Source organism: Acomys minous (genome assembly GCF_964271855.1).
Source record: "Acomys minous genome assembly, chromosome: 2".
In the NCBI taxonomy this organism is placed as follows: Eukaryota; Metazoa; Chordata; class Mammalia; order Rodentia; family Muridae; genus Acomys; species Acomys minous.
In genome coordinates, this window is record NC_140484.1 from 77,027,937 (window position 1) to 77,098,431 (window position 70,495).

The window sequence follows — 70,495 nt, forward strand, 5'->3', positions numbered from 1 at the left end:
AGACCTTAACTCAGTCAGAAAAAGGAATGTTTATATATAATTAACATGTTCGCTTCTTAGGGTGTGAGAATCAGGATCAGCTTTTTGAGAAAACTATCCTTTCATAAAATAAATGTTTTATAAATTATAGTGTAATGTGTCATGTAAAAAATAAAAAAGCGTGGACTAAAAATGCTGAAAGGATGATTCTTTACCTGAAATTCAGATTTAGGCAGGCGTCCAATATCTTATCTGGGAACCCTACTTCTGAAAGAAGAAGAGACCATATCTTGCTAGGTTGACTTTTGACCTTTCAAATTGTCTTGCACAAAAAGACCTCGTGAGTTGGAGGCGGTGCAGATGAGGTTCACGGGGGCGGGGCCAGGCGCAGAAGTGGGCGTGCCCAGCAGGCCCCGCCCCATCACGTGCCCCTCTGTGCCTGCCGCGTAGGCAGCTGGAGAGACGGCTAGGCGGTGGCGGTAGCTGCAGCTTTTGGCTAGGTGTGACTGCAGTCGCAGCACTGGGCTGGGCAGATGGCAGCAACTGCAGTGGCGGCGGGAACCGGCTCCCCAGCGGGGACCGAATCGGCGGAGGGAGCCCCGGGGCCGGCGGCGGCTCTGGAACTGTGGCTCAGTGAGTAGCATCGCACCACACGTGATCCCGCTTCCCGCCGCCCTGGTTGTCCTCCGCGGCGGGAGGGGGCCTCTAGGCGCGTCCGGGGGATTCCGGGGACCTCAGACCACCCCAAGGCTTAGTGGCCCAGCGGCATCCCATAGCAGCTGGCACGCGAATGCCTAATGATCTCTTCTTGGGCCAAGCACTGTGCAGAAGGCGTTTCAGCCATTGTTAGTCTGGTCGCAGACCCTGGGGGTACCTGCGTCTACTAACCCGAGAACTGTGCGGGCTACGCAGCATTTTTGCAGATCATTGAGTCTAAAGAGCTCATGTGGCTGCTGCCTTTAAGGGCAAAACAAGCCTTTATGTCTCGGTGCGTGTTTACTCTGTCCAGACTTAATTGTTCCTCGTCCTAGCTTCATGGTCGTCCCTGGAGGTGGGATTCTAAAGGTTCTCGCTTTTATCTGAGGAATTGAGGTTCAGAGAGGATAAAGAATTCACCCCTTGTGTGGGCTCCACAGCGTGCTGGGTGCGCTGCGATGGTAACACTGGGGTATTGCTCACAAAGACATTTTCATTGGCTACTGGCTACCAGAACGGCACCTCGTTAACAGAGGCTGGAGGAGGGGCGCATTTCGAGCATAGTAGGGGCTGTTTTGTTTACCTGGGGCATGACATAGCTGGTACACAGTGTTTGAGTGCACAATGGAGGAGGCCATATTCCAAACAGGAAACTGCAAAAACTCAGCATGAGAATGTAGAACATTCTGGGAGCTAGTAGGCCTCTTGGCTGGGAGTGCAAAGCTAAAAGAACAGAAAATCCAGAAAAGAAACCTCAGGCTAATTTGCTAATTGAAGTAAGAAGAGCATGGGTGGCTTTCTATGCCGCAGAAGGGACTGTATTCTTTTTAATTTTTTTTTATTACATTTTGTGTATTTGGGGTGTGGTGCTTGTGGAGGTCAGGGAAGAACTGGGGAAGGAGTGGGTCATTTCTCTCCCAGGACTTGAACTCAGGTCGTAAGGCTTGGTTGCAGGCACACTTCTGAATTATTGCTGGCTCAGAACTTTATGTTGGAGAGATCCAGTTCGCCTTTATTAAAGGCACCACATGCAGGATGAGTTGGTTGAGAGTGAGACTTCAGGCCTGGGATAAATATAAGGTCTTTAGGTAGCTTGGGGTGGGGAGGGGTGATGGTGGTGCAGTGGGACCAAAGGCAGTTGGGACCAAAAGCAGAAGGCATTAGCTGAGCCTAGGAGCAGGGTTTAAGGTAAACACAGACGCCTGTGCATTATTCGGATTAAAAACCTGGAGCAGGGTTATAGCAGTGGTGCCCACTTTCAAGATCTCTGAGTTTGAGGCCAGCCTGCTCTATGTAGTTAGTTCCATGACAGCTAGGGCTACACGGTGAGAGAACAAAACAGCACCCCCCAAAAAGAAACAAAATCCCCTAAAACAAAAAACAACCCCCCAAACCAACCAACCACCCAAACAGACAAAAAACCCACCCAACAATCCAGAAAGGATTAGCCGGCACCCACAACAGCCTTCCTGCCTGCAGGGTGCATTGATGGGCTTAGGGGGTGCAGGATGCAGGAAAAATCCCTGCTTTCAGGAGTCGAAAGTAATTGTGCTGAATGCCCCACCTGTGAGGAGGAGCAGCTGTGTTGTGACATTTGAAGTTCTTGCAGGACAGCGAGGCAGAGGCTCTGTGGGCGCTCAGTGGGCTCCAGGGAGGAGGACAGTTGGAGGGGTGGTTTGGGAACCACGCTGCTGTGGATGTGAAGAGCAGAGCTTTGGAGCTGGACCGAGGGATGAGCTTCCGTGTTTGCCAGGCTGATGGGACCAGTAGCCTGAAGGTTCAGATCAGGAAAGCTGTTCAAGGGGAGAGCCACAGAGAGAGGGGTGTGGTCTATGGCTTGTGGCTTCAAAATGGAGCCTGGAGGGAAAGGGAACTTTGAGTCTGGTAAAAGGTTCCTGAGAGAGCTTTGAGTGAAATGGTGGAGGCAGAAGGTTTGTGAGTCGGTGGAGAACAGCAGGCTTAGATTGGGCTTGGAAGAAAAAGTGTGTGCTGAGCAGGGTAAGAGCCAGCAGCTGCCTGTCTGCAACTAAAGTTATCCAAGGACTCGGCTCTCCAGCTCCTGCCTAGTTGGAGCAGTGAATCACAAAGCTCCTAGATCCTCTGACTTTTCAGAAAGGTCTAGAACCAACTTTTTTGTAAGTGCTTTTGAGACAGGTTCTCTGTCTGTCCTGGGACTCACTTTAGACCAGGTAGACCTAGAACCAACCTCTGTATGTAACGTTCCTTGAATTGTTCAAAGTTGGCGACTACTTTCAAAAAAAACGCATTGAAGGACTGCAGGGTAGTGTGTAAGGACGGTGTGCAAATGGTCCTCTTGTGGTGCTTGCTGTGAGAGAAGTAACTGGAGAGAGGGAGTGGGTGTCCTGCGGGAGCTCCCTTCCTGCCTTCTCGGTCTGGTCACGGCAGAGGGGCTTTAAGGTGGCCCTGGGAGCCTGAATGCGAAGTCCCGCGTCAGGGTGTGGCCCGCAGAGGGGGAAGAGCAGCTAGCCTTGGTGTCTGGGGGAAGGAGATAAAGGTGGTTGCACATGCAAATTAGTAGGTTCTTGTCACAGCAGTGGGCTTGAAGAAGGTGGGGAAGTTCAGGAGTGGTGGAGGAAAATTAAAACCGGAGCCCAGGTGCACACCTGGCCTGCACTGCGCTGGAGATGCAGGTTACAACATCTGTCATTGACATCTTAGGCCTGAATTCTGAGCTGTGGTAGGATGCCTCATACATCACTGGCTATTTAAGGTCTTCTTGGCCTCCAACCATTAGATGCCAATTAGATGCCTGACCTTGCCAGTCCAGACACCCTAAGGTGTTTCCAGACGTGTCTGATTTCTCAGGATGGGGGAGGGTTGGATTGGAAGTCCCTTCTGTCCACCCACATTCCCCCTCTCAGCCTGCATATCAGAAACGTGTATAGCAGGGGCAGGGGATTGGTTAGTGCTTATTGCACAAGTGTGACTACCTGAATTTAGATCCCAAACAAGCACATAAAAAGGCAGGCATGACTACACACACCTGTAACTCGGCAGCAGAGGGCAGAGACTGGCAGATGGGGGGCGGGGCGGCACGTTGGCTTGCTGGCTAGCCAGGCTGGGAAAACTAGAGAGTTCCAGTTCAAAGAGGAACCTTTCCACAAAAATTAAAGACTAGCCAGGCGGTGGTGGCGCACGCCTTTAATCCGAGCACTGGGGAGGCAGAGGCAGGTGGATCTCTGTGAGTTTGAGGCCAGCCTGGTCTATGAAGGGAGATCCAGGACAGCTAGGGTTACACAGTGAAGCACCGTCTCAACAAAGCAAAGCAAAAAGGAATAAACGAAAAACGAAAAAGAGAAGCAATTGAGAAGACATCTCATCATTAACCTCTGGTTTCCACAAGTATCTGCACAGGCGCGCGTGCGAGCGTGTGTGTGTGTGTGTGTGTGTGTGTGTGCATGCGCGTGTGTGCGTGTGTAGGAGTGTGTGTGCATGTGTGTGTAGGTGTGTGTGTGTAGATGTGTATGTGTGTAGGTGTGTGTGCGCGTGTGTATGTAGGTGTGTGTGTGTAGGAGTGTGTGCATGTGTGTGTAGGTGTGTGTGTGTAGGAGTGTGTGTGTGTAGATGTGTATGTGTGTAGGTGTGTGTGCGTGTGTGGGTGTGTGTGCGTGTGTGGGTGTGTAGGTGTGTGTGGGTGTGTGTAGGTGTGTAGAGAGTGCTGCGGTTTACATCAGGAGTGCTGAGGATGAGGTGGTTTCATGTAGGAACAAGAGCTGGAGGGGTTGGTGGCATGGGCAGGGCAGGACATAGCATGGGTGCAGACAGGATGGGAAGGCAGCAGTGGCAGGTGTTACCCCTACCTTCTCCTTAGACTTGTCAGCATCAAAAATGTTAATACATCTTTATGAAGGTGTTGTTTGTTTGTTTGTCTTCTGGTTTTTTAGACAGGGTTTCTCTGTGTAGCCTTGGCTGTCCTGGAACTCGATCTGTAGACCAGGCTGGCCTAAAACTCAGAGATCTGTCTGCCTCTGTCTTTTGAGTTGGGGATTAAAGGTCTGTACCACCACACCTGGCTACACGTTTTTATAAAGTTAAAATAGTGCCTACTATAGTGTATAGTAATTATCTGATAAACTGAATTATAGAAAGAAAAGAAAGAAGAAAAGAAGACCTAGAGAAGGCGTGGACCCAGCCCCACAGCGCCACACTGTCATGGAGAGTCTGTTTCTTTTCTTGGATTTGCTCAGGTCTTGGTTCCCGGCTATGCTCATCACAGAAATGGTTACTTTTCTTTGTCTGTGGGACCCTTGGCTTAGATGTGTCTATCATGGGATCTGGGTGACAACGAGGATGAAATAGGAAGATCACCAGACCAGTCGGATGGAGGAGGCAGAGATAAGACCCAGCTGAACTTTGGACTTTGTTTGAGAAGGGCTAGTTCTCCAAATGAGTGTCGGGAAGCTGTTACTGAAACTGCTTAAAAAATACAAAGAACAGCCCCTGTGCCCAGCAAAAGCCAGGCGGTGGTTATCCCAGCACTCAGGAGGCAGGGGGCAGGTAGATCTCAGAGTTGGAAGCTTGCCTGGTCTCTAGAGTGAATTCCAGGACATCCAGACCTACACAAAGAAACCTTTTCTCAAAAACAAATTGAACAAGTAAATCTTTCTATTATGCTTATTTATTGTCCATAATAAATAAACAGGTCCACTTTAGTTTTATCCCTCTAGCATGGAGGTCCTGGGGATGGAACCCAGGTGATGAGAAATGGCCAAGGCCTCTATACAGTTAACCGTCTCTCCCGCCCAAGGGTTATTTGGTTTTTCCATGGTCTTGGCTATGTAGCCTAGACTAGGCCGGGTATCTAACTCGAGGTAGTCTGAACTCGTGGCAGTCCTCCTGCCTCAGCCTCCTGAGAGCTGGGATTGCAGATTATCCACACCATGCCAGCTAGTGCATTTACCAGCGTTCCATGTGACTACATATAGCATTGCCCCAGTCTTGCTAATGAACAACTTTGAGAACTAATATCAGTGTAGTGTAATCCAGTTAGCTGGCTCCCTGTGGGGGCGGGTCTCAAAGCTTGCCATTATTGTGCTATTCCTTAGGGCAGGTGGCCTCCTTGGTCTCTGACTACGGATTCTAACTCGATTCTAGTAAAAGTGAAGCCCCCCCTGTCCTCGCTTCTGCCTGGACTTGCTCCTAGGTCATAGCCTGTCTTCTTCCTTCCTGCTCCGCTCTATTCCACCCCTGGGGCTCTGGATTGCAGTCTGCTTGCGTTTCGAAATCCAGAGCTGAGCTGCTCTCCTAGCCTGGAGTCCTGCTTACAGCACACCCACTGGTCTTGGCTGGCTTCCCCGTCAGCTGCATTGGATAATTGATGGTCTGGAGGGCCCTCGGTTATTGCCCCGGGGAAAGACTCCTTGTGCAGTGAGCTCTTATAGAGGGTTGAAATGGGCTCCTTGAGGTAAGGACGACTTCTCCAACCTCCAGGCTCTCCTTGCAAATCACTCTGTGACTCAGGTGATAGTCGTGGCCCTCGTGATTGGCTGGCAGCTGGCTGAGATCTTTTGGCTTCTCAACTGGTCACTCTGGGAGCCATTTCACCCACAGCTGGAATCTGTGCTGCTGGCTTTTAATACCTTTGACCCAAAGCAGAACAGGAACAGGCTTGCAGCAAATCTTAGGAAGCAAAAATGTGGCCACAGTGTTTATTTCTTGGACTCTCCTTGTCCCTTCCAAGGTCGGCTTCAGCACCGAGGACTGTGACAGTCACAAAGCAAAGAAGGGATATTTCCGGGGTCTCGCTGCCTGTTCTCCTCTGTCCCCCCAGCTCCCCTTTGATTCTGATTTGTGTCAGACAGATCCCAGCAGCTGTTGTCACCTGTCAGGCCCAGTTGCCGGGTCCTCGGGGGGTCATTTTCTCTGGAGCTGCTTGAGACCTCTGAAATAGCTCTGAAATAGGCAGTCAGGGATTATGTGTTCAGAGGCCAGGGTATTTCAGAACTGAAATAACTACCCTCTGGCGGCAGCCATGGGCCAGCCAGCCAGGCCTGCAGAAGACTATATTCTTCTTTAAGTGGTTATCTGTGCAGGCTGTTCTGGTGTCGGGGCTGGTAAGGATGAGAATCACCTCATTTTCTGCCTCACGGGAGTCAGACTTCTCCCGAGATCCTGTCCTGTCCTTGTCAGAGATCCACTTCCCACCAGGACTTGGAAGCAGGCCGACCTGGGACCTAATTTTCGTTTGTACAGTTTTCTTGCTCTGTGCCTGGAGTGGAGTTTCCTCAGCTGGAAAGGCTGAGGTGATAACGTCAGTGTCAGTCCTTCTGAGGACTTTGGCGTGGTGGCCTGCTCAAGTAGCAGCTAGAGAAAGAAAAAAAATTAAGTGGGGCGTTACTGTGGGGCCGTGAGTGAATCCCTTGAGTGAATTCGTGCCCAGAATCTAGCAGATAAAGAAAAATTTCTTATGCCTTTTGGAGCCTTTGCTACTTCCTTTGTTTTGGGGCACTTTCTTTTTTTACTTTTTCTTTGTTTTTTTACTTTGTTTTTTTACTTTTTCTTTGTTTTGGGGCACTTTCCTTTGTTACAGTGGGCCCTGGCCGCGCTGTGTCCTTCCTCCCCAGGTACTCCAAGGAAGGGAGGGGAAGACTGGATTCTGCACGCTGGGCTCAGCTGCTCCTTTCTTTGCCTCCTGGTCTAAATTTCTTTGAGGTGTCGACCCTGACTTTGTTGTGCTCCGAAGCGGGAACGTAAATAAATGGTGAATCACTTTTAGGTCAATCAGGCATTGAATCTGAGAATCACTGTGTTAAATAATTTATTTGAACAGCTACAGGTTCTAACTACACAACTGGGCGCATAATTTTTTTTTTTAAGATTTATTCTCTTTCTAGTTTTGTATATGTGTGTTTGTACAAGTTAGTGTTGGTAATTGAGGAGGCCAAAAAAAGGATGCCATGACCCTTGGAGCTACAGTTAGAGGTAGTTGTGAGTGGCCTAACATGGGCGCTGGGAACTGAACTCAGGGTCTTTTGAGTTTACCACATGCTCTTAACCATGGAGCCATCCCTCCAACCCTAAGATGTACAGTTTTAACAAGTTACTGCATTTTATTCCATGTTTAAATTGTGCCTCAGTGTGAGTGTGACACTGTAGAGATACTCTAGGAAGCTAGAAGATGGCGTTAGAGCCCCCTGAAACTGGACTTTCAAGTGGCTGTGAGCCGCTCAGGATGGCTGCGGGAACCGAACTCAGGTCTTTTGCAAGAGAGGTGCTCACTCCTAAACACAGAGCGATCTCGCCAGCGTGTACTACATTTTACTTATTTTGTATATGTTTGAGAGAGTGCTGGGGTTACTTCTCCTTTCACAATGTGGGCCCCAGGGATCAAACTCAGGCTGTCAGGCTTGGTGGCGGGTGCCTTTACCACCTGAGCCATTTCACCAACCATCAATTTACAAACTTAGGAGTGTAAAGTTTATTGGGGTAATCTTTTTTTTTGTTGTTGTTTGTTTGTTTTTTTGGAGACAGGGTCTCTCTGTGTAGCCTTGGCTGTCCTGGACTCGCTTTGTAGACCAGGCTGGCCTCAAACTCACAGCAACTCACCTGCCTCTGCCTTCCCAGTGCTGGGATTAAAGGCATGAGCCACCACGCCCAGCAATTGGGGTAGTCTTAACGGGAAGTCACGGCATGGTTAGTCAGGGCCCACCTGCATTCTGTGCCTGTGCTAAGCACTATGGGAATAATGCGTCACCGGTCTTGAAGGGTTTTTAGTTGCTTTAGGCACAGTAAGGCGTGCTTATGACTTTTATGGGAAAAGGCATAGACTATTTAGAATTAAAAAACTATTGATTACTTACTCTGAGCTGTTACTTTAGACACATTCTCCCTGAGTCACATGACAGTCCCATGAGGGAATGCTATACTATATTCCTTATTTTATAATCGAACGGATCCAGAGAGCTCAAGGATATTAATTGATGGCTGTGATTATTTAGGGTAGATTGACAGATCACCACCCTGAGGTGGCTGGAGGGGAGTGATATTAAAATGCCAGTCTGCACCTGCTGTGGAGAAGTTGAGGCCTGGGGGTTGGGAACTAGCCTAGCAAAATAGCCAGACGCTGTCAAAAAAAGAAGGTTTTGAGGAGTAAGATATTATGTACTTTGTGTGGTGGGAGATAAAAAGACCAAGGAAGTATTTTTTTTTCTTTCTTTCTTTTTCTTTTAATTTTACTTTTGTGGTACAGGGGATGGAATCAGGGTTTCAAATAACCTAGGCAAGTGCCGTGCACCTGAGCTCCACCCCAGGGGTGTGTGTGTGTGTGTGTGTGTGTGTGTGTGTGTGTGTGTGTGTGTGTAAGCTGACAGAAGTCACCGTCCCTTTGTGTTCAGGACAAAGTCTGTGGATCTGCCCTCTGATTCTCACGTGCCCCCCACGTGACATGAGTGTGACTGAAGCAGGAGGCGGTTAGGTAACTGGCTTCAGGTGGAGGATGGAAGACGGAGACTTGGAACTGGGGTGGGGAGGGGAGTAATTCTGTAATAGGAATTCTGATAAGACTAAAACTTTTTTAAAATTATATTTGTGTGTCTGTGTGTCTGTGTGTGTGTGTGTGTGTGTGTGTGTGTGTGTGTGTGTGTGTGGCCTCGCACTATAGTGCACAATGAAAGTCAGAGGACTGGGTTGGAGAGATGGCTCAGAGGTTAAGAGCACTGACTGCTCTTCCAGAGGTCCTGAGTTCAATTCCCATCAACCACATGGTGGCTCACAGCCATCTATAATGAGATCTAGTGCCCTCTTCTGGCCTGCAGGTGTGCATGCAGGCAGACCACTGTATACATAATAAACAAATCTTTCACTTATATCTGCATATTAGCCCAAGGGGCATGTCCCACGAAAGCCTTCACTTACCAGGAAACTGAGACAGAGGAGAGGACATTCTAGTGGGATTCTAGATGAGAGAATCATGGGAGAAAGGCAAAGTAGAAGGACCCAGAGGGTCCTAGAAGCCTACAAGTAGAACATTATGATAGGCAGATTTGGGCATAGGGGTCCCGCTCAAACTAAGGCACCAGCCAAGGACAATACAGGCGGTAAACCTTAAACCCCTACCCAGATCTAGCCAATGGACGGAACACTCTCCACAGTAGAGTGGAGAGTGGGATATTACTTTCTCACATACTCTGGTGCCTCACCTTTGACCATGTCCCCTGGAGGGGGAGACCTGATGGCACTCAGAGGAAGGACAGCAGGTTACCAAGAAGAGACTTGATACCCTATGAACATATAGAGGGGGAGGTAATCCCCCTCAGGAACAGTCATAGGGGAGGGGAGTAAGGGGAAAATGGGAGGGAGGGAAGAACGGGAGGATACAAGGGAAGGGATAACCATTGAGATGTAACAAGAATAAATTAATAAAAAAAAATGGTAAAAAAAAAAAAAAACAAAAAAAACAAATCTTAAAAAAAAAAAAGAAAAAGAAAGTCAGAGGGCAGCATTTTGGAGTCAGTTCTTTCCTTCCACCATTTGGGATCAACTCAAGTCACTGAGCTTGCGGGCACGTTCCTTTACCACTGAGCCATCTCACTGGCCTCCTGAAGAGTCTTGAAGAGTGAGTCGGCCTCCAAGAGGAGGAAAAGGCCTCAAGGCTACAACAATAACAATATCAGATTTCACCCCTGAGATCTTCTTGCCAGGGCAAGGATGGACAACCCAGGTCAAGAAGGTTGTAGGAGGGGCTGGAGAGATGGCTCAGTGGTTAAAAGCACTGACTGCTCTTCCGGAGGACCCAGGTTCAATTCCCAGCACCCACGTGGCAGCTCATAAATGTCTGTTACTCCAAGATCTAACACTCCCACACAAGCATGCATGCAGACAAAACAGCAATGCACATAAAATAAAAGTTAAAAAAAAAGTTGTAGGAAATGCTAGGACAAAACTAGTCTTGCTGTGGCAGGTTACTGCCTCTCTGTCATACCTCCCAGATGCTACCCCAGCCTGCCTGCCACATGCAAGGCCTGGACTGAGGCTCCTGACTAGGCATGAAGTAGGCACACACAGATCAACTTCAGCTCTGGAAAAGGCACGTGCTTGCTAATTAATTTTCTCATTTATGCATATCTTCAGTAAGGGCATAACATTTCTGCCACATGGTGCTTGACTGTGGTGAACGACACAGGTGTCGTACCTGCCCCTTTCAGCTATGATGTCACAGCCTATGCAGAAGGTACACATTTCTTTTGTTACGCTTTTTTGTTTGTTTGTTTGTTTGTTTTAACTCTATTGTTGATTCTTTGACAGACAAAGCTACAGACCCAAGCATGGTGGAGCAGGATTGGTCCGCTATCCAGAATTTCTGTGAGCAGGTGAACACCGACCCCAGTGGGTAAGTTCCTGTAGAGACATGCTTGACTTTGAGAGCGTGAGGCAGAACTCAGACCATTGTCTCTGGGAGCTGCAGCTGGGAATCCTTTCATTCTTTTTTTTTTTCTCCACTATCTAAGCATATTGGCATGGTGGTGTTGGTATTATTATTATTATTATTATCATCATCCTCCTCCTCCTCCTCCTCATCCACCAACTTGTTTTATAGCTACTGTTTTTTTTGTTTGTTTGTTTGGGTTCATTATATTATTATTATTATTTTTGAGATAGTCTTTCTGTGCAATCCTGGCTGTCCTAGAGTTCCATATGTAGACCATGCTGGCCTTGAACTCACAGAGATACTCCTGCCTCTGCCTCCCAAGTGCTGGGATTAAAGATCAATTTTTAAAAATGGTGTTATGTTATAAAACAAATGGAGCTAGGCCTCCCAATGACAGGAAACATGCTGATGTATTAGTTAGGATTTTAAAATTTAAGAAAGAGCTATTTTAAATTTCCGTGCATTTTGCCTGATGTGTGTAAACGCACTGCATGCGTGGCTGGTGCCCACAAAGACTGAAAGAGGTCAGACCCTGGACTTGTGTTCTGGGGATGGTTGTGAGCTGCCGTGGGTTCTGGGAGTCTGGGTCCTCTGTGTGCGCATCAAGTACCCTTAGCTGCCGAGCCATCCCCTAGTCCCTTACTTGTAATGATTTCAATACGCTATTTTATGTAGGAGAAGGAAGGGCAAGGCCGGCTTTCTTTCTTTCTTTCTTTCTTTCTTTCTTTCTTTCTTTCTTTCTTTCTTTCTTTCTGTGTTCTGCAATGGTGGGCACTGGACATAGACCTCATGCATGCCAACCACGCCTTCTACCACTGAATCACGTGTCTACCGTAGAGCAAGATTTTGTGGTTGAATTTATTTCCAAAGTCCCTTCGAAGGAAATAAAAACAAGTCCTTTGCCCAGATGTTGCCCCACATGGTGCTAAAGAGTCAGCTGTTTGTCAGCTTTGCACACTCCGTGCTCTGGCATTCTCTGAGTAGTTGTCCTGAGATGGGTGGGGTCTGTCATGTTCTGAGCTCCCACTGCCTGGCCTGGGGTTCTGGGAGTGGCTAATGCAGGGGGTGGGGCAGGGGGGAGCAGTGTACTGAGTGAGGCCCAGGCAGATGCTGGCTCCAAGTCCTACAGATGCAGCTGGTGTGGGAGGCCTCAGTGACTTCGGTGCGTGCCCCACCGCTGTGGGACGCCTTGTGGGAGGAGGAGCTGCCTGACAAGAGAGTGTGAGCTACTAGATTGCTTAGGTTGTTCACCCCACCCAGAGTCCAGGTCGGTTTTGTTTTTTCCTCAGCCCGACACATGCGCCCTGGCTCCTGGCCCACAAGATCCAGTCTCCACAAGAGAAGGAAGCCCTTTACGCTCTGACGGTGAGTTTGGCTGGCTGCTCAGCCCACACATTCCTGTCCTAACTCTAGAAAGAACACTGAGGTCAGCAGACAGGCTCTCCTTTCCAGGCACTGATAACAGGCTGGGGGAATCCTCAGATACTTACTGACAGAGTACCGTGTCTGCTTTGGGAGAAGGAAAGGAGAACTGCACCTCCATTAGCCTCTCCAACTTGGGTCAGGGCTGGCAACCATGGCAACCAACAGAGTGAACACAAATGAAAGTGGGGCTGGTGGAGCATTGTGCGCTGTCTGTACAGGGCAGCTGCTCTGTAGGCCTTGAGCATGGTTGCTAAGCCTGAGTTTGGGCCAGTGTTGTTAGATCTGTTCGTATCCCCCAAAGAAACCCAAAGTCCATATTTTAATATAAATTCTATAGATACTGATGGAAAATACTTTAAAAAAAAAAAGGTTTACTTTTAATGTGTATGAGTGTTTTGCCTGCATATGTGCCTGGTGCCCACAGAGGCCCAGGAAAATGCAGGTTCCCCTGGACCTAAAGTTGTAAACCACCATGTGGATGCTGGGAATTGAACCTGGGTCCTCAGCAAGAGGAGGAAGTCTTCTTAACCACTGAGCCATCTCTCCAGCCCTCTGCTCCCCCCCCCCCACTGCCCTTTTGTTTAAATGAAGTATTTCTTATTTCTAGAATTCAAAATGAGGCCAATTACTATCTTTAAAAGAAAGTTGGGGGCTGGCTGTGTAATTCCAGCCCTCGGGAAATTAAGGCAGGAATATCCCAGTTAGAGATCAGCCTGGGCAAAAATTGTGGTGGTTCAGGCCTGTAATTCCAGCATTCTAGAGGCAGTGACAAAGGGACTGCTGTAAGTTTGAGACTAGTCTGAGCTAGCTAGGGACTGCAAGGTCAGCCAAGGCTTTCAAATGAGGCTCTGTCTCAGAAACAGAGACTCATTTGCTATGTTGAAAAATCACTGTGGGCTGGGTGGGTGGCTTATGCCTTTAATCCCAGCTTTTGGGGGATAGAGATGGGCATGTCTTTGAGTTTGAGGTTAGCCTGGTCTACATACTGAATTTCAGGACAGTTAGGACCGCGTAATAGAGGGACTCTGTCTCAAAAAAAAAAAAAAAAAAAAAAAGCAAAAAAGGAAAAGGAGAAACTAGTCTGGGCTCAGGAATGCAGTCCCAGCTTGCCTTTGGATGCAGGGGTGATGGAGCAGCACTTCTTAGGCACTCTGTGCTAGGTGTCTACTGCTGGGGACAGGATAGTCATCTAAACACCCCACTGAGATTCATCTGGACCCAGACATGGCACTTCTAAGTAGAGGACACTGTTGGGTTTGGGGGGGGCGGGGTTCAAGATAGGGTTTCTCTGTCAGCACTGTTGTTTTAAGACAAGAGCTCACTTTGTAGCCCCTCCTGGCCTAGAACTCACTAGGTAGACCAGGCTGGCCTTGAACTCAGAGAACCCCCTGGTCTGCTGAGATTAAAGGTGTACTCCACCACACCTGGCCATTGTTGGGTTTTGTTTTAATAATTATTTTGTGTGTATCAGTGCTTTCTTTCTGCATGCATGTATGTATGTATGTATGTACATTACCCATGTGTATGGTGCCTGGGGAGGCCAGAAGAGGGCGTCAGATCTCCAGTTACAGGTGGTTTATACAATACCATGTGGGTCCTGAGACTTGAACTCAGGTCCTCTGGAAGCGCAATCAGTGTTAACTGCTGTACCAGCTCTCCAGCTCCATCATTGTTTGTTTTTTGATACAGGAGCTCATGTAGCCCAGGTTAGCTTTGCACTCAGCAGTGTAAGGATGAATTTCAACAATTTATCCTGCTGCCTGCTTACCAAGTACTGTATTACAGGTGTGCACACCCGGTTACTATGCTGCTGGGGCTCGACGGAGGGCTTCAAGCATTCGAGCAAAGACTACCAGCCGAGCTCTAGCCTCAGCCCAGCATGGTTTTGTTTGTTTTGTTTGTCGAGACAGGGTTTCTCTGTGTAGCCTTGGCAGTCCTGGACTTACTTAGTAGACCAGGCTGGCCCTGAAACTCATAGAGATCCAGCTGCCTCTGCCTCCCCAAGTGCTGGGATTAAAGGCGTGTGCCACCACGTCCAACCAGCATGGTTTTCTTGATCAGAAGATGCTTCCTTTCTCCTAAAGGCCAGAGGTCTTGAGAAAAGACTAGAGGGAAAGTTAGCTATGGTTTTGCGTGTCAGCAGCTGAGGCCTGTAAGCCTTGAGGCCTGTAGTGCTGGCTTTCCCTTACGGGGACCTTGTCTGTAGGTGCTGGAGATATGCATGAACCACTGCGGGGAGAAGTTTCACAGCGAGGTGGCCAAGTTCCGCTTCCTGAACGAGCTGATCAAAGTATTATCCCCAAAGGTGAGTATCTGGATTTGGCCTGTCCACCGTGTTGCACCTGTGCCCCACCTTCAAACTTATGTCACCCTGCAGAGGAGAGGCAGGCCCATTCTTGGACAGAACCTGCCTATTTGTTGGGAGCAGAGGCCCTTCATCCAAAAGCTGTCTCCTTGCTAGCATCTGGAAGGACCGACAGGTTTGCAGTTACCCACTATCCCTCCAGTGGTAGCATTTTTTTTTTCTTCCTTGAAAACGGCACCCTTGATTTGTGGGCTGTGTAGGGTACAGGAGGTGAGAGATGATAGCATGAGGCCAGGGTTTCCTGGGAGCGACAATGGAGGGATCGCCATGTGTGACTGTTAAGTTTGACGCTGCCTCTGGCCTTGTCTCCTGGACCTTTATTTCTGACACTTGTCTAAAGCTATGTCACTCACATGCCACTGGCATACGAGCTCTTTTCTTGTAGTGGAACCAGCTGCAGTGCTCCGGCACCTAGTGTGCATCCTACAGTTTAGCTGAGTTCTGACCCTATCTGGTTCTGTTGTTCTGTTTCCTGTTTTGAGATGGGTTCCTTCACCAGGCTGGCCTCAGCCTCAGTGCTGTGACTGAAGGCATACGCCACCATGCCTGGCCTCTGTCTGGCTTCAAACATGCCCGCACATCCTTCATACGAAGGGCTTAGTCCTGCTGCAATACCTGTTTTGAGAGCTGATCACGAGCCTTGAGTGTCTTTGGGGTGCTATACATTGTAGAAAGCCAGTTGGGGGTTTTCAGGACTCCTTCTCTCCAGGTCCCAAAATTCATTAGGACCCCCACAACCCCCACCCCAGAACACAGGAGAACACTGTGTAATACAAACGGGATGACCCCTGGGGAGAGCTTGCTGTGGGAAAAAGGCCTGTACACCTTCCTAGCATTTTGGTTCTGAAGGTTTTTTGTTATTATGTTTTTTTTTTATTTTTACTTTTGTTTGTTTGTTTAGGCAGGATCTCACTGTGTAGCTCAGGCTGGCTTCAGACTTGTGGTAACTCTCCTGCCTTGAACTCTTAGCTATTGGAACTTTAGCCGCAGTTCTCAACCTGTGGGTCAAATGCCCCTTTCCCGGGGGTTCTCCTAAGACCATCTGCATATCAGATATTCACATCACAATTCATAACAGCAGCAAAATTACAGTTTTTAAAAAAATAGTTATTTATTATTATGCATACAGTGCTGAGAAGGGCATCAGATCACATTATAGATGGTGAGCCACCATGTAGTTGCTGGGAATTGAACTCATGACCTCTGGAAGAGCTCTTAACCGCTGAGCCATCTCTCCAGCCCCCAAAATTACAGTTTTGAAATAGCAATGAAAATAAATTTATGGTTGCGGGGTGGTCACCGCACTCTGAGGAACTGCATTAAAGGGCCACAGCGTGAGGAAGGCTGGGAACCGCTGGGCTATAGGAATGAGCTGCTGTGCTTGGCTCCGTGATGAGCCCTCGTAGAAGTGGTGGCGACTGGATCATGCTGAATCTGAAAGGAGCTTTGGGGCCTGGTGCCTCTGGGTGTGTCTCACTCCCAGCCCACCGTAGACAGCTCACTTCTGAGCTTCAGTAGCATCTGTTGGGGGTGGGATGGGCTGGCTAGCTAGCCGGAGTCCTGTCCAGTTCTCTAATTCTCCCGCTCACTTCAGTACCTAGGGGCCTGGGCCACGGAGAAGGTGAAGGGAAGAGTTATTGAGATCCTCTTTAGCTGGACAGTCTGGTTTCCAGAAGACATCAAGATCCGAGATGCTTATCAGATGCTGAAGAAGCAAGGTTTGACTACAGCGGCCATGTCACCTGTCATGTCACCTGTCCTCATTGTGTGTGTTGTCTCTGGGCTCAGGGTCTCAAACTCACTGTGTAGCTGACAGAGCCCTTACTCATCCTCCTGCCTCCACCTATCACATGCTGCCATGCCTGCTCTGCTTTGCTTTGCCTTTTTTTAATGCAGTGCTGGGGGTTGGATCCAGGTTTCATGCACAGGAGGCCAGCGCTGAGCTACCTAAGGTCCCCTTTACTGCTCAGGTTGCTCAGGCGAGGGCTGGCAAGATGGCTCATCAGGTAAAGGTGTCTGCCATCTCTGGAACACATGTGGTTCAGGAGAGAACCAAGTTGTGTGCCCTCTTCCCAATAAATAGATTTTTTTTAAAAAAATGTAAAAAGATACATACATATATACATACATACATACATACATACATACATACATACATACATACATAGCTCAAGCTGGCCTTCGATTCCTGATTCTCCTGCCTCAGCATCCCAGGGCTGGGATGGCGTCTGGTAGCTGAGCTGTGTTGACTGGCTTGCCCTCTCATTGCTCCTGCCAAGCACTGTCTTCCCTTAGATTTTATCTTAGGTGGTTGTTGGCTTGCTGTTGGCCTGTGATTTCAACTATTAGCTTCGTTAAATTGCAGGTCATCCAGTGCCTTGGGATTATTATCAGTACAGGAGTTATAGCCATCTATTGTTGTGTGCTCTGTCAGGCTCTTTGGAAGAAGGGATTGGGCTCAGCATTTGCTGTTTTCCCCTGCGGCACGCACTCAGCTCTTGGGAGCAGCATCGGAGGTCTTGCAGTCATCTCCGGGCCCTGAGAGTCACAGAGCTGCATGACACCATAGAGGACAGGCCTTAAGACTGTTAGGTTCTGGCATTTCTTGCACCTGAGGTGATATAAAGCCTTAGTCAGACCCTGTGTGTGTATGCTGTTTTCTGTTTGTTTGTTTCTCTCTGTAGAAGTATTTTATTTTAGGGAGCACTTGTATAAGCTGGGTACGCTCTCTACCAGGAACCTATGTGTCAGGTGTGTTTACTGCTACTGGGGAAAATCAGGGTCCCTTTTGCAAGTTGCTGGTTTTGTAGATAAAGTGGACTCAAGGAAACCTGAAGACAGTTTTATTGGCATTTGAGAGAAAAACAACAGAGCTGTGGGCAAGATATGAATCTCAGGAGCTGTAGGAGGAGGGACATAGAAGGAAGGATGGCGGAAAGCCACGTATTCCGAGTTACAAGTCATAGAAGCGGCAGGTGTGCCCCACTGCCCTGAAGAGGAGTGAGGGGGGCTAGGATGATATCCGAAAGGTGGCTCAGTGGGTCACAGTGCTTGTGTACAAGCGTAAGGCTGTGAGTTTGAGTCCCCGGTGCCCAACTGAGATGCTGGGTTTGGCATGTGTGGAGGAGAAGGATAGGAGAGTTGCTGAGGCTGGCTGCCAGCAAAGCTCAAGTTCAGTTACAGTGCCTATTTTAGGAGAATAAGGGTCTTTTGTGGTGGCACACACCAAAGGACTTGCTGAAGGCGGTGGAAACAGGAGGATCCCAAGTTCAAGGCCAACCTGCACTACACGTTTTCGAAAGGGCTGGAGAGATGGCTCAGTGGTTAAGAGCACTGGTTGTTTTTCCAGATGACTCTGATTCAGTTCTCAGCGTCAACAGGGTGGCTCACAACTGTCTCTAACTCCAGTTCCAGGAGATCCAATGCCATTATACAGACATACATGCAGGCAGAATGCCAATGCACATAAAATAAAAGTAAATAATTTAAAAAAAAAAAAACCCAAGCGAATAAAGTGGGAAGTGATTGACCATGATACCTAATGTCTCCCTTTGTCTTTTTTTTTTTTTAAGGTTTATTTATTATTATGTGTGCAGTGCTCTGCCTGCATGTACACCTGCAGGCCAGAAGAGGGTACCAGATAACATTATAGATGGTTGTGAGCCACCATGTGGTTGCTGGGAACTGAACTCATGACCTCTGGGAGAGCAGCCAGTGCTCTTAACCTCTGAGCCATCTCTCCAGCCCCTCCTTTTGACTTTTGAGAGGGAATACACAAAGGCTTTTAAAGTTAGAACTCCAGGCTGTGGATAAAACACTTGCAGTGCTAGTCTTAGGACCAGAGTTCAGATCCCCAGAGCTCACACAGAGGTCGGGCAGGTATGGTGACTACCTGTCAACCCAGCCCTCAGAACAAAGTGACAGGATTTCCTGAGCAAGAAGACTAGCTAGACTGGCCCTGATGAGTGGACTGACATCAGCTGTAAGCTTCCATGCACATGCATATAAACATGCCCACATACACGTGAGCATGCACAAACATTCCACATGCAAAGAGTAAAGCTGGAAAACCAAGTTAGAACCCAGAAAAGCAGTCGAGCTTAGCAGTGAGGATCTGCACAGAGAGTGGCTCTTCTGGGGCACAGAGCTCATTAAGAGAACTGTATTCTTCCCGTTGTTTTAACATGTCTTTGAGTGTATCATGTTTCTTGAAGTGACACCTTTTTTGAGAGGCAGTTTCCTATCCAGGTGATTGACAGTTACCCATTTAGATTAACGGTTTTGGTTTTTTTTTTTAAACAATTTATTTATTTTATGTGCATGGGTATTTTGCCTACAATGCACATGTATGTACATCACATGCATGCCTGGTGCCCTGGATCCCCAGGAACTGGAGTTACAGTTGTGAGCTGCCATGTAGGTGCTGGAAATTCAACCAGGGTCCTTTGGAAGAGCAGCCAGTGCTCTTAACTACTGAGCCATCTTTCCAGCCCTCCATTTGGATTAGCTTTTAAAGGAGGGAACAATAGCATGTCTTCCCCCCACCCCCACCCCCCACCCCCTTGAGACAGGGTTTCTCTGTGTTATCTTGGCTGTCCTGGACTCTCTTTGTAGACCAGGCTGGCCTCAAACTCACAGAGATCTGCCTACCTCTGCCTCCCAAGTGCTGGGATTAAGGGGTGAGCTACCACGCCCAGCATTAGCATGTCTTTTTGATTTTACAATCTTTTTGAAATGACTCAGATCTTGTTCTTTTGGCCAAAATTAGTGTAGTAGATTAAAAGAATTAAAGGGAATAAGATATATAAAATAATTTTGTTTACCGAGAGGAGATAACCTTCCTCGAGTAGATGTCAGCAAAGCTTTCCACATGGTATTTCATGTTCTGAGGGCAACAGTAGCAGTTTGGTTTGGTTGTTTTTTTCCTCAAAAATAAAGTGTTGGGGCTGGTGTGATGGGTCAGTGGGTAAGGGCATTTGTTGCCAGGATTGATGACCTGACTTCAGTCCCTGGAAACCACATGGTGGAAGGGGCGAACCGGCTCCCACAAACTGCCCTCTGATCTCCGCATGTGTGCCATATGTCCCTACAATAGTAAATATTTTTTTAAAAAATTAGAGTGTCACCAGTGAAATGTCCAGTGGACCCAAAGCTAATTATGGTGGGCAGGACCCATCCTTGGGAACCCCAGTTCCGCTAATGCCTGACTTGCTGCCTAATAAGGTATCCAGTTGTTAGAAGTCAGGGATTTGTAGATTTTATCCTGGATTCCTTCCGTACCAACATCTTAACTCATCAATTGCATATTTTAGGAATCATAAAGCAAGACCCTAAACTGCCAATGGATAAGATCTTACCCCCACCATCTCCCTGGCCAAAGAGCTCCATCTTTGATGCTGATGAAGAAAAGTCAAAGGTAAAGATCTTCCCCCTGGCCTGGTGGCTTCCATGGAGTCCGACTGTCCTCTGGTCTTGGACCCAGGACCAGGGAGAGCATGTGGAGCTAGTGTAATGGCTTCCATGATTTCAGACATGAGAGAGCAGGCAGTCTGGTGTTTCCCGTGGGTGACCCACATATCAAATGCCATGCTGTGTGTCATCCTTGACTTGCCTAAGGATTCCTGTTGCGGTGGGGAGTTTGGTGGTGATGGGTCTGGTTCAGTATACATGTGAAATTGAGGTGGGAGTAGCAGACAGGAAGGGGGTTCATGTTGGCATGGGTCCTTTTTAGTTCCTATAAGGCTGAGCCAACCCATTGCCCTTTCCCTGGAAACTTCCAGGGTGTAGTCCTCACATATCATAGGGGAGGCAGGTAGTTAAATGCTAAGCCAAGAACTAGAGAGGCTCTAGGACCCAGGGATGATCCTGTGCATGAGTGGTGACATCATCATCATTATTGTTGTTAAGATTTTATTGTTTTGTGTGTATGCATGTTTTGCCTGCATGTATGTCTGTATACCATGTGTATGCTTCAGGACTGGAATTACAAGCTGTTTTGAGCTTCTAGATGGGTCCTTTGAATCCAACACAGATCCTCTGCAAGATCTTAACTACTGAGCCATTTCTCCAGCTCAATGCTGCTTTTTCTCAGGCCACACCCTTTGCCTAGCAGAGAGTCTGGAAGGCTTCATACATGTGTGCATACATGGAGGCCCGTGTTCATCTGTTCTGTCTCAGCCATACCCTTTGTAGTTTTTGTTTTGTGGGTTTTTTGTTTGTTTGAAGCACAGTCTCATTCTGTAGTGCTGTTCTAGAACTCACTATGTAGACCTGGCTTTCCTCAAACTCACAGAGGCCTGCTTCTGCCTTCTGAGTGTGGGGATTATAGGCATGTGCCAGTAAACCTGGCTACTATATTGTTGTTGTTTTTAAGATTAATTTTTATTTTATGTTAAGTGCTTTGAACCACTCAGCCATCTCCCCAGCTCCCTTACCTGCTCGCTTTATTTATTTATTTATTTATTTATTTATTTATTTATTTATTATTTTATGTCCATTGGTGTTTAGCCTGCTTGTATTGTATGTCTGTGGGTGTCAAATCTTGGAATTATAGACAGTTGTGAACTGTCATGTGGGTGCTGGGAATTGAACCCTGGTCCTCTGGAAGAGCAGCCAGTGCTCTTAACCTCTGAGCCATCCCTCTAGCTCTCCCCCCCCCCGCCCTTTTTTTTCTTTTTTCTTTTTTGGAAACAGGATCTCTGTAGTCTGTACTCTCTTTGAACTCTTGATCTTCCTACCTTTACCTCCCAAATGCTGGATTGTAGGTGTGTGCCACTAGTGCCAGCTCTTCTTTTCCCCCTGTGACGAATTTTCCTAGCTGAGGCTGACCTTGAACTCCCAATCCTCTGCTTCATAGTCTGAGTTGCTGATTACAAGTGCGCTGCTCTGCCCGGCTTCCTTTCTTTGGCTCAGATTCTGAGTGGTGTTCTGGTCAGTGTTGTCAGAGTCGGTAGGGTGCACTGCATTTCTCTGTGGCTCCTCCCCTGCTGGCGCCCTGTGTTTCAGAGTGTGGCAGGAACTAGGGAGAAATGCCGCGTGACTACTGAGACAGACAGAAACCATCCTCCTGTAGGCACATATACTAGTTATGTGACTACTGAGACAGACAGAAACCATCCTCCTGTTGGCACATATACTAGTTATGTTTCTTGTTGCTGTGACAAAATCCCCAGCAAGAGCAACTTTAGGGAAGAGGGGTTTACTGTTGTGGGATATTTAATCCCATTGCAAACCCGACATTGTGAACTATAGAAACCTGTTTCTTGTTTGGCATGGTTCAGCCCCAACACGCACACCTTTAGTCAGAGAACTTTCTGTTTACTGTGAACAGGTGATTATGGTGTGGCTCAGCCCTAGCATACACATTTAATCCAAGAGCTTTCTCTGCATAGGATTTAATAAAGTTAACCTTAGGTCAAGAGGTGCAGCAAGCAACCAGAAGATTAAACAGGTTAAACAGTGGTAACGGGGATTAAACAGAAAGGAGGGTATGGAAGGGCATTTACGACAGTATGGAGAAGAAGGAGCTTCTGGCGTTCTGCTCCTGGGCTGTTACTGGGCTGCCAGGCCTTTCCCTCCTGGGCGGTCATCTGAGATACCAAGCTTTTGGCCTTGGGCTTTCGGCTTTCAGCTTTTGGCTTTTTCCTATGGGACGTAAGTTGAGTAGGACAGTCAGCTGGCTGCTTTCTTGGCCTCTCTGAAATAGCAAGTTTCCACTGGCTCCCGAGTCTTCACTGGGAAAATGATTTGGGATTTTCTTTCTTAATTACAATGGTATATCTGGATCACAGTTTAAAGGTGCAGTCCATTCCAGAGGGGAAGCATGGCAGCAGAGTTGTGAGGCAGCTGGTCACACTGTGTGTGCACTCAGGAGGCAGAGAAGGAGAGATAGAAAGGCTCGGTCCCATCTGGATTTCTTCTTTTCCCCTTTTTATTCAGTCGGAGACTCTAGCCCTTGGCATGGTACCACCTACACTCAGGGTGGGGCTCCCCCCTCCTTAGTTAAACTTCTCTGTTAATGTCCTAAAGAAATGCCATGGGCTGGAGAGCGCTGCCTGCTCTTCCAGAGGTCCTGGGTTCAATTCCCAGGAACCACATGGTGGCTCACAACCATCTGTAATGTGATCTGATGCCCTCTTCTGCAGATAAAGTACTCATATACAATAAATAAATAATTAAAAAAGAAAAGAAAATGCCTCTGTAAGATGGGGCTGTAGTGGTTGATGGGGAAGCGCCCAGCCTATTGTGAGCGACCACTACCCTGTGCTGGTGGTCATGGGTTCTATAAAAAAGCCGGCTGAACAGGCCATGAGAAGCAAGATGTAAGCAGCATCCCTCCATGGCCTCTGCGTCAGTTCCTGTCCCCAGGTGCCTGCCCTGCTCGAGTTCCTGTCCTGACTTCCCCTGAGGATGAACAGTTCTGTGGAAGCATCAGCTGAATAGCCTCCTCCCCAAGTTGCTTCGCCCCACACCCACCCCAGTTGTGTTTCTCACAGCAGTAGTATCCCCAGCTAAGGGCACCATCACACTGTCCAGCTCACAGTGAGGGACTCCGTGTGCCAGGCATCTTGCTCAGGTGGAATTAAGTGGGAAACAAGACTTTGAGGAAAGTTTATCCTGTCGTCTAGCGTGTGGCCCAGGTCATCCTCAGTATTCCCAACATTTACTTATTTATATGTTGCTGGGCATGGAAGCTAGGACTGTGTATAAGCTAGGCAGATGCTCTATAAATAACTAAGGCGCACTCCTGGGCCCACTTTGCACTCCTAGGCCCACTTTGGCCTTTCGAGTTAGATGGTTCTCTGCTGTGATGCTGTTTTGTATTCCAAAGGATCTCTTGACATACCTGCCTTCTACCCACTATAAGTCGAATGACACTGTTTACTCCTTAGGTTTGTTTTAATTATTTTTTTAGTTTTAACATACTAAATGATGAGTGATCTCTTGCACGGATGCACCATAATATGTCTGCATGTCACTTATTAATGAATATTTGTGTGGTTTCAGACCATGGTGATTACAAATAACATCCCCAGGTATCCTTTAGGGGGTATAATCCTTCCATCTTCCACCCCACGAGAAGGCCAGCAGTCGTTCTCGATAGTCTCAGTGCCCACATTCCACCGTCGGTGTATGTGCACACAGTGTGGGGGCCATTAATCCTGCTGATTCCTCTATTGCTGTGTCCCCCCACTCGGCTGGGGAGAATCGCAGCTTCACCGGCTCTTGTTCATTCCCTCAGCTTCTGACAAGACTTCTCAAGAGCAACCACCCTGAAGATCTCCAGGCTGCAAACCGGCTCATCAAGAATTTGGTCAAGGAGGTAGGCATTTTGGCGGTTGGCGCTATAGACCTGGCATTTGACACAGCTGATGGACAGTGTATATGGATGTGTGTAAGGGTGTGAGGAGCAGCTAGCTTGCAGAAGAGGTGGCCTCCTCATCCTGAATGGGACCAGCAGGATGGTGACTAGATTCCTGACTCCTCATCTTCCAGCTTCCCAGCTTCTTTTGTCCATGGCATCAAGCATTTGGTGTCCATGGAGTTAGCTTCAGGAGTCTGTTGCCCTAGAAAGATTGAGACTGAAGTCACCAGGCCCCAGACTGTGCTGTCATCTGCAGGAATTCTGGGCAAGCACCCCCACTCACTTAACTGTTCATGACTTCCTGAACTCCCAGCATGCACTGCTTTTTCCCTTTCTGGTGTTTAGCAGAGTTCTCTAGTTTCTATCCTCTGTTTCCCTCAAAGGAACAAGAAAAGTCCGAGAAGGTTTCCAAGCGAGTCAGTGCAGTGGAGGAAGTACGGAGCCACGTGAAGGTGCTGCGGGAGATGCTAAGCATGTACCGCAGGCCAGGCCAGGCCCTGCCTGATCAGGCGGCCCTGCAGGTACGATGCATTGCATTTGTGTTCCAGAGGCTGCCATCATGGTCAGGAGAGTCAGATTTCCTCTGTTCCTTTGTCATCTCTCCCTTCCCTCCCCACAACCCCCCCAGCCACTGATACATCATTTATCTTTTATTCCATAAGTAGAATGGCACTGTCTACCCTCTTAGTTTTGTTTTAATTTTTAAATTTAGCATACAACGTGATGGGTAGTCTTTTGCATGGATGCACTACAGTATGTGTGCATGTCATCAAGTGATGAATATTTGGGTGGTTTTCACACCATGATGATGACAAATTAATCTGCTATGTAAATAGTGGACAGAATTTTTCATGAATATACACCTACGTTTTTCTTGAGATATCTAGTATGGGATTACCAAGTAAATAAACATTTATTTATTTATTTACTTATTTATTTTTAAAACAATTGAATTTCTGATCCTTTTAAAAAAAAGATTTATTTATTATGTATACAGTGCTCTGCCTGCATGTATAACTGCAAGCCAGAAGAGGGCACCAGATCTCATTATAAATGGTTGTGAGTCCCCATGTGGTTGGTAGGAATTGAACTCAGGGCCTCTAGAAGACCAGCCAGTGCTCTTAACCACTGAGTCATCTCTCCAGCCCGAATAGTTAACTGTTTAATTATTTATATATTGTTATTTTATGTACATTGGTGTTTTGACCGCATGTATGTCTGTGTGAGGGTGTCGAATCCCCTGGAACAAGAGTTATAGGTTATGAGCTGTCATGTGGGTGCTGGGAATTGAACCAGTGTCCTCTGGAAGAGCGGTCAGTGCTCTTAACCGCTAAGACATCTCTCCAGCCCCAACAAGTTAACTTTTTACAAAGCTGCTTGAGTATTTCTTAAGTGTTTGTACCATTTTACAATCCTTACAGCAGTTCCTTTGAATACCGTTTCCCCTCAGATCAATGGTTTTTTTTTTTTATAACATCCTTGAGATAACATATCAGAGTGGTAATTACTAGCACCATCTGATTTTAGAGCACTTTCATCTCCACTACATAAAATCCTGTGTTTGTATTAAGCAAGCTTTATCACATACTATTTTTTTTAAGATGACTGTGTGTGCTTGTCCTATGTGTGGGTGCCCACACAGGCCAGGAGCGGGCGTCGGATTCTCTGGAGCTGCAGTTACAGATAGTCCGGGAGCTGCCTGCCATGGGCTTTAGAGTAGCGGTTCCATTTTACAGTCTTACTGACAACCTGCAAGGATTCTAGATCTGCATCTGCTGCGCTGCCAACATTTGCTGTCACCTGTCCCTTTTGTGACAACTCTCCTGGCTGTCCACATGTCTCTTTGGTGGCCTGTGCGTCACAGTCTTTACTTGTGTTGCTTTTGTAGAGAATGCCTGCTCAAATCTTTTGCCCATTTCCCCTGAGCTGTCTTAAGTTACAAAAAGGGTTTTATTTGTTTTGTTGTTTTGTTCTTGAGACACGCTGCTTGGCCTGGAATGTAGATCAGGCTGGCCTCACACTTACCTCTACCTCCTATGTGCTGGGATTAAAAGTGCTGGGCCACCACACCTGGCCTCAGAGCAGCGGTTCTCAGCCTTCCTAATGCTGTGACCCTTTAATACAGTTCATCATGTTGTGGTGACCCCCAACCTTAATATTATTTTTGTTGCTTCCTCATAATTGTAATTTTGGTGCTATTATGAGTCATAATGTAAATATCTGATATGCAGGATGGTTTTAAGCAACCTCTGTGAAAGGGTCATTTGACTCAGAGATTGTAACCTTCATTCGGCCTTAGAGAGTTCTTTATAGGTGTTCTAGACCCACATTCCTTCTCAGACTTTTCCCTTCATTTCTAGGCTGTCTTTCCACTGCCTTGATGGCTTTTTCTGAGGCACAGAATTTGTGTGCTTGTACATGTGAGTTCTTGTGTGTGCAGGTACACATGTGTGCATGTCTGTCATTCTCAGTTGCCATCTGCCTTCTTTTTTGAGGCAGGGTCTCTTACTGGCCTGGAGTTTGGAAAGTACTCAATGCTGGCCAGCCAGTGTGTTCTGCGCACTTTCCGACTTCCCAAATGGGGAGTATAGACAAGTGCCACAACTTGGCTTATTTTGTTTTGTTTTTCAAGACAGGGTTTCTCTTTGTAGCCCTGGCTGTCCTGGACTCACTCTGTTATTTGTCTTCTTTTTCAGAGGTGAGGACAGAACCCAGGGCCTCGTGCTTGCTAGGCAAGCACTCTATCACCGAGCTAAATCCCCAATCCCCTGGACTCACTCTGTAGACCAGGCTGGCCTTGAACTCAGAAATTGTTGCCTCTGCCTCCCAAGTGCCGGGATTAAAGGTGTGCGCCACCATACCCTGCCCAAACCTGGCTTTTTACATGGGTTCTGAGGACCAAGCTCAGGTCTTGGGAGATACTTTACTGCCTGGACTATCTCCCTAGTTATGAGGGATAAAAGTTTTGTTGTTGTTTGTTTGTTCTTTTGAGACAGGCTTCCCCAACTTCCCCCCTGTTATGTATACAGTGCTCTGCCTGCATGTACACCTGCAAGCCAGAAGAGGGCATCAGATCTCATTATAGATGGTTGTGAGCCACCATGTGGTTGCTGGGAATTGAACTTATGATACCTGGGCAAGCAGTCAGTGCTCTTAACTACTGAGCCATCTCTCCAGCCCAGAGACCGGCTTTCTAAGTTCAATGATGCCCAGTGTCTCTTATCCTGTAGAGGACACCACCAGCTGGCAGATGAGCCCTGGAAAGGGCCAGAGTAGCAGTCGCAGGCAGAGAGGCCTGTGGCGGGGTTGGCTGAGGGAGGGGTGTGAAGCAGGGGAGCTGCCCAGAGCTCCCTCCCCTCTTCCCATTGTGGAGAAAATGGCTTTGGGGCACAGGGGTTGGGGGACTCTGTGGAGAATACCAGGCAGGTGTTGTAAAGAGAGTGAGCCATCACAAGAGTTGGGACAGGAAGTTCTTTGCAGGGCATTGGTGACAAAGCAGGGGAGTTCTTTCCTTATTACAGCTTTAGCAGCTGAACCAGGAGAGGGCCTAGGAAAGAGCTGCCAGGATGTGCCTGGGAGCAGTGGGGGGTCGCTCTTGAGCTAAGCTTTTGTTTTTGTTTTTAAATTTGTACATGGAGCCCTGCTTTTTCTTTTTTAAACATTATTAGGGGCTGGGAAGTCACAAGCTGTGATGCACTGGTAGAGGTCCAAGGACTGCTTGGTGTGAGATGGTTCTCTTTTTCCACCAAAAGGTTTCCAGGGACGGAGCTCGGAGACTGGCAATAAGCACCATTACTCACTGAGCTCCTTTTCCAGGGAAGAAAACGTCACAAGGAGAGTCATTTGATATCTAGAGTACTTGTCTTTACACAGCTTGGGTTGGCCTTGACCTCCTGATCTTCCTTCTTCCTCCCAAATGCTGAGATACATGCATGAACCACCACTCCTGACTAACCCAAATGGTCTCTCTCTCTCTCTCTCTCTCTCTCTCTCTCTCTCTCTCTCATGTGAGGATTGAACCTGGAGCCTCACGCATGAGAGGCAAGAACACTACTGAGCGATAGCCCAAGGCCTGTAATGTTTTCTGATGGTGTCATGTTTCCTCAGAAGTGTAGTCACAGATCTGACACAGGCTAAGGAAGGCACCTTCAGTCTGAAGTGGCCGAGGGAGACATCTGAGGACCTGGGTGGGCCCCGATGTGAGGGTGTGAACTGGGCCCTCTCTTCCCAGGTTGTGTATGAAAGATGTGAGAAGCTGCGGCCGACCCTGTTCCGCCTAGCAAGTGACACCACTGATGACGACGACGCACTGGGTAACAGCTCTGTTTCTCTGGTGTAGCTGCAGCCTAAGTGTGAAATAGATGTGGTTCTCCCTGCTGTGCAGCTGTGGGGATTGGAATGGGCTGCTGGCTTAGAGCTCACTTCAGAAGACTCTGGACTTGAGTAAGGAATACGAAGATCAGAAACCTGGAAAAGAGTAGAAATTTGTATGACCTTCTGTGGAAGGCCAGGAAACAGTGACCTGCCATCTTCTTTTCTTTGTTTTAGTAAAAAGAGGTCCCTGAGCTGTCAGTTCTCTCTCTGGGTATGCTTTGCTGATTGCGTCCTCCTGTGGGGATGCTTTTCTGTTACTGATGTTGCAATTGGCAGATAACGGGGAGCTTTGTCAAATCCAAGTATAGTTGAGAGACTAAGACTATATGACAGCCAGGTGTAGTGACTCGTTACTAAGAGCACTTCAGTGAGAGGATGCCACATTCTCCCTGGAGATACCAGGCCTATGCTTATAGACTGGTAAAGGCTGTACAGGCTACAAAGCCGGCTCCTGTGCCCATTCTCCAGATAGGCACGTTTTCAATAAGGGAGTCAGGTAGCAAGGAGTCTTTTTCCATAAGGACATCCACACCAACCTGTCTCAACTAAAACACCCTGCAGGGTTCCTCACTGAAAGGACAGTATTGGGGTGTTAGCTGCTGCCAGTTAGCTGTGGACAGTGGGATGTAGAGCAAAAGCTAGGGGATGAAGTCCGGTAGGAGCCTGGTCACATGACTGGGGGGAGGGGTCCTGAGTCTGCTAAGCCTGGTGAAGCCATGTGGGGTGACTAAGAAAAGACATAGATAGAAGGTTGGCTGCTACACTGAGGAGTTCTGCGTCTGCTCTTTCCTCAGCGGAGATTCTTCAAGCAAATGACCTTCTCACCCAGGGAGTTCTGCTGTACAAACAGGTGGTGGAGGGGCGAGTCAGCGCTGGGCACGCAGTGACCGGTGCAGTGGGCAACATCCCTGCCTCCAGAGGTGCGAGCTCAGAGCCTTCTGTTTGGGGCCAGTGTGCAAGTCACAGAATGTCTCTGTGCCTCCCTTTTCAGTAGAAATAGGCTACAGGTAACAGGCTTGTGCCATACACCCACGCTAGGCTAGATCCTCACATGGCTGCACATGTGAGCAGGACGCTGTCTGGTGTCAGGTTTTAATCCCTCTGGAGTGCTTCTAGGAGCCTGAGACCAAGGAAATCTCAGAAGTTTAGTAGTAAGGATTTGCCCAGCATTCACAAAGCCCAAAATGACATCTCATCACTGCCCCCAAAAAGCTTTGTGTTTTTTTAATTGCATACTCTTCGGTCTCTGATCTATACCTTGTAAGTCAGGATTGCTGGAGTTGGGCCTGAGTATCTCTGAGTAATGTAGGTGCCTCTGATTAGAAACCTGCAAGGGTATCTAAATTGAAGAGGTAGCCCACGCCTGCTTCTGCCCTGTGTAATGGGGGGGGGGGGAGGATGGGGGACAGCATGGGGGGGTGAGGAGAACCTCAGTGGCTCCGGGGAAGGCCGAGTCCTTTGGCCTGTGTTTCCCAGCACCCACCTGAGGCAGCAGCGGGTTGATGTCACAGGCTTGCTATCTTCTGGGAGGACACCAGTAGGAATTAAATGAAGACGCTGTTTCATGTCTGAGTTCTTTAACCCCATTGTTTACTAGTCTTTCCGAAGCCAGTGGCCTGTGGGAAGAACTGCCCTCTCATTGACCTGGAGGCACCATCTTTGCTGCATCAGGACCTGGCAGCCTTAGGTAAGAGAAGATGTCACACATGGGCACAGAATGGTCCTGAGCAGAGGGATGAGTGGGTTTGTTTGCCTCACGCAGCACAGGACTGCTGTGGGGGGTGGGTGGGTGAGTGGGCTTTGGGCATCTTGGACTAGGTGGGCATCCTGTCGAACCCCATCGCCTGTCAGGTAGTGGTATAGTACCTACCTCACTTTCCTTCTTTCTCACAGGGATCAACGATGTTCCTGCTAGGAACAAGGTAGGGAAGCTCTTTCCTGAGTGAGGAGTTATTGGTGGGTGGGGCAGGGGCGCATTGACTGAGTCCCACCCTTGAGGCAGTGCTGCCTGCAGGGAGAGTCACTACTGTACCATGCTTTGGGGTCCTTAGATCCTCTTGTGGGGCTGGATCCAGAGAGAGGTGTGCATCCGTACTGATGGGTTTACTCCCCACCTCCCCAGTTGGGCATCTTTCCCTTCCCACCCTAGTCGTTTCCGTGAACTGGCTTCTGCTTCCTGAAGGTCTGTGCGGGAGTCTTCTGTTCGTCCCTTTCTCTCTCTTCCTGCACAAAAGACATGATTTTAGCCATTCTTGGTTTGGTAGGTTGTCATTCCAAGTTGCTGTAAAGACAAGAAGCAGCCGGCTGCCATCACACTCCTGGCGAGTGGAGGCCACAGCCTTTCTGCAGACAGGAACTTGCTGGATTTCCTCTCACCACAGCCGTCTCCAGGACCACTGTGAGTGTTCTGGCCAATGGCTGCTGCCTGCAGCTCCCCCACCCTCTTCTGCTAAAGGTCATGATCTTTGTATTGCAAGTGTGGTGCTGCGTCCCCTTTGCCGTCCGTCTCAGCCAAAAGAGGCTAAAATCTAACAGGAAGAAACTCACGACAGGTGATTATGTGTGTGTGTGTGGGTGTGATGGGTGTGAGTGGGTGTTGGGTGTTTAGGGATACACACGCCATGGTGAGCATGCAGAGGTCAGAGGATAGTTTTGTGAGATGGGTCTCTTGCCTTTATGTGGGTTCCAGAGAATAAACCCAGCTCGACAGGTTTTGCAGCAAGTATCTTTACCTGCACTGAGCCATCTTGCTGGCCTACTTTTGTTTTGTTTTGTTTTGTGAGACAGTCTTCAATCCGTTAGGAGCCAAGGATGATCTTGAACTTCTGACCTCTACCTCCCAAGTGCCTTGATTACAGCTATGTCCCATATGCCCTACCCGGACTGGCTGACAGTGATAATTGCTGCTGTTTAAAATTAGGCAAAACTAGAGAAATAACTGTAGGTCCTAAATACCATTCCCTTTTTGGTTTTTCAAGACTGGGTTTCTCTGTGTAGCTTTGGCTATCTTGGAACTCACTGTGTAGACCAGGCTGGCCTTGAACTCAGAGACCTGCCTACCTCTGCCTCCCAAGTGCTGGGATTAAAGGCACGCGCCACCACTGCCTGGCAGAAATTCTTTTTTCTTCTTTTCAAAGAGCATTTCTTTTGGCCCCTGATTTCATTTCTTTCTTTACTCTCCTTTTTAAACCCAGAGTCTCACTAGAGTGCGCACTAGCCTGGAAGTCTTCCTTTTTCAGCCCAGTGAGTGCGGGAGACAGGCACATGCCATCATACATGCATTATTGTAGCTTATTTTTATGAAACTGTAATCAAGCATTACTTTTTTCCTTCTCTTTTTTAAGATTTATTTTTATTTACGTGTGTGTTTCTATATATATGTCTGCCACATGCATTCAAGTGCCCTTGGAGGCCAGAAGAGGGTGTTGGACCCCCTGAAGCAAGAGTTGGGAGCGGTTGGGTTTTGCCTGCTGTGGGTGCTGGGAACCAAACTTAGGCCCTCTGTATGTGCTCTTAATTACTGATTTATCTCTCCATCAACACCCGCCCCTATCTCATTATGTAGCCCTGTCCTTGAATTCATAGAGATACACCTACCTCTGTTTCCTGAGTTCTGTACTCTGAGGTGTGTACCACCATGCCTAGTCTTGCTATTTTCCTTCAAACAAAACCAAACCTGTGTATGTGTGGTGTGTGTGTGTGTGTATGTGTATGTGTGTGTGTGTGTGTATTCTGGTTCCAGGAGAAGTCATCAACCCCCCTGCCAGAATTACAGGTGGCTGTGAGCTGCCTAACATGGGCGCTGGGAGACTCGGGTCTTCTTTGAACTACTGAGCCATCTTTGCAGCCCCTTAGAGATTTTTTATTACATTTATTTGGTGTTTGCGTTCACACACATGTGTGTCCACAGGCTCCCAGAGTGTACACAGGGAGGGAAAGGACAATTTGGGATTTGTTCCGTGCATAGCGTAGAGCCAAATGCAGGCTGTCAGGCTCAGCAGCAACTGCCTTAGTCCCTGAGCCGTCATACAGCTTTCACAATTTTTTTGATGTCATATTACATCTTTGAGACATTTTTATATGAGTTTACGTATAAATGTCCTCATTCTCTTTAACAGTTACATTATGGTTTGTGTGGCTATATTTAATCATTTTCCTCTTGAGGGTGGGCATGTTTGCATGCATGTATGTTTTCTTGTTATTCAGAAGAAGAAAATAATGACAGATACCTGAAGTCTTCTAGTTTTTGTTAGTCATTGCTCATTTTTACTTCTTTGTAGGAATTATGTTCCACAAAAAAGCATCCCCAAGGAAGTGCCACCAGGTACCAAGGCCTCTCCAGGTTGGTCCTGGGAGGCTGGGCCCTTGGCTTCTTCCCCAGCCTCACAGAATACACCTCTGGCTCACGTGTTTGTCCCTTTGGAGTCTGTGAAGCCCAGTAAGTAGTTTGTACACCTTCTTCTTTGTTAGACCCCAGCCAGTCACAGCAGCAGCAGCAGCAGCAGCAGCAGGAAACTATTCCACACTGATAGGCATAGGCCTTAAACTGAGGAGGTTGGGTAGGAGGTTGGGGGAGAGGTGAGGAGAGCTGTTCAGCCTTTTGAGCTGATATTTGTCTTAGTTTTCTGTCTCAGGATTGTCACCTGGTAGGAGATTGGCAGCAGAGTTTAGTGAGGAGTTTGAAATCTACTTAGGGACATGATGTTTGTTCATTTGTTCAAGGAGGGCGGGGGTTAATGTGACTAGAAGTGACTGAGCAAAGGTGGGATGGGAAGAGGAAGACTTTGGCTAATGATGCTGCTTCTCTGTGGATCCTCAAATCAAAATGTAGGTCTTTCCTCAGCTACAGAGGAAAGGAAAGGAGCGGCTCTGTCAGCTAAGGTGACATGTTGCGGTCTAAAGATGGCCTGAGCCCCAGGGCTCTGCTTGTTTACAGCCCAGAGTCCCACGTGGAGGCAAGGTGTGGGGAGGTTGGAGTGCTGGGAGCCATGGAGGCCAGGCAGGGTTGTTTAAATGTACTTGGTGATATCAGGCAGTCTTTACACATTTGTTTCATTACGTTTTGATGGGAATATATTACGTGCCCACTGTTAATTTCTTCGTTGTGATAATTATGCCACAATTATGTAAGGCATTAACATTTGAGGAAATTAGGTAATGAAATTATGAGAATCATTTGGTTGGCCTTTGTAACTGTTCATAAATCTACAATTATAATACAAAGATTAAAAATAGGGACAAAAGCAAAAATAACATACTCAGTGTAGAATAGAAAAATTAAAGCAGAAAGTATTCCTGCTGGCCAGAGGAATCCTTATGTTGTGGGACTGGGTATTAAACCCAACCTTGCACCTTCTAGGTAAGCGCTCTGCTGTTGAATTGTAGTTCCTCCTCCCTTCTTCCCGTCCCTCCCCCATCCTTTCCTTTTTATTCCGAGGCAGTCTCATGTATTCTCTGCTGCCATAGAACTAACTGCATAGCCAGACATGATCTTGAGCTTGAGATCTTCCTGCTTCTGTGGATGACAGGTGTCTGCCAATGCACCCAGCCCTCCTGCGTGCTAGGCAGGCGCCTGCCCACCTACCTAGATCCATCTTTAGCCTTTGCTTTATTTTTTGTTTTTTGTTTGTTTGTTTGTTTTGTTTTGAGTCTGGGTCTGTCTGTATACTTGTGGCTGTGTGTATATGGGCATATGATAGAGATCAGAACAAAACAATGTTTGTATTGCTTGTTTCCAGGTAGCTAAATAATGATGATGACGATGATGATGATGATGATGATGATGTTGTGTGTGTGTTTGAGACAGGGTCTCACTATATACCCATGGCTGTCCTAAAACTCACTATGTAGACCTGGTTGGCCTGGAACTCACACAGATCTGACTGCCGCTACCTCCTGAGTGCTGGAATTAAAGATGTGCGCCACCATGGCCTGGCTTTATGTTTGTTGTTGCTTTTTTTTTTTTTTAATTTCATTTTTTTGATATTCTGTGCTTTCTGTAGTGTTGCTAAATAACTTTAGTCATGATCATGTTTAATGGAAAAGGTTTCTTTTTAAAGCCGGGTAGCGTGGTGAGGATGGGTAGGTGATGATAAGAGATCGTTTTGGATTAGAGGAGCTGGGACTTGGGTTTCTTGGTGCAGAGGGTGAGGTGAAGAGGCAGGAGGCAGCAGCCATGGTATCACGTGCGGCTGATGGCCCCTTTGCTCTCTGTCTGCCAGGCAGCCCCATCATCGTGTATGATCCCCGTTTGCTCTCTCTGTCTGCCAGGCAGCCTGCCCCCCATCATCGTGTATGATCCCCGTTTGCTCTCTCTGTCTGCCAGGCAGCCTGCCCCTCATCATCGTGTATGATCCCCGTTTGCTCTCTCTGTCTGCCAGGCAGCCTGCCCCCCATCATCGTGTATGATCGGAATGGCTTCCGAATCCTGCTGCACTTCTCGCAGACGGGGGCCCCTGGCCACCCCGACGTGCAGGTGCTGCTGCTGACCATGATGAGCACTGCCACCCAGCCTGTGTGGGACGTCATGTTTCAGGTGGCTGTCCCAAAGGTGAGTCATCTGCTGCTGGCCGGCTTTGACCTTTTTTTTACACCAGTGACTCATTTCTGCGCACTTGCTGAGACGTTACCAGTTAGGTGTAAGAGACAGGCTCTTCTCTCAGATTGACTAAACATAAAATGGGGATTTTAATGGCTTACCTAACTGGGCTTTCCTGTATATTTGACTTCGGATAAGGATCTACCCAGGTAAGTTTTTTAAGTTAATTCCTTAAAAATTTCATTTGTAGGTTTTGGTTTGGTTTGGTTTGGTTTGGTTTTTCGAGACATGATTTTTCTGTGTAGCCTTGGCTGTCCTGGACTTGCTTTGTAGACTAGGCTGGCCTGGATCTTACAGCGATCTGCCTGCCTCTGCCTCCCGAGTGTTGGGATTAAAGGTGTGTGCCACCATGCCTGGCTCATTTGTGGGGTTTTTTGGTTTTTTTTTGCTTTTTGTTTATTTTGTTTTTGAGACAGAGTCTCATATGTAGTCCTGGCTGCCCTGGAACTTATTACGTAGACCAGGCTGGCCTCCAGTTCATCAAGATCTGCCTGTCTCTGCTTTCCAGCAGCTGGGGTTAAAAGTGTGCACCGCCATGCCCCATGATGATTTGGTTTTTGATACAGGGTTTCCACTGTGTGGGTCAGGCTGGCCTGGAACTTGCTTTTAGCCAAGTTTGACCTCAAACGCAACTTTTTCCTGCCTCTGCCTCTTGTGTGCTGGGAGTCGAGGCACGTGCTACCCCATCTTACCTAGATGAAGACAGTTGCCTCTGCTTTGCTCTTGGGGCTGCTCTGGGCCCTGACCACAACCATGACCACTGGTACCCAGGGTAGCACGGCCCTCCTTTTATTACGTAGGCTTAAAAGCATGCAAACCAAGACAGAAGGATGTGTGTTCTCTACCATGTGGTAGCCTGTCACTGCTTTACACACTGTCAAGCCAAGGCTTGAATGAAGTGTTATGCCCGAGGGCATAGAGCTAGTAAAAAGCAGATTGGGAACTCACTCCAAGATTTTCTCTAGTGTTTTATGCTGCCTCTCAGACGCCAACTGTTGACCACAAGCCTTCGAATGCATTCCTGTGGGCAGAAGGAATGCCTCCTGCGGATCCTCTATCACTTATAAGAAATGTCCACGTGGGACCACATGAGTCTCTTGAGGGAGGCCGAGCTGCTGTCTGCCTGAGTGCCCTCACTGAAGCTGTGGCTTTCTGGGTTAACATGTTGAAATTTCTGCCCATAGTCAATGCGAGTGAAGCTGCAGCCGGCCTCCAGTTCCAAGCTCCCTGCGTTCAGTCCTTTGACGCCTCCAGCTGTGATATCTCAGATGCTGCTGCTCGACAACCCACACAAAGTATGTTCCAGGGTCTTTGGTAGCAGGGAAGTGGGCCCAGAATAGTACATTGAGGCTTTGCTGTCAAGTCAGGCTGGTTCCAGGTTGAGTTTTGAGGGGGTGGGACAGTCCTTGCTGGGGCCTGCTTTGCTTTGGGGCTTGTTAGAAGGGGTGTAATGGGTTGTCACTGCTGGGAATCAAAGAAGAGACATGTGAACTCATACCTCGAGTCCTCTGGAGGAGGCACCCTGGCTCTCCTTGTGTTTGTAGCTCTACAGAGACTAATAAGCCAGGGTATCCATGCCGTCTTCACATGTGGGAAGCTATATTAACAAACTGAGTGGAACGTGGTGGTGCACACTCCAGAGGCGGAGGCCGGCCAATCTGCACAGCAAGTTCCAGGCTGGCCAAGGCTACATAGTGAGACCCTGTCTCAAAAATAAACAAGCTGTAAGCAGTTCCTTGGCAAGTCCTCAGTTGGGTGGAGGCTTTTGCTGCGGCTTGACTCTGTTCCTACCTACTGATTTAACATCTCAGCCTCTCTTCTCTCCCAGGAACCTATCCGGTTGCGGTACAAGCTGACTTTCAACCAAGGTGGACAGCCGTTTAGTGAAGTGGGAGAAGTGAAAGACTTTCCAGACCTGGCTGTCTTGAGCACCGCCTAACTTCCCAAGCAAGACTCTTCCGTCAAGCTTAGGCCAGCGTTCCTTTCACTGTCTGGTCAGGACTCGTTGTAATGTAGTGCAGAGTGCCAAGAGTTCTCTCCTGATGTCAGGCCTTGATTGCCAATCTGTCTGTAGATCATGTGTGTGTGTGTGCGTGCGCGTGTGCGAGTGTGTGTGTTATTGGGGTGCTGGGGGAGGAGGGAGAGCTGGGCTTGGGATTTGGGCAGTGTGGGGGATGCTGACAACCTCTGAGACCATCTCGCTACACTCCTATCTGCTTCTGCATGTTGGTTGACACTGTTGCCCCTGCCTCGGGTTGGAGTTTTATAAGCCAAAGTTTTTTCCATGTATTGTTAATCTTTTCATTCATCCACTCTGTGCCTTGTCAGCCTTTGAAAGTCTTAGTTGCTCCCAGGCTGCTATTCTCAGGGACCTAAGAAAGGGACCTGGTTGGTCTTGTGACAGAGAGTGTCTTCTGGGGCACACTCTTCCAAGAATGGCCTTGTCTTCATTTTCATTAGTGAATGCTGCTTGCAGACGTTCAGTAAGATCTTCTAAATGGAAAGCTGGTTGCACTGGATCCAGGCAAGGGGCTGCCGAGACCAGGAGACCACACTCGGTGGGCCAATCATGTCCTTCACTGCAGTGCCTTAGATTCTCCCTCAGAAGGACCCTCGGAGGCCTTGCTCAGGTCTCGGGTTCTGTGGGTTGGGCAGCCTGTCTGGGCCCTTACTCAGGACCCACAATGTCATCCTCATGCTTTCTGTTCACAAACATCTCAGAGCTCTTTCATTGTGACCCTGTGTTCGTTGTTGTAAATCACAGCTAGCGGGCCAGCCCTGTGGCCCTCACCATCCAAGGTGGGGCACTGCGATGCAGGTAGAGAGCCGTGTGGTGACTAAGTACAGAACATCGTTGAATAAATACTGTGTACAAAACCGCCTGGTGTTGAGTCCATAGGGGATGGGTATAGAGGTGACAGAGTGAAAGGGACCGTCTTCTGCCGACAGGTGGGGACATGGCGAAGAACAGTGTTCTGACAAGCTTAGGGATCTGGAGAACGGGGTGGGTGTTTGCTTCAAGCGTACCTGGAAGGGGAAACTCAAGTTAAGAGTTGACCTGTACTTGGAAAGTACATACTGTGTGCTAGGTACTTTGGCATGCATGCTTCAGCAGTTCCGCTGGGCTGAGTGTGGGAGAAGCCTAAGCCCCACTAACATGGGTGAGGGCTGTAAAGCCTGGTAGCCATTCTCGTGGGATTCTGCCTCAGAACTGATTCATGGTGTTTATCTAGCTGGAAGTCTAACCATTTTCTTTGGATGTATTTTTTTTTAAAGGTTTATTTATTTATTTATTATGTATACAATGTTCTGCCTGCATGTACACCTGCATGCCAGAAGAGGGCACCAGATCTCATTATAGATGGTTGTGAGCCACCATGTGGTTGCTGGGAATTGAACTTAGAACCTCTGGAAGAGCAGACAGTGCTCTTAACCTCTGAGCCATCTCTCCAGCCCCTGCATGCATACTGATAACATAAAACATGGATAATTTCCATAGATTTTAGGATGGCTTCTGGCTGTTTTGTTTTGGACACAGGGTCTTACTGTGTACCCCAGACTGGCCTGGAATTCACCATGTAGACTGTGCTGGCCTCACACTTAAGTGATCCACTCTGCCTTCTGTGTGTTGTGACTAAAGGTGTGTGCCACCATGACTGATTTAAAAAAACAAAACAAAACAAAACAGGTCTCATGTAGCCCAGGCTGACGTCAAACTTGCTGTGTAAGCTGAAGAGTATGACCTTGCACTTCTGGGTGCTCAAATTATAGACGTGCACCAAGTCCTGCCAAGATGAACCCAGGGCCTGTGTGTGCTAGGCAAGCACTCTGCCAGCTGAGTTAGATCCCAAGCCCTGGTGTGTTGTGTTTTGAGATAGAGTCTCAAGCTATAGTCTCCCAAGTTGGAACTTAAATGCTATGTTCAAGAAACAGAATAGCCAAAGCACAATCTGCATATGTGTGTGGAAACAGCCCAGAAACAGGCTAGAACAGGGCATCCCAGGGGTTTTTGTCTTTCAGTCTCCCAGGGACATGTTCCTCACAGTCATGTTTTCAGATGCTGCTTCAGTGTCACAGTTGCCTCTGCACTGTCAGTCACAAGAGAAAATGCCAGGATTCTAAGGCTTCCTGGAAACTTTACAAGATGTCTGCCTTCATTTCTTGTCTTATTTATTTGGCCATGCCTAGCTGCAAAGCACACTGGGAACGTATGACTTTTGTATGTAGTGCATTGAAACATAAAATTGCAGTCTAGTTACCGTGGAAGGAGAGGTGGGATGGGATGGTAGAAAATTAGCAAGCAATCTCTCTCTGCTGTGGGAGAAATCTGCTTCTAAACTATTGTTAAATGAAAATGCAGGCTATTTTTCTCTGGCCATCAAATTTATGGCTTTGTTAGGGTTACAACTGCTATGATAAAATACCATGACTAAGAGCTTACACTTCCACATCCTCAAAGAAGTCAGGAGTGGATGCAGTGGTCACAGAGGGGTGCTGCTTACTGGGCTGTTCCTCATGGCTTGCTCAGCTTTGCTTTCTTTTAGAAGCCAGGACCGCCATCCCAGGGATGACACCACCCATAGTGGGCTGGACCCCTCCCCCATCAGTCACTAAGAAAATGCCCTACAGACTGGTATTTAGAACAGTCTTAGGGAGGCATTTCCTAAATTGAGGTTCCCACCTCTCAGATGACTTCAGCTTGTCTCAGGTTGACATGAAACTACATCCCGTCCCCTGGCTCTAGCTTTACCCCAAACAGTTCCCCCAGATGTTTGTATATACGTATCACTGGCCATGCTTGTGTCTTAGAACTCCAGCTGAATTTCTTTTCAAGTTTACCTCCATTTACTGAAATATCTAAACTAAATAAAGCCCTATTTCTTATGGGGCTTTTTAGTGTCACTGTTTTGACAGGTATTAAACATGATTAAAATACAAAAGATGAGCTGGGCAGTGGTGGCATACGCCTTTAATCCAGACAGAGGCAGGCTGATCTGAGTTCCAGGCCAGCCTGGTCTATAGAGCAAGTTTCAGGACAGCTAGAGCTATTACACAGAGAAACCTGTCTTGAAAAAACAAAGCAAAATTTGAAAATACTGGGCTGGGGGAGAAGGGAGTGTCTCAGTCAAGTGTTTGCTGTGCAAGATGAGGATCTGAGTTCGATTCCCAGAACCTATATAGAAAAGCTGAGTGTGGTGGCAAGCACTAGTAGAGAGAGACAATCCTTGGGGCTTGCTAACCAGCCAGCCAAATGTAATTGGTGCATATCAGGCCCTGTGAGAGACCCTGGCTGAAAAAGTAAGATGGATGGCATCTGAGGAATGGCATAGGACGTAGGTCTCTGGCCTCCACAGCCATAGGCACAAATGTATGCACACACTCCCCCAGATGTTCCTCATCTGCTTTCAGAGACACTTCAGAATGCTTAGGCAGACTGATGTGACACTGGATAGCTGGGAGAGAGTGCTGCTCCAGTTGTGACCACCGAGAGCAAAGGATGCTGCTAAGGGGCACCGAGAAGGGAGAATTCCCCAGGTAGCTCCTGGGCTGCTAACCTGCTCTACAAAGTAGAAGACAACAGAGACCCCCATCTCAAAGGTAGGAGCGACGACCATTAGCTGAGGCATTCCTCCACCCTTAGCACATGTTCCATGGCATGTGCGCGCCCTTGTTCATACCCCTAAGTGCTTACACAGTAACATTCTGCTGTGGGCCAGGTGTGGGGTCCCAGCACTTGGGAGGCAGATCTCTGAGTTCGAGGGCAGCGAGGCCCACACAAACCCTGCGGTTAAGAGCCACACTATAGCCTATAAGCACACCAGAAATCTTTAGTGCCTTGTCCCCTCATGAGGATGGTGAATCCTGTTACCCAGCTAGTAACCCTTTACCTGGTCTGTGACCCCTTCCGGTAGAGATGGGGAGCACCACTCCACACTTCAGCCCAGGGGGCAGCGGAACCTCCTCTGGCCGACCTAGGGAAGCCTTTGACCAGCAGCAGCCACAGTGTGGCTGTGGTCTCTGAGCATTCCCCAGGCCCTGTCAGTACTGTCAGCCGTTTCTTCTGAATTTCCATGGTTTACTTATGAGAGCAGCTGATAGACAGAAATGCTACTCGCGGTGACAGTGGGCTGTCCTGTTTCAGCTGCATACATGCCTATGTGCATACAGAGTAGCAGGAAGAACCCCAAGAGGGATGGAGCTAGTTGCAGGTGCAACAGCCCTAGATCCCTACATGCCCCCCCCCCCCCCACTCCCAGCAGCTTTGTTTGCTTGAGACAGAGTCTCACTATGTAGCCTTGGCTGGCTTGAAGATTGCTATACAGACCGGGCTGGCCTTGGATTTACAAGGGTCTACCAGTCTTTAGCTCCTTAATCCCGGGATTAAAGAACCACTGCTCCACCCAGCAGCCATTTGACATTGGCAGGTGTGGTAGGAATGGGAATTTCCATATAAAGCTAGCTTGGGCAGACTGCACATTTCTTAAAGCTAGGCAGCAAAGCTCAGGGTCCCCTCCCCTTAAATACAAAGCCTCTTGTACAGGATGACTCTGAACTCTGTTCTCTAGGCTCCACTATGGCTGGTTTAAGCAGGCCAGTTTTGGCATGGCTCTGGGCTAGGAAGGTAAGAGTATATGCACTGCTCTTGCAGAGGACCAGAGTTAGGATCCAGGGTGGCTCAGAGGTTAAGAGCACTGGTTGCTCTTCCAAAGGTCATGTGTTCAATTCCCAGCAACCACATGATGGCTCACAATTATCTATAGTGAGATCTGGTGCCCTCTTCTGGCCTGCAGGCAGAGTACTCTATAAATAATAAATAAATCTTTAAAAAAAGAGTAGGGGCTAGAGAGATGGCTCAAAGGTTAAGGGCACTGGCTGTTCCTCCAGAGGTCCTGAGTTCAATTGCCAGCAACCACATGGTGGCTCACAACCATCTATAATGAGATCTGGTGCCCTCTCCTTGTCATGCAAGTGTACATGCAGACAGAATACTGTATACATGATAAACAAATACATCTTTTTTAAAAAGTGTGATTAAACAGCAGTTAAGATCACATGTTGCTCTTGCAGAGGATCCGGGTTTGGTTCCCAGCATCCATATTGGGTGGCTCACAGCTGCTTCTATCTCCAGGAGGGCGATACAGGAGCTAGGCATGGTGACGCACGCCTTTAATTCCAGCACTCAGGAGGCAGAGGCAGGCGGATCGATGTGAGTTCGAGGCCAGCCTAGTCTACAAAGTGAGTTCAGGGAAGCCAAAGCTACACAGAGAAACCCTGTCTTGAGAACAAACAAACAAAACAGAGAGACAGACACATGCACGCACACACACACACGGGGGGCGGGGGGGACCCTGTCTTGAAAAACCAAAAAAAAGTCTTCAAGTATGGTGGCTTCCACCTTTAATCCCAGTACTCAGGGAGGCAGAAGCAGAAGGGCTGGGTCACTGTGAGTAAGCCAGCCTGGTTTACAAAGCATCTCCAGGACAGCCAAGGCTATACAGAGAAACCCTGTCTCAAAACAAACAACAAAACAAAACACACACTTAAAAAAATAACCTAGGCCTCAGTGACACTGGTGGACACATACCACAGGGAAAATATATTTAAAAATTAGCCAGGTAAGCTAGAGAATAGGCTTCATTCTAGAGATAAGATATTTGATGATACATGATTAATACATTGGGAAGATAAAGGTGACAAGTGTATATATGCTTATTATCAGAGCCCAGAAGAACCTGAAGCAAAAATAAATGCAGCTGGACAGAAAAGTGGACAGCACAACAATATGAATTTCCGTTCAATATGCACAGGCCTAGCTGTTCTGGAACTCACATTGTGCCTTGTGCTCACCTCTCCTGCCTCTGCCTCCTGAGTGTGTGCCCCTGCACCCGGTTAACAATAGTGAGTTGGAGATTTAAAGTCTTTCAGTAATTGGTGGGACAACTCAGAAGGCGATCACAGATGAAAGTTTTGAAGAACACTAATAACCATCTTTACCAAAACATATGAACACTTACCCAGTGACTGACTGCAGGTATTTCTTTTTTGCTGTTTGGCTTGGTTTTGGTTGGTTTTTTACAAGACAGGGTTTTGCTACATAGGCCTGAGTAGCCTCCAATTCAAGGCAATCCTCCAGTTTCTGCTCCCCCAGTGCTGGGATTACAGGCGTGCCTCACCACACTCAGACCTGTGTTTTTCTTCCTCCTGTCTCTGCTTCTTGCATAGCGAATGTTCATTATGCACAGTGCTACATTTCATAAAGACAGTCTATTTCAACTCTACTATGTATTTTAACTATATTCCCTTCTGAGTAGCCTTCCTCTCTGCCCCCCCCCTCCTTTCTTCCTCTTCTGCTTCCCTTCTGCCCTCATGTCAGACATTCTTTAGGTGTTTATAAAATCGAGATCCAAAAGTGAGCGAAAACATGGGACTTTGTCTTCTTGTTTGTTTTATTATCGTAAGCTGTATCCATTTTTCACAACATCATGTCCTTTTTTTCGTGCTGTACTTATTTTCAGATGTACATAGAACCTTTTCTATGACAGACCAGTACACAGGCCATAACATTTAGAACAGTTTAAGACATACCAAGTATGTTTTCTAAATACATTGGATTTAAATTAGAAACCAACATGGAACATGGTGTGGTGGCTCAAACCAGCGTTTCCAGCACTTGGGACGCTCAATCAGGAGGATTCCTCTTGAGTTCCAGGCTAGAAGGACTAGAGAGTAAGACCCTGTCTTTAAAAAAAAAAGTTCCTTTAACCCCAGCACTGAGGATCTTTGGTGGATCTCTGTGAGTTCGAGGCCAGCCTGGTCTTCAGAGAGTTCCAGGACAGCCAAGGTTACACAGAGAAACACTGTCTCGAAAAACAAAACCAAAACAAAAAGTTCTACTTTGCTATACTAGACAAAAGCAAACAAAACTCAGAAAAAAAAAAAAAAGGAAATTGGTGAAGAAACTGATGGAAGAGTACTTTTTTTTTTTAAAGATTACCAAAATAAGACCAGAAAGAGTGGGGAGATACCATTATCAATTATATAGACATTTAAAAGAATTGTGAAGGGCTAGAGAGGTGGCCTAGTGCTGGCTTCTGTAAGGCAGGAGACACTGTCAACAGAACAAAGCGACAGTCTACAGACTGGGAGAAGATCTTCACCAACCCTACATCTGACAAAGGTCTAATATCCAAAATATATAAAGAACTCAAGAAATTAAACACCACCAAACCAAATAACCCAATAGAGAAATGGGGCATGGAACTAAACAGAGAATTCTCAACAGAGGAATATCAAATGGCGGAGAAACACTTAAAGAAATGCTCAACGTCTTTAGTCATCAGAGAAATGCAAATCAAAAGAACTCTGAGATTCCATCTTACACCCATCAGAATGGCCAAGATAAAAAATTCAAGCGACACCACATGCTGGCGAGGATGTGGAGAGAGAGGAACACTCCTTTGCCGGTGGGAATGCAGTCTAGTGCAGCCACTTTGGAAATCTGTCAGGTGCTGTCTCAGAAAACTGGGAATAGGGCTTCCTCAAGACTCAGCTATTCCACTCCTTGGAATATACCCAGAAAATGCTCCAGCATACAACAGGGACATATGCTCAACCATATTCATAGCAGCCTTATTCATAATGGCCAGACATGGGAACAGCCTAAATGTCCCTCAGTAGAAGAATGGATAAAGAAACTGTGGTACATTTACACTATGGAATACTACTCAGCTATTAAAAACAAGGAATTTCTGAAATTTGTGGACAAATGGATTGAACTAGAAATGATCATAATGAGTGAGCTAACCCAGAAGCACAGAGACTTAAATAGTATATATTCACTTATATCTGGACACTAGGCCAAGGGGCATGTCTCATGAAAGTCTTCACTTACCAGGAAAATGGGATAGGGGTGAGAACACCCTAAGGTGGGAGAAATATCGGAGATAGGGAAATAGATGGATCCAGAGGGTCCTAGAAACCTATAAGAAGAACACTATGATGGGCAGATCTGGGCCCAGGGGTTCTGCTCGATCTATGGCACCAACCAAGGACAAGATGTGCAGTCATCATCAAACCCCTACCCAGACCTAGCCATGGGACAGAACATTCTCCACAGTTAAGTGGAGACCGGGGATTGACTTTCACACGAACTCTGGTGCCCCTTATTTGGCCATGTCCCCTTGATGGGGACACCCGATGGCACTCGGAGGAAGGATAGCAGACTACCAAGAAGAGACTTGATAACCTAGCATCATATTCAAGGGGAGGAGGTCCCCATCAGTCACAGTCATAAGGAAGGGGAATGGGGTGAGAGCGGGAGGGAGGGAAGAATGGGAGGATGCACGGGATGGGATAGCAATCGAGATGTAATATGATTTTATTTTTCAATAAAAAAACATTTAAAAAAGATTACCAAAATAAGACCAGAAAGAGTGGGGAGATACCATTATCAATTGTATAGACATTTAAAAGAATTTGTGAAGGGCTAGAGAGGTGGCCTAGTACTGGCTGCTCTTCCAGAGGATCTGCTTTCCACCCCAGCACCCAGAACCACTTGTAAAACTCCACTTCTAGGAGATTCTTTAACTGGCCTCTGTCGGCACCAGGCACGTAAATGGGTCACATACAAACACACACGAGAAACTCATCCACATAAAATAAAACTAAAAACCTGCTCTATACATTCAGTGAGGAGGAAAAAGTAGCAACATACACACCGAGTTTATATCTTTCAGCTACACCCTTCTCAGACGTCAAGTTGTACTAGGTTTGAAGAAACACGAGTTTATTTGGTTTACTGCTCCGCAAATACTAGCAGAAAAGGAACTGTCGTACGTGCTAGGGCAGCACGGCGATCTCCGTCACCAGCGCTAGCAGTCGCTATGGTAACACGCACTGACTTCCGGAAAGAGTACGGCGGGCAACTAGGGACATTCAGCCTGGTCGCGAGCGCGCTGACGGGGCGGCAAGTGGCGGGTTTGGTGGATTCCGGCAGCAGCCCCGAAGGTGGGGTTGCTCGGAGACCGCGCCATGGACTTCTCCAAGTTCCTGGCCGACGACTTTGACGTGAAGGACTGGATCAATGCAGCCTTCAGAGCCGGCCCCAAAGACGGGGCGGCGGGCAAGGCGGACGGCCACGCAGCCACTCTGGTGATGAAGCTGCAGCTGTTTATCCAGGAGGTGAACCACGCTGTCGAGGGTGAGCAAAGCAGCTCCCACCCCACTGACCGCCCTGGGCGCCCGACTGTCGGGAGCTCTGTGTTAGGTCCGGGCTTCGGGGTTCACTTCTGGCGATGCCGTAACATTTCCTTTAAAACCTAATAAAAAGCTGGGCGTGGTGGCTACAGCCTTTAGTTTTAGCACTGGGGAGGCGGTGGTGGTGGAGGGTCAGGAATTCAAGGCCAGCTTCGGTTGTAAAGTGAGTTCGAGTCCAGCCTGGCCTGTAGGATTCTCTCTCTCTCTCTCTCTCTCTCTCTCTCTCTCTCTCTCTCTCTCTCTCTCTCTCTCTCCCTCCCTCCCTCTCCTGCTCTCTTCTCACATCTCACTCTCTAGACTTATAGTGACTTTCTTTCTGCCTCGATTTCCCTAATTCTGGCACTACAGATACATGTCCCTCAGTCAGCTAAAACCAAGCCCTTCGGGGGTTGGCCTGATTGATGGCTTAGTGACTAAGAACACACACTAGAGAAAGTGACTTTAATTCCCAGCACCTACATCAGGTAGCTCACAAGTATGGGTAACTCCAGTTCCAAGGGGTTCAGTGGCCTCTTTGGGCATGCAAGAGCACTCACATGCACATAACGGACACACAGACACACATAGGTGCACATAATACAAAATAAACCTTGAAAGAAGTTCTTTTGAGGCTGTGGAGTAGAGTCTCGTGTAGCCCATCCTGGCTTTGAACTTGCTGTATGGTGGAGGGTGTCCTTGAACCCTTGATTTTCATGCCTCTGAGTCCGAAGTTCTGGAATTGTAGACATGTCCCATCATGCCTGGCATAAAGGCGCACTTTAGAGACTTTTAAATCGTTTTCTGATCCTAGTATTTAGCAGTATATGGGATCGACACAAATCCATTACATCTTTGTAAACTAAGGAAGATGGGCCATCCTGAATTCCTGAATGAAGACGTTTACCCTATGGGGTGTGTGTGTGTGTGTGTGTGTGTGTGTGTGTGTGTGTATACACTGTGGTCCTTTCATTATTTTTGTCACAGCCTTACTAAGTTTCCTAGGCTGGCCTTGAACTCACTCTGTGCCCTAAGGAAGCCTTGAATTTGCAATCTTGCTTTAGCATCTTACCATCTTGAGTGACTGGAATTACAGGTCTGTGCCACTATGTTCTGCAGATTTATGACTTAACCTCCCCCCCCCCCCCGCCACACACACACACACACACACACACACACACACACACACAGGGTTTCTCTGTGTACAGAGCCCTGGCTGTCCTGGATACCATTTGTAGACCAGGCTGGCTTAAGCTCACAGAGATCCGCTTGCCTCTGCCTCCTGAGTGCACCACCATGCCCAGAATTATGACCATTTTTTAAAATTACATTTATTTGTGTGAGTGTGTGTGTGTGTGAGTGTGTGTGTGTGAGGGGGGGGGGAGAGAGAGAGAGGGAGAGAGAGTATCGATTGGCATGAGTCGGTGTCCCTCCTTGCTCCTTCACTGAGCAGACGACACAGTGCCCCATAGGCTGGGTTTTGGTGCTGTACTTTAGTTTCCAGGGTATATTTTCCCTCAGTCTGTGTGTGTGTGCAGTGAAAGAGCAGGCTGGTGGTTCTCAGTGGCCCTTGGGACCCACATCCTTGTGTTCAGAGGTACTGGGGATGTAGATCTTGGGGCCTGTCCCACACCTGCCAGATGAGAGACTAGGCGGTCCTGAAACATGCGCAGGTCTAAGAACACCGAGCAAACTGGAGACCATGGTGTTCTCACCTCTAGTCTGGTGCAGTGGGCTCCAAGTGCGGCAGCCAGGGCCATTTTATATGAGCATCCTCATGGGTCCCCAGACTTTTACAAGCACCTGGGTTTTGTGTATGATTCTGTTTTCATGTTCATTGGTATGGCAGCCATAGATGCAGGGCGCTGGCATTTACCTTATGAATTTCCAAAAGTTTACACACGTATTAAGGGAGCACGCGAGGCAGGCTTGCTTTCATTGGTAGCTCAGGCTTGTCTCGGTCCTCGGCCTTCGGTTCCATTTTGAAGACTTCCCAGATTCAGAGCATCCCAGGCAGCTCGAAGCTCGAATGGTTTGAGTTCCTAGCCACTCATCTCGACCGCTCTGCGGATAGCGAAGGGTCCGTCTGCAGCATCACTGACGGTCTCCAAGGAGTGGAGACTTGTAGCAGCAATGTGTTTTGAATGAGCACCTGTTAAAGATGTCCGCAACCCAGTTCGTTGATAAATAAAAACAGAACCGTAATTGAGGGACACTTGACACATACACCTGGGTGGTTCTTTAAAGCAGCAGGGAATGTGTGGTAAAACAGGGGTCAGTGAGGGGAGCTCAGCCAGGACCATCACCTCTGCAGAGTGATGAAGGAAACTGCTTCAGAAGCCAGCAAGCAACTTCAACATGACCCAGGGCCAACAGGCTGCAAGAAAGAACGAAGAACATGGGCGTGGTAGCATGTGCCTGTAATGCCAGCTCTCAGGAAGCTTCTTATAATTAGGAAAACTGAACATATTCTAGAAAAGGTTGGAATTGGAGAAAATGTACCCCGGAAAAAGTCCAACAAAATAAAAACTGTGAAAACTAGAAAACAAAAACAACCCCCCCAAAACAAACAAACAAACAAAAAAAAAAACAAAACCAAAAAACCAAACTATGGCAAGCAGATAGGAGCTAAACTCATGTAACTGACAGGTGCGTTGCCACTGAGCTACAGCCCCAGCTTTTGGGGTTTGTATGTTGTGTTGTTTTTGATTTATTTTTCAATATTTATTTTTATTTTAGGTGCATTAGTATTTTGCCTGCATGTATGTCTGTGTGAGGGTGTCAGGTCCCCTGGAACTGGAGTTACAGGCAGGTGTGAGCTGCCATATGGGTGCTGGGAATTGAATTCTGGTCCATTAGAAGAAAAACCTAGTATTCTTAACTGCTGAGCCTTCTCTCCAGTCCTGGGGTTTGTATGTTTTAAGATTTGTTTTCTTTTTTCTTTTTTCTTCCTTCTTTCTTTCTTTCTTTCTTTCTTTCTTTTTTTTCCGAGACAGGCTTTCCCTGTGTAGGCTTGGCTCACTATGTACACCTGGCTGGCCTCTGACTGAGATCTGCCTGCCTCTGCCTCCCGAGTGCTGGGATTAAAGGCATGCACCACCACCGCGCGGCAAGATTTGCTTTCTTTTAAGTGCATGTGTGTACGTGTGCAAATGCACAGAGGCCAGGAGAGAGCTACAGACACCTTGGAGCTAGTTACAGGCATCATCCAAATTCTGCCCTCGGACAGAGCGAGCTGGACTCTGCTCTTAGTCGTGAAGCCATCAGCCCCCAGTTTGCCTTCTTTTTTTAGATAGCGTGTTTATTGATTATTTGGGAATTTCACATAATGAGCCTGAAGCACACTCTCTTTTCAGTCCTCCCAGGTCTTTCCCCAACCCTTGTTACCTCTCCTACCCCAACCCCAGAAAAGAAGAAAAGAAGAGGAAGGAGAAGAAAAACAAGTCCAAGTTGTGTTGGCCATATACTCAACGGAGCATGCTCAAACTCCTGGTGGCCAGCATCTCTAGCACAATTTTTATTTTCGGGACAGAGTTCCAGGGCTGTTCTGGAACTCACTATGTACACCAGGCTGGCCTCTGACTGAGATGTACCTGCCTCTGCCTCCCTAGTGCTGGGACTAAAGGCGAGCCCCACCACCACCCAGCCCCCATCACAGTTTTTAAGAGTTCTCTTCAATGGGTTCCTGTCCAGGCTTACTTTTTTGTGGGGGATAGTGAGGGGGGGGAAGTAGGGTTGTCACAGAAGCCTTCTATGCCCCCTTTCTCAATGTGAGTCTGCAGTCATCGATACCATAAGTTCTGTATTTTTGTTGTTTGTTTTTAAATTTTTATTTATTTATATTTTATGTATGAGTGTTCTGCATGTAACACCTTCAGGCCAGAAAAGGCCATCAGATACATTATAAATGGCAGTGAGTCACCATGAGGTTGCTGGGAATTGAACTCAGGACCTCTGGAAGAGCAAAGGGTGCCCTTAACCTCTGAGCCATCTCTCCAGCCAATAGTGAGACAGGATCTCACTATTGTAAAACAGGCCAACCTGGAACTCACTATGTAGCCTAAGCTGGCATCACTTTTCCCAGTAATTCTCCTGCCTCAGCTTCCTAAGGATTGGGATTACAGGCACACGCAACCGACCGCACCTGTGTCCTTCACTCTTCCTGTTGGTCTTGGGTCAGGTTGGTGCTGATGACTTGTTTCTGAAGCACACAGTTTCACTGTCACTCACGGAGAACATGGTCCTGGCTGAGGTCACCTCTCTGGCCCCTGGTTTGCCACACATTCCCTGACCTGATTGGTAATGCTGTCGGGCGAGTTTCCTCTCTGTCGCCATACGTGTGACTTCCCACCGTATCTGCTCCAGCTTCTATCGCTTGTGCGCATTGCCATTGTTGATTTTTTTTTCTTCTGCAGAAACAAGCCTGCAGGCCCTTCAGAACATGCCCAAAGTGCTCCGCGATGTGGAAGCCCTGAAGCAGGAGGCGTCTTTTCTGAAAGAACAAATGATTCTTGTCAAAGAGGACATTAAAAAATTCGAACAGGACACTTCACAATCGATGCAGGTACCTCGGCTTCCGGCCTCCGTGTGGGTTCGTCTCTCAGCAGGTGTTCTCGCTCACAGGGCGTTTAGAACTCAGATTGGAGAAAAGGGGCCTGAACTGTGCACGCGGTTTCTCTTTCAGGTACTAGTAGAAATCGACCAGGTGAAGTCCAGGATGCAGCTTGCTGCGGAGTCGCTCCAGGAAGCTGACAAGTGGAGCACGCTGAGCGCTGATATCGAGGAGACCTTCAAAACTCAGGTATGTCCCTTTACAGGGCACGGTGCGGGCCATTTAGGGGGGATCTTGGGCCTTAAGGGGTGTCAGCAGCAGCAGCAGCAGACAGAAGCACTCAGGCCAGCCCAGCCCTTCTTCCACCCTCCCCTCCTCCGTGAAGCCCAGGAGGCTTGTACAAGCAGAGAAGGTGGGCTGAGTGTGACTTTGGCAAATTGCTTCGCTTTTCAGAGGCCACGGAAGTGGAAAACAGTAGTGGTTTAGAAACCTGCTTGCAAGATGAAGTGTGTAGTATGAAGGACTGTCATAAAGCAAATTACAACCTGACTCTTCAAGCCCCTAATTCTCTTCTGTAGACACTCAGCAGGTTTGTGCTGCTCCTCTAGTTGTCCCCATGACTCTGCCCACAAACAGCACCAGGGTGTGAGCACCAACGTGCACTTGCTTTGCTTTTCATTCAACAACCAAACCCCCACCCCCATCTCTCTCTCTGAAACTCCCTAGTAGCTGTGGCTGGCACTGAAGTCTTCCAGGTGTGGAGATCTTCTTTTTTTGTTTTTGTTTTAAAGAAATTATTTACTTATTTTGTGTGTTTGGTTTTTGTTGTTGTTGTTTGTTTTTTGTTTTTCCCTGCATGTATATCTGTGCACTGTGTGCTTGCCTAATACCCTCAGAGGCCAAAAGAGAGCATTGGTGCAAGAGGTGTGTTGTAGATGTGTCACTTGAGGCTGGGCTGCTCCGCTCTGGATTTGGACTGGCTGTGGTGTCTGTGGTGGTTGTGGTGTCTATGGTGGTTGTGGCGTCTGTGGTGGTTGTGGTGTCTATGGTGGTTGTGGTGTCTGTGGTGGTTATGGTGTCTATGGTGGTTGTGGTGTCTGTGGTGGTTATGGTGTCTATGGTGGTTGTGGTGTCTATGGTGGTTGTGGTGTCTATGGTGGTTGTGGTGTCTGTGGTGGTTTCCACCTATTGCAAAGAGAAGTGTCCTTGGTGAGGGGTGAAGACACTTATCTGAGGGTGTAAGGACAGACATTTTAGGCTATAGTTGTTGATCTTGGCTTTCAGCTCTTGAACGGGGACATTTCTAGGCTCCTGTCAGTGTCACTGTGAGGACTACACTTGTGAGAGAGCCCCTGCATGGTTTACAGCAGGCAGGGAAAACCAATCAGGGTGAGGGAAGAATGGGACTCAGATCAGCCCCACTTTAGTAAGCAGCGCTGGGCCAGGATTTCTCCCGTCTCACCCAGATCACTTAACGTTAGCCATATTTAATTAAGCACAGCACAGTTTTGGAAAAGTATTCAGATAACAGTTAGCTCAGCCCCGTGAGGACGACAAAGCACTGAAGCTCTCAACGAAGTGCATACGACTTTACCTGTAAGATGAGGTTTGGTGACTTAGGAATAATGTCCTGGGAGGGTGACCGAGGGAGACGTGAGGCCTGGCCCTGAGATAAGTAGAAGCCACTTACGCGGTTGTAAGGTATGAAGGACATCCCTGACAAGGATGGCTTTCATGGCCTAGAAGGGGGAAACTCTGTGGTAAACAAACACAATATCTGGCGGGGGGGGGGGGGTGAGACTACCCAATAGGTAGCAAAGGAGTCCAGGTTTCTAGAAGAAATGGCCAAACATCTTCTCCCTTTAGAGAGATCAGCTGTGTGCTTAATCTTTCCTGGCTTCTCCAGGGCTTATTTGTGTGCACAAGGCCTTCTCGCCCCCTACATTTATTTGAGGGCACAAGGACAAATATTTAGACCGTAATAAGAGATTGTGCTGGTTTAGTGTAGTGGTGGTTGTAGGTTCTCCTCCAAGACCCATGACTTCACCTAACCTGGGCTAGTTGGATAGATCGCCAGTACCAGGCAAGACTTCCCTCTTGTTGAGCGGTCTTATGTCTGGTTAGAGGTGTTGGTTACTGTTACTGCCCCCACTTAGGGTTACCGTGCCGTGCTGGTTGTTGTGGGTCTTAGGCATCATAGCTGGGTAGGACTGTTGTTCGCTTCCTCCCCTGGAAGCAGCATGGTGCCTTCTGTTAACATGAAAGCTAGTCCTCAGGGAGGAGGCTTTCAGGCAGTTCCAGCTCATGGGACTCTGGACCCTGGACCCTGTGTCTTTAGTGCATGGCGTCTTCAGCACTTGGGGCAGCCAAGGGTACTAACAATAACTCATAAAATTTTGGAAGTCCCTTGGGCAGCAACCCTGACCAACAACTCAAAAGAGGGCTTCTCATACCTGGTGTTGGGGATTAGTTAGACAGTCTGTCTATGGCTCTGGGAGGGAACATTGTCAGCCCAGATGGGAAAATTTCATTTAATTGTTCTATCTCTCTACACACACACATATATATATATACATACATGTACTTATGTATAGTGTAGTTATTTTTAGGGAGATGGTTACTAGTTTGATTTTATTCCTTATGACTTTTCAGACATCTTTTCTGTTATTTTACCCTTCTCCTTTCTTCTGTATTTATCTTCCTCTCCCACCTTACCTGGAGTGCCCCACCCCATCCTCCCCAGTCCTATTTTTCCCATTTCCCTTTTCAGATCACTTGTACTCTGCTATTTCCCCCTCCATTGCTCCCTCCCCACCCATTCCCAATGATCCCTTTTTACTCTCCTGGTGTCTGCAGTTACTCCAGGGTATGTAAGATTTGGCACCAGAAACTTCCAATAGGAGGGAAGATGCAATCCTTGTCTTTCTGGGTCTGGGTCACCTCACTCAAAATGATCTTTTCTAGTTCCATCCGTTTACCTGCAAAGTTCATGACTTCACTTTTCTTTACAGCTGAATAGTATTCCATTCTGTATAGGTGCCCTGTTTTCATTATCCATTCATAAATGAAGGACATGCTGGGTGGTGATGGCACATGCCTTTAATCCCAGCCCTCGGGAGGCAGAGGCAGGTGGATCGCTGTGAGTTCGAGGCCAGCCTGGTCTACAAAGTGAGTCCAGGACAGTCACGGCTACACAGAGAAACCCTGTCTCGAAAAACAACAACAACAACAACAAAAAACAAATAAATGAAGGCCATTTAGGTTGTTTCCTTTTCTTGGCTGTTGTGGACACAGCAACAATGAAAATGGCTGAGCAAATACCTATGCAATAGGATAGTAAGTCTTTTGGGCATTATGCCAGCAAGCGGTGTAGCTGGGTTGTATGGTCAGTTTGCTGTTAGTGTTTTGGGAGTTCTCCACACTGATTTCCATAGTTTGCATGCAGGAATTTACAAACCCTCCAGCAGTGAATGAGGGCTCCCTTCCCTACAGCCCTCCAGCCTTCGTTGTTGGTTGTTAGGCTGATCTTTGCTGTTCTGACTGGGGTGAGGTGAGTTCTCATAATTCTTTTGATTTGCATTTCCCTAATTACTAGGGATAATGAATATTTTTGAGATACTTCTTAGCTATTTTCCCCTCTTCTTTCGAGAGCTTTCTGTCTCTCTGTTCAGGCTGTCTCTCAGACCGGGTCTCAGGTCTCCCAGGCTGGCCCTGACTTCGGATCCTTCTGCATCTACTTCCCAAGTGCTCAGATTACAGGCTCGCGCAACAGACGCCAGAATGCCTCGAGTTCTTTTGTTTTTAGTTTAGTTTAGTTTTGTTTTTGAGGTAGAGTCTCAGTTGGCCTGTAACTCGCTGTGTAGACCAGGCTGGCCTCTATCTAACTCACAGAGATCCTCCTGCCTTTGCCTCCTGAATGCTGACATTAAATGTACACTATCATGCCCAGCCTCAGATTAGTTCTTTAAGACAGATTTGTAGAAAAGAAAACACCAGGTTAAGGGATGTGATTTCTTGTTTCCATTAGTGCTGGAGATGAAACCCAGGGCCTAGAACAAGCGAGACCAGCACCACACCGCTGAGTTACATCCCTGACCCTGTGAAGACTTTGTTGTTTACTATTGTGTGTGCGTGTGCGCATGTGTGCACGTGCATGATCTGCATGCGCGCCGGTATGTACATGCCACAGCACCCATATATGGAGGCCAGCAGGCCTCTTTTAGAAGTCTGTTCTCTCTTTCCACCGTAGGTTCCAGGGTTCGCACTCAGGGTGGCAGGTTTGGACAGCTGACCCCCACCCCCATCCTGTGAATATTTTTAAGACTCTTGACCCATTGTTAAATCGCCACCTAGTAAGATAATATACATTTTAAAATATTTTATTATTATTTACATGTGTGTGTGACTGCATGTACTTGTGGGTGTGCAGGTCAGAAGACCAGGTCAGGATCCTGGAGCTCAGTTAAAGGCCGCTGTGAGCCTCCCAGTGTGGGTGCCGGGATCTGAACTCGAGTCCTCTACTGAGCAGCAAGCCCTCCTAACCACAGAGCCATCTCCTTACACCAGACATTGCATCTATGATTCCAGACAGATTGGTTTTTTTGCTTTCTTTTGTATTTTTGTTTTGCATCCTTACCAAAAATAGCCATTTTGTTACTTTCCCAATTAGAAGAAAATGGTACTTCCTTGTTTTAATTTTTGTTTATTTTGGTACTGACAGTGTTAAACATAACTTTTATGTGCCTTTTTATTTTTATGAATTACTTTTTTAAACTGAAAAAGTCTTTTAAATTGTGTGTGTATGTGTGTGTATATTGTGTGTGTATGTGTGTGTGTGTGTGTGTGTGTGTGCATGTGTACACAAGCAACTGTATCACTGTATACATGGTGACTCTAGAAGAGTCAGCTCTTTCCTTCAATCCTGGGGACCTTGGGAGGGGCAAACTCAGCATATTCAGCTTGTTGGTAAGCTGAATCCTTGAATCATCTCTCTAACCCCAAAGAGGTGCCTTCTAATCTATTTTCTGGGTTTCCCGTTGAGATATTGGGGGTCTTAAAATAAGTGTCCTCTGTTTTGTCACTATATAGGACATTGCTGTGATTTCTGCAAAGCTGACTGGAATGCAGAACAGCTTGACGATGCTTGTGGACACTCCAGATTACTCAGAAAAGTGTGTGCACCTGGAGGCGCTGAAGAACAGGCTAGAAGCCCTGGCCAGCCCCCAGATCGTAGCAGCGTTCACCGCTCAGTCTATAGGTGAGTGTGGCATGTTTCAACTGCATGTACCTCTCAGTGTAAGTATAAGGCTGTGTTGATTGAATTGCTGTGTTAATTGAATTGTGTGGATTGCAGATAAATGTAACTTCATAATGCGGCCAGATTTTTAAGATTTTATACAAATGTTTCCTGACATACAGAATAGTTGAAACAGGTACCTCGCAGATGGCCTCTAGGTCCCGGCATTGTGATTTTCCTATGCTACCTCCCCATGCTTGGGGCATCCCAGGCCTGGCAAGCGCCTGGCACAGGCTCCACGGCCCGGCAAGTGCCTGCCACAGGCTCCACAGCAGCCTGACATTTGCTTTATCACATGTCTGTTGCTCTTTCTTACTGTTTCTTTTTCTTTTATTGTTGTTGTTTATTTGGCGGCTGTGCGACTGACTGCAGCTCCAGCTCCTCTTGGTCTTTTGTGTGGGAAGTCTGTGCTATGAGGAAAAGCAGGGCTTTGTGCATGCTAAACAGTCACATTACTACTCCTTTTTTTGTTTTTTGTTTTTTCAAGACAGGGTTTTTCTGTGTAGCCCTGGCTGTCCTTGAATTTGCTCTGTAGACCAGGCTGGCCTCAAACTCATAGAGATTCACCTGAGTGCTTACATTAAAGGCATGCGCCAGCACGACTGGGCGCATCCACGTTACTTCTAATCTGCACTTGTAGCCCGCTGCTGACTCTTTTCAAAGTGAGGTGCAGCCGTCAGCGTGCTTCACTTCTACATACTCCATCCTCACAAGTACCAGCCAGTCCAGAAGTGACAGCAGTGGAGCTGCCCTTTTTCCCGTCTTGAGACAGGGTCCCACTGTGTAGCCTTTGCTAGGCTGGAACGTGAGATGTAGAACAGGCTAGCCCCCAAGTAATAGTGATCCAACCTCCTCTGCGTCCCAAGTGATAGTGATCCAACTGCTTCTGCATCCCAAGTAATAGTGATCCAACCGCCTCTGCGTCCCAAGTAATAGTGATCCAACTGCCTCTGCGTCCCGAGTAATAGTGATCCAACCGCCTCTGCGTCCCAAGTAATAGTGATCCAACCGCCTCTGCGTCCCGAGTAATAGTGATACAACCGCCTCTGCGTCCCAAGTAATAGTGATCCAACCGCCTCTGCGTCCCGAGTAATAGTGATCCAACCGCCTCTGCGTCCCGAGTAATAGTGATACAACCGCCTCTGCGTCCCAAGTAATAGTGATCCAACCGCCTCTGTGTCCCAAGTAATAGTGATCCAACTGCCTCTGCGTCCCGAGTAATAGTGATCCAACTGCCTCTGCGTCCCGAGTAATAATGATCCAACTGCCTCTGCGTCCCAAGCGCTGAGACTAGAGATGGTGCGCCAGCACAGAGGCCACTCCTGCCATTTGCTGGTCCTGTCAGCTGTTTATGGTCTGTGTTCACTCTGCTGCTCACGTGTGATGAGATTCCCTCTCTTCTGAGTTCCATGTCCTCTTGAACTTACCCTGTTGAAAGCCCCAGCAGCCATTTCTTCAGCAGACTTGAAGGCCTGCTGTCAGCCTGCGTCTTCCTATCTTTGAAGCCATCGATGGTCAACAGTGGTGTTTTGCAATCTCTCTCCTGTTCTGAAAACACTGTCTCCTCTTGGCTTCTGAGTTGCAGCATTCGTTTTGCTGATGACAGCGTGTTTCTAATGATGAACTTAGGGTGGTTTAAGAGCTGTGATTCTTCAGCTTGCTTTAGGTAGAGTGGGTATGCTGACATCAGCTTTCAGCAGAAAGTTATATTAATAAGCCACACAATTATAAACATGAATGTACAGGTGGTTTGAACATATGAATCATTGTCATGTATAAATGTTATAAAATTTCAGTGTATTCGGTTTGACTATATAATATTTTTTTTATTAAATAAGGACATTATTGAGAACAAAATAAAACCTGTTCCAGCTCTGTACTTAAAGTGTATAACATGCTGATGTAATACATAGTCTAATTACCATGATCAAAGGAGTACATCTGTCACACACAATTGTCCCTTTCTTTTTATGGTAAGAACAGTAATGATCTAGTCTGAGCAAATCGCAAGTCTATTATACATTATTATTAGCTGTAGTCACTGTGCTACAACACATACCTGAGAGCTGCTGCCCTTTGACCGAGGTCGCCCCTTTCCCGTCCTCCCCACAGCAGCCTCCGTTTTGCTTTCTTCTAAACTCAGCTTTTGAAATTCCATGTATAAATGCGATCATACTTGATTTCTCTTCTCACTCTGGCGTGGTGCTTTCCAGGTCCTTCTGCGTAGTTGCAAATGGCAGGCTTTCTCTCTGGTTGATGGCTGAAGAGAGAGAGATTGCCCTGCTGTGCCTCCAAATTGATGGGCACTGCACCTAGGCCTTGTGCATGCTGGGCAGGCACTCCACCATGGGACTCCATCTCTGTCCCCAGGCGAGTGCTTTAGTAGTTAAGCTGGGACCAGAGTGTAACACAGGACTGCACTGAAGCTCCGTGGGTAGCCAGGTGCTCAGCGTGTGGGAAAGCAGCTTAACCTCCCATCTCTGGTGGCCCTGCTCTCCCTCATGAGATGTCTCTTCATGGTCAGGGCCCAGGAAGGTTGCGCCTTCCTTAGTCTAGTGGTGAAGCCACATCACAGCTGGGGCTCTACACCAGGGGTGTAACTCAGTGGTAGAGCTCTCACCTGGTGTATACAGAGCCTCGGCCTTAGTGCCTAGCACTACCAGAAAAACAAACCCAAGAAAATACCCTTTGCTTAATTTGTAAGTTTTAGTAGGATTTGTTGATGGTGGTTTTTTTTTTTAAATCTATTTTATTTGGGTTTTTATATCTACCACTCTTCTCTGCCCTAATCTCTTCCAACACCCCGACACCAGGTAGGAGAAAGCTAGTGGGGAGAGGGGGCATTGAGATCTTTTTAGACTTCTTCCTGCTGATTAGGGACTTTGAGTTCCTTGGGGCAATTCCAATCTTTGTCAGGATATCTCTAATTTGTTCTTATTGTCTCTTTTGTCACCACCGCTTGACAAGCCATCGACAGCAGCAGGAGCAGCATGCCTCCTCTCTTTGGGCTCCGGTTACATTATACACTCCCTAGAGTCCCTAGAATTGTCTTTAGCACGCGGAATCACACCCCTGCCAGAGCACAGGCTCTGCTGCCGTGGACAGGCTAGTGCAGCCCTATATCTCACACCTGAGAGTAAAACAAAAACATGTTTATAGCATAGAACTGGGTTTTTAAAGACACCAACGTTCTCACTACATTTGTGTGTGTGGAGTTATTCAGGTTTTTGTGTGTGGGAACATGTCCACACAGTTTATTTCACTCCTTTTCCAACCTGGATGTCTTATTTTCCTCGCCTACCCACTCTGATTAGGATGTCCAGTATCATGTTGGATATAACTAGAGTAGGTAGACTTTTTTGTTCCTTTAAAAAATTATTTTTAGATGTATTTCTAAATTTTATGCTATGACTGTTTCACTTGTGTGTGTGCATGTGCACAGTTTGCATGCCTGTTTCCCACGGAGGTCAGAGGAAGGCATCAGCCCCTGAGCTGTAATTCCGGATGGTTGTGGGCCACCGTATAGGCTGTAACCCAACCCTAGTCAGGCCTCCACAAGAGCAGCAAATGCTTTTTGCTGCTGAGCACCTCTCTGGTTCCTTGTTCCTTATCTTTACAACTGAGTATTTTGTGGTGGCTGTTATTATGATAAGGCAGTTTCTTTCCATTCCTAGATGATTGAGTGTTTTTATCATGAAAGAATGTTGAGTTTGGCTCTGGAGGTTAAGAGGGCTTGTTGCTTTGCAGAGGCATGGAGTTCAGTTCCCAGGATCCTTACCAGGCAGCTCACAGTCACCTGCACCTCCAGCACCAGGTAGCCCACACAGGCACGCACATACGTGTGCACAGACACATGTAAACAAAAATAAGTGTTTTTTAAAAATTGTTGAGTTTTGGGCTGGAGAGATGGCTCAGTGGTTAAGAGCACTGACTGTTCTTCCAAAGGTCATGAGTTCAATTCCCAGCAACCACATGGTGGCTCACAACCATCTATAATGTGATCTGATGCCCTCCTCTGGCCTACAGGTGTACATGCAGGCAAAGCTCTGTATACATAATAATAAATAAATAAATCTTTAAAAAAAATAAATAAATAAAAATTGTTGAGTTTTATAAAATACTTTTCTTCATCAATTGAGATGGTCATTATCTTCCCTTGCTTTGGTAATGTAGTATAGTGCACTACATTATAGTATATTAATTATTTTTTTTCTTAAGACAGGATCTTACTGTATAGCTTGAAGCTCACTATATGGAATAAGCTAGCTTTGAACTCACAGAGATTTGTCTGCCTCTACCTCCTGAGTGCTGGATTAAATACCCCTACATTGATTGACTCTGTTGAGCCATCTTTGCTCTCAAGGATTTCCCACTTAGTCATGGGGTATAATCCTTTTTGTTTTTGTCCTCCCCCCCCCCCCATGTACACCAGCAGGCCAGAAGAAGGCATCAGATTACATTATAGATGGTTGTAAGCCACCATGTGGTTGCTGGGAATTGAACTCATGACCTCTAGAGGAACAGTCAGTGCCCTTAACCTCTGTGCCATCTCTCCAGCCCCTTATTTTTGTTTTTCAAGACAGGGTTTCTCTATGTTATATTGGCTGTCCTGGACTTTCTTTGTAGACCAGGCTGGCCTGGAACTCACAGCAATCCACCTGCCTCTGCCTCCCTAGTGCTGGGATTAAAGGTGTGCGCCACCATGCCCTGCTACAATTCTTTTTTTGGGGGGGGGGGATGTTGTTTGTTTGTTTGTTTGTTTTGTTTTGTTTGAGACAGGGTCTCTCTATGTAGCTTTGGCTGCCCTGGAACTCACTCTGCAGACCAGGCTAGCTTCAAACAGCGATCCACCTACCTCTACCTCCCCAGTGCTAGGATTAAAGGCGTGGGTTTTTTGTTTTTGTTTTTTTGAGACAGGGTTTCTCTGTGTATAGTTCTGGCTGTCCTGGAACTTGCTTTGTAGACCAGGCTGGCCTCAAATTCACAAAGGTCGGGTGAATTTGAGTTGTTAAGGTTTGTCTGTCTTTCTTTTCTTTTCTTTTCTTTTCCTTCCTTTCTTTCTTTCTTTCTTTCTTTCTTTCTTTCTTAAAGACAGTGTATAGTGTGTAGTCCAGGCTGGCCATCATTATGTGATGATGATAACTGTGCCCTTCACTCTTTTCCATGTGCATGCATGTCACTCATGTGTGTAGAAGCTAGAGGACAGCTTTTGGTGGTCTGTCTGTCCTTCCTCTTTGCTTCTGGGTGGAGTCTCCCTGTTTCTGCTCTGCACACTGTGGGCCAGCTGGCTGGAGAGCTTCTGAGCAGTTCTCTTGTCTTTCTCCAAACTCACCGGGATTGCACTGCACACCCCTTCACACTCACCGGGATTGCACTGCACACCCCTTCACACTCACCGGGATTGCACTGCACACCCCTTCACACTCACTGGGATTGCACTGCACACCCCTTCGCACTCACCGGGATTGCACTGCACACCCCTTCGCACTCACCGGGATTGCACTGCACACCCCTTCGCACTCACCGGGATTGCACTGCACACCCCTTCGCACTCACCGGGATTGCTCCTGCACACCTCTTCACACCCAGAGGGTCAAGCCAGCATGTGCAGTGCTGAACTTGCTGAGTGAGCTTCTGGCCTGACCTTGAACTTTCTGTTTTTTAATTTTAATGTGCATTGGTGTTTGGCTGCACATCTGTCTGTGTGAGGGTGTCAGATACCCTGGAACTGAAGTTATAGTTGTGAGCTGCCATTTGGGTGCTGGGAATTGAACCAAGATCCTCTGGAAGAGCAGCCAGTGCTCTTAACCACTGAACCATCACTCCAGCCCCGACCTTGAGCTTCTGATCCTCCTGTTTCCGCCTCCTGAGTGCAGTGATGTCAAGTGCACACAAACAGTCTTATGTGGTGCTTAGGATCAAGCCCCTTTCTTCTATCCTCTTTTCTGTTTGCTTTTTTGAGACAGAGCCTTGCTGTGTAGCTCTGTCTAGCCAGAAAGTTGCTGTGCAGACCGGGCTGGTCTCACACTTGGAACAATACAATGTGCCCGGCTTAGCAGATCTTTGGGATTCAGTTTTGGTAGTTTGTGTGTTTGGAGGAATTTTATCATCTTCATCAAGGATCATCTGATGTGTTGTTTTATAATAGTCCGAAGTTCTTTCCTATTGTCCTTTCAATAATATCATTTTGGTTTTCATTTCTCATTTAAATGTTCTCATTTAAGCATTCTTATTTTGTTGCTTTTGTTTTTTAACTTAGGGGGTCTAGGTAGATTTTTCAGTTTGCTGCCTTGTTCAGACTTCTGGCTTCACTGATCTCCTTTTCTGTTTCCCTGTTCTCTACGCGCCCCATCTCCCTTCTGCTCCCCGCTTTCCTTTGTCCTTCTTGTGGTTTGTTTGAAGTAATCTCATTACATCACCACGCAGCCCTGCGTGGCCTTAAACTCAGTCCTCCTGCCTCTGCCCTCACCCCTGGCAGTGCTGCTTACTTCTTTTAGTATAATTCCGTGTGCTTCTAGAAACAGTGTTTTGTGATAATTTAGCAAGAAACAGTGAGACAAGACAGGACGTCACAGCTTCATGTGGCTTCTCTGTGTGGGAAAGAACAAGTGGTTACCTAAAGAGCCTGATACGGTAAGTGCAGTGTGACCCATTCTGTGAGGGGAGGTATGGCGGGGAGCCTAGTTTAGGTTGACTAGTTAGGACCCAGGAGACCACCGAGACCATAAGAGGCACCGAGGCCAGAGGTGGTAAAGGGTGAGCTGTTTGTGGCATCTGACAGAAGGCTTGCTTGTTCACTCACATTAGTGGAGTTGGATGAAATGGCTGTTTTTGTGAATGAGAACAATTGAAAGTCGGCGCTGCATGCGCTGGAGGTTGATGAATGAGATGAGTGACAGGCAGTTCGTGATTTGGTGCAGGGCCAGGACTAGGTAAGGGAAGTAGGTGAACTTTTGGACAACTCTGGGCCTCAGGGCCTCCTTAAATTTTACACCCCAGGTTTGGTATGAGCCCTGCTTTCATCTGTTTACCACAGCCTCATGCACTGGTTATTGCACTCCTCCTGTTGCTTTATCAGAATAAAATTATTTTATTCTTTTACATGTATGGGTATGTGCCTGCTCTGGGCGCCATGTTTGTGCCTGGTGCTCACAGAGGCCAGAAGCTCTAGTGTCTAGGTGGGGAGAGGCATTGGATCCTTAGAGCTGGAGTTACAGATGCTTGCAAGTTGCCATGTAGGTGCTAAGAATCAAACTCAGGTCCTCTGTAGGAGCAGCCAGCGCAGCTGAGTGTGGTGGTGCACACCTTTAATCCCAGCACTTGGGAGGTAGAGGCAGGCGGATGGGATCACTGTGAATTTGAGGCTGGTATACAAAGCAAGGTTACACAGCTACACAGAGAAACCCTGTCTCTAAAAACAAAACAAAACAAAACAACAACAACAACAACAAAAAAGAGCGGCCAGTGCTCTTACCCTCTAAGCCATCTCTCCAGACCCTGTATGTGTTGCTTTTTTAGATAGGGGCTTGTATGTAGTGGCAGCCTCCTGAGTGTTAGAATAGCAGGCACTAATCTTAGCGGTGTTAATGGTGTTTGATGCTTTATTTTAATAAGCTTAGGCTAGCAGTGTCTGGTACTGAGTCCCCATGTTCTGCCCTTATTTCTTTTGCTTATAATTCTCTTGTTTTGAATTAAAGCACTCATCTCAGGTCAGTAGATACTTCTGAATATAATGGCATATATCGGAATTTATCAGAGTGAGTTGCTTTCCTTGGCTGCCCTGGGGACCTGCTAACAGTACCTGCACATTTTCTGTTCCTTAGATCAGTCGAAACTATTTGTGAAGGTGTTTACTGAAATTGACCGGATGCCCCAGCTGCTTGCGTACTACTACAAGTGTCACAAGGTAAGCACTGGGGGTGATTATGACTGTGGAGGGTCACTAGCACTGGGCCGAATAGGCAAAGGCAAAATTTGCCTCTTTGCCCTTTAGTCATGTGTCTTTCTATTAAAGCCAGTAGGGGGTGCTCTTGATCCACTCAATAGGTGTCACTTGGAACAAGTCAGTGGGGTTTCCGCCTGGATTGATTCACAGACTTAAAACATTGTTTTAATTTGTTCCTATTTTTTTGTTTTTTGTTTTTTAAAGGATAGTTATGTCTAAGGCTTCACATTAGCAAGCCATAATAATTTTATGTTTTCAAGGGTTAGGCTGACAGCCTGCAGCTTGCTGGGTTCACCTTAATTCAAACACAGTTTTCATGTTGTTGTTTTACTTGTTTATTATTTATTATTATTGTTGTGTGGCGCATGTGTGCGTACACAGGCGTGCCATGGTGCACGTGTCGGTAAGAGGACAGTGTTACGGAATCTGCTTTCCTTCAACCTTTCTGTGGGTTCCAGGGTCACCAAGGTTCCAGGGAACTGTCTTTACACAGTGAGTCATCATGGTGGCCCGCGTGTGTTTAAATCATAGGTGGAGGGCACAGAGTGTCAGCACACACTGATGGCCACTTTGAGGGCTCTTTAGGAGAGTGCAGAGTGCCCTGCGGAAGGACAGTGGTGCACTTTGGGGTGAGGTCAGAGGAGACAGTGATGCCTGGAGGGCGACAAATTCAAGTGTCAGATGTGATGAGAGCAGGAGCCTCTGTCTGGCCTGCTTGTTTTCTGCTTTTTCTCAAGTGGGTGAATCTCAGCAGGTAGTGAGTTATGTGTTCAGGACAGTGGCAGCAATGAATTCTGTAGTGGCGTGGGGCAGTTTTCCAGCATGTCTCTGGGTACCTAGTAAGATACCTGCTTTGCTGTGCCTCTGCAGGTACAGCTTTTAGCAGCCTGGCAAGAGCTGTGCCAGAGTGACCTTCCACTGGACCGGCAGCTCACCGGCCTCTACGATGCCTTGCTCGGGGCTTGGCACACACAGACCCAGTGGACCGCCCAGGTAACCGCAGCGTTGGAGAACAAGGCCAATGGTAGCACGGGAACGGGTGGCTGCTCTGCACCAAGCGCTGCTGTCACCCAAGGGGTTAAAATATAGGCTTATAAACTGGCGTCAGTGAATTTTTAGGTCTCCAAGGAAACCCTTCTTACCACTCTCCTCCATATCTTAAATAGGATCCAGTGAGACAGTGTCCCCGGAGTTCAGTGGGGAGCCTCTGGCTTTCATGGGAGCCATTACTGTGATAGCTGAGAGCCAGAGGGCCCTAGTCAGGTGATGGAGAGAGCAGACTTTCTGAAAATTTATTTTTATTTTTATTTTGTGTGCATTGGTATTTTGCCTGCATGTTTGTCTGTGTGAGGGTGTCGGATACTGGAAGTTACAGGCAGTTGTGAGCTGCCATGTGGGTGCTGGGAATTGAGCCCCGGTCCTCTGGAAGAACAGTCAGTGCTCTTAGCCACTGAGACATCTTTCCAGCTCCATAGCAGACTGTTTTTTTCAATCTTGGGCTCAGGTCAACTTCCCTTTTCCTCACTCAGAGCTGGAGGACTAGTCTTATTTTAAAGGTGCTCTCTGAGCAGGGTGAGGTCGGCGCTAGGCTTTGAGTGGGAACCTCCCGTCACTTCCTTTCTCACTGGATAGGGTATGAGCCACCCTTCCCTGTCTGATGTCAGAGGCTCACAGCTCTTCTGGGAGGGGAAAAGCCCATCTTACTGGGGAGTGCTGGTGGGTCAGGTCTGATGGCCGCATGACTGCTTTTCCCAGGTAGTCATGACTCCTCGGATAGTCATCCGCCACTTGCTGGAATGAACTCAGCTCTGGTTGGGAGGATTCCTTGTGCGGGGTTCTATCAATCCAATTTGGCTAAAGCGTTTTGTTTTGTTTCTTTCTTTTCATCCTCCTTCTTCAGCCTCCAGTTTCTCTGTCCTTGTTTATTGTTGTTTGAGCCAACCTAATTCAGACTTAGGCTTTAAGTTCCCAGTTTTATGTAGGTACCACTTTCTGGTGTGCCTGTGCATCCACGTTCACTCACGCATCCTTGCCTCTTGTACACGTCTTGTATCACAAGGATAAAACAAAACAAAACAGAACAGAACAAAACAAAAAATCCACCTCACGTCTATACATGAAAATGTCCTGTGCCATCTAAGAAGACCCTGGACTCTCACCTCAGTTTTGGAAGGCATGTTCACTTGTACCTTTGGCTAATGGCCCTGGCCCTCCCCCCAAGTTTTTTTTTTAGCTGGAGGTAGTGTGTGAAGCCGACAGTCCGCTGAAGCTTGTGCAAAGTGAGGCCAGAGGTGACAGGGTGAAGTGTCCCCTAGTGTTCCCTTCCTCCAGCATTCATTTTATTTTAGTGAGTTTGTGGATCCAACCTGTAGTTTCACACATGCTAGGCCGAAACACTTTCTTATTTTATTTGGAGACATTTGTTGTTGTTGTTGTTTTACATATATATTTATTTTATTACATATGAATAAAACAAACTACATATAGCAGGGAGAGCCATGAGACAATCATGAGTTATATAAATGTTATATTCATAGTGATTTGGCTATTTGTGTTTGCCAGACTTGAAATAAACATCTTTCCTATCTTGTTGGGTCTAAATTTCTGAATGAAATTCAGTATTTATCATATCTCATCTCTGTTAACTTAAATCCTTTATCTTGATCTAAAAAGATCTTATCCCCTAACCAACTATATTTGATTGTAAACGATTATGGAATGCTTCATGAATTTGTGTGTCATCCTTGCACAGGGGCCATGCTAATCTTGTCTGTATCTTTCCAGTTTTAGTGTATGTGCTGCCGAAGTGAGCACTGTTTTTTGTTTGTTGTTGTTGTTTTTTTTTAATTGCTCAAGCTGGCCTTGAACTTTTAATCTTCCTGCTTTGTTCCTCCTTTGTAGCTGGAATTACAGGTCTCTGCCACTAGATTCAGTTTTCCCTTTCTTTTCTTTCTAAGAATTATTTTAAAATTTATTTTATTATTGTTTTGAGACATCTTACTCCATAGTCCAGGCTGGCTTGAAATTCACTGTATAGATGGCTTGATAGTAGAGGCAGAGGCAGGCAGGTTTCTTTATGTTTGAGGCCAGCTTGGTCTACATAGTGACTTTCAGGACAACCTGGGCTACATAGTGAGATCCTGTCTTAAAAAGGAAGGAAGGAGGGAGGGAGGGAGGGAGGGAGGAGAAAGAAAGAGTAGCCCAAGTTGGCCTCTAATCCATAGTAGCTCTCCTCCTCGCCCTCCTGGAGTTATAGTTATGCATGTTCACACCTATTTTGTTGTTGCTGGGTTTTGGGGAGTGGGGGTGGGGGCAGCGTCTCAAGTACTTCTTCATGTAGCTCTGGCCTTGACTCCCTGCATGGATGTCCTGTCGTGCCTGATTTATGTGTTGCAGGGGACATTGCCCAGGCTTTGTGCAAGCACTCTGTTAACCTCAGTATTGTATTTTTAAAATCTTGCTCCTGATCTAGGGCTCCAACCCAGGGCCCTGGGCATACTAGTGCTTGGCCACTGAGTGCATCCTCGTCCTCCTTTGTAACTCACTATGAAGAAATCCCCAGCTATAAAAAGCTGGAAGAATTCTGCAGTGAATAACCCCACCCCAAGGCTTTGCAAGGGGCATTTCACTGTTTTGGCTTTACCACAAATCTGTCCCTTTATCGATGTCACCAACTGTTCATTGAGACTGCTAATTTTTATTTATTTATTTAAAGGTAATTTGCAAGCATCATTCACTTTAGAACATATACATATTATATATTATCAACCAGAGTATTTATTTGTTTAGGTTGAATTATGAAATACAGTGATCTTAAATATGCCATGTGAGTAGTTAAATAAGTGCAAATACCTGTGCAACTTCACCCTCTTTCAAGGCATTCTAGAAAGTTCCCTGTGCTTCTTTCCCAGGCACCCACTGCTCTGTTGCTGTTGCTGTTGCTGTTGCTGCTGCTTACATGAATTAATCTAGTCTACTCTGGTGTTCTGTACATGGAGCAAATGGTGGGCTGGTCTTCTGATGAGGTTTTCCCAGTCTGTGCATTTTGTATCATGGTTTGTTCTTTTTTATTGCTTAATATTGTGACAGGTGTGAATATATATTAGCTGTTTACAACTCTTTCTCCTTCCCTCCCGTTGGTTTTGTTTTGTTTGTTTATTTATCTGTTTGTTTTAGACAAGGTCTAGTTACGTAGCCCTAGCTGCCCTGGAACTCTTTATGTAGACCAGGCTGGCCTGGAATTCATGGAGATCCTTTTTCCTCGGCCTCCCAAGTCCTGGGATTAAATGTGGTCCACTTTCTTTTTTTGATAGAAACTTAGTCTGATCTTGTTTGAGGCTGTTGTTAAAGCCACTCTGAACAGTACTTCACAAGGGGTCTTTGTGCTTATATGTAAATACCTGAGAGTCGATTTGTGGGTTGAGAGGGCAGGGTTGGTTTTTGTTGTTGTTGTTGTTTTGTTTGTTTTTTGGTGTGTGTGTGTGTGTGTGTGTGTGTGTGTGTGTGTGTGTGTGTGTGTGTAAAATTGCCAGCCCTTTTCCAGAATAGTCATGGTCATACTTTGTTCATTCCTACATCGGTGTGCATGGGATCTGCTTGCTGGGGATCCATGCTGATGTAAGATGCTGTCATTCTGTTTAATTTTAGCCTTCTGGTGGGTGTGTTGTAGCATCTCATTGTGATTTTAATTTGCATTTCCTTGATGACTAAAGATATTGAACACCCACTCCTGTGCTTATTTGCTGTTTGTATACATTCCTTTATGACATGTCTACTCAAGTCTCTTGCTTGTTTTAAGAAATATTGGGTTATTTGTCTTTGCACTATTTAGTTTAGGAAGTTCATTATTATGAATATAAGTCCATTCTCAAATATGTTTGTAGACACTTTCTTCCAGTCTGTAGCTTGAGAAGAGCGTTTTTGGTTATCTGCTTGTGGGATGCTGGGGAATGAACCCAGAGTTTGCACACGCCAGCCAAGTATGCTACCACTGGTCTGCATCTCAGCTCTTACACGCCAACCAACTGTGCCACCACTGGTTTGCACCCCATCTCTGAGCAGAAGTCCCGATTCCTTCCTATCTATCTATCTATCTATTAATTTTCGGAGGGCAGCTACACATACCATTGTGCAACGTGTGGGAGTCAGTTCTCTCTTCCACCAGGTGGGTCTCAGGGATTAAACTCAGGTTGTCAGGCTTGGTGGCAGGTGCCCTTTCCCACTGAGCCATCTTGCTGGGGTAGAGGTTTTGATTTTTAAAAATTAATTTTGTGTGTGTGTGTGTGTGTGTGTGCGCGTGTGTGTGTGTGTTGCCACTGTGAGTAGGTGCTTGAGGAAACCAGAGGGTGTCAGAGCTCTTGGAGCTGAAGTGAGAGGCAGTTAACATGGGTGCTGGGAACTGAACCCGGGTCTTCTGGAAGAGCAGCATGTGCTCTGAACCACTTAGCTACTTTTCCAGCCCCCACAAGTTCTGATTTTGATGAAGCCAAGCTTATTACTTTTCTTTCTTTCATGGGTATTGTTTTCCATATCCTAAAGCACTATCACCAGCCCCGAGGTTGCAAAGGCATTCTTATTGGCTTCTTCTGGAACCGTATTAGCTTTCATCTTGCTTCTGAGGTCCATCCTAGTAAGTTTTGGTGCATAGCGAGGGGCAGGTCACAAGGTCTCACCGTGGACTAGTCAGGCTGACTCTGTAGCCCTAGCTCCTAAGTCTGCTCGCTTAGTGTTTATCCCCACTGGGCTCTTCTTCTTCCTCTTCCTCCTCCTCTTCCTCCTCTTCTTCCTCCTCTTCTTCCTCCTCCTCCTCCTCTTCTTCTTCTTCTTTTTTTTTTTTTTTGGTTTTTTGAGACAAGGTTTCTCTTGTAGTCCTGGCTCTCTTGGACTTGCTGTAGACTAGGCTGTCCTTGAACTCACAGAGATCTGCCTACCTCTGCCTCCCGAGTGTTGGGATTAAAGGCATGCGCCACCACACCTGGCTCAGGGAAATGGCTTTATTCCAGTGACGTCTATATACAAAGTCATTTCCTGGACCTCTGGTGGCATTCTGTAAATGCATGCTTCAATTAAACATACTGGGTCCCTTTTGCTTAGTTTTCTCTTTCCTTACTGGACAAAGGGGTTCTCTGGCCATTTGCCACAAAACAGTGAAAGTTCAAGCATGGTTTCAGAATTGAGGCTGATTTCCTAGTCATGAAAGCAATAACCACAACACAGACACAGGCACAGGCACAAAGCGCTAACTGCATGGATAGATCATGCTTCATCAACACAGAGCCTCAG

At 47.2% G+C, this 70,495-nt stretch overlaps 2 protein-coding genes across 2 annotated transcripts in view; both read left to right on the forward strand.

Moving 5' to 3' along the window:
• The first annotated feature begins 400 nt into the window (after window positions 1–400).
• GGA2 (golgi associated, gamma adaptin ear containing, ARF binding protein 2) lies at window positions 401–38,065 on the forward strand. The gene is made up of 17 exons (XM_084772121.1): window positions 401–612; window positions 10,939–11,023; window positions 12,352–12,427; window positions 14,694–14,792; window positions 16,447–16,570; window positions 20,165–20,268; window positions 24,094–24,174; window positions 24,600–24,737; window positions 28,448–28,529; window positions 29,385–29,510; window positions 30,188–30,277; window positions 30,484–30,512; window positions 30,855–30,988; window positions 32,871–33,028; window positions 34,971–35,140; window positions 36,373–36,483; window positions 37,017–38,065. Exons 1-17 carry the CDS (start codon window positions 513–515, stop codon window positions 37,125–37,127), a joined length of 1,818 nt encoding a protein of 605 aa, XP_084628247.1. The 5' UTR covers window positions 401–512; the 3' UTR covers window positions 37,128–38,065.
• An 8,034-nt stretch (window positions 38,066–46,099) lies between these two features.
• COG7 (component of oligomeric golgi complex 7) overlaps window positions 46,100–70,495 on the forward strand; it is a 62,125-nt gene continuing 37,729 nt past the window's right edge. Inside the window, exons 1-6 of the mRNA XM_084773568.1 lie at window positions 46,100–46,388; window positions 50,836–50,984; window positions 51,105–51,221; window positions 56,061–56,229; window positions 64,092–64,174; window positions 65,084–65,206. Of these exons, the coding sequence (XP_084629694.1) occupies window positions 46,220–46,388; window positions 50,836–50,984; window positions 51,105–51,221; window positions 56,061–56,229; window positions 64,092–64,174; window positions 65,084–65,206 (810 nt within the window). The 5' untranslated portion in view covers window positions 46,100–46,219. The remainder of the gene's footprint in view (window positions 46,389–50,835; window positions 50,985–51,104; window positions 51,222–56,060; window positions 56,230–64,091; window positions 64,175–65,083; window positions 65,207–70,495) is intronic.

Bases quoted from the DNA above. Each gene is read 5' to 3' on its own strand.
- GGA2 (XM_084772121.1), top strand. From the start codon at position 513: ATGGCAGCAACTGCAGTGGCGGCGGGAACCGGCTCCCCAGCGGGGACC. The intron at 30,989-32,870 runs GTGAGTGTTCTG...ACTTCTTTGTAG, and splicing joins CAGCCGTCTCCAGGACCACT to GAATTATGTTCCACAAAAAA. The intron at 36,484-37,016 runs GTATGTTCCAGG...CTTCTCTCCCAG, and splicing joins TGCTCGACAACCCACACAAA to GAACCTATCCGGTTGCGGTA.